General features: G+C 34.5%; 3 protein-coding genes across 3 annotated transcripts; all 3 read right to left on the bottom strand.

Moving 5' to 3' along the window:
* Nucleotides 1-11,822: 11,822 nt before the first annotated feature.
* On the bottom strand, nucleotides 11,823-12,731 carry LOC146922384 (uncharacterized). Its single transcript, XM_085711526.1, has 2 exons — nucleotides 12,096-12,731; nucleotides 11,823-11,984 (listed from the first exon to the last, which is right to left on the bottom strand). The coding sequence occupies exons 1-2, from the start codon at nucleotides 12,729-12,731 to the stop codon at nucleotides 11,823-11,825; spliced, it is 798 nt and encodes a 265-aa protein (XP_085567652.1).
* Nucleotides 12,732-17,956: 5,225 nt separating this feature from the next.
* LOC146922385 (endonuclease 2-like) lies at nucleotides 17,957-20,682 on the bottom strand. Its single transcript, XM_085715355.1, has 9 exons — nucleotides 20,522-20,682; nucleotides 20,121-20,295; nucleotides 19,754-19,861; nucleotides 19,545-19,600; nucleotides 19,369-19,452; nucleotides 19,188-19,280; nucleotides 18,917-18,984; nucleotides 18,556-18,629; nucleotides 17,957-18,460 (listed from the first exon to the last, which is right to left on the bottom strand). The coding sequence occupies exons 1-9, from the start codon at nucleotides 20,630-20,632 to the stop codon at nucleotides 18,345-18,347; spliced, it is 885 nt and encodes a 294-aa protein (XP_085571481.1). The 5' UTR covers nucleotides 20,633-20,682; the 3' UTR covers nucleotides 17,957-18,344.
* A 5,228-nt stretch (nucleotides 20,683-25,910) lies between these two features.
* LOC146922386 (endonuclease 2-like) lies at nucleotides 25,911-46,509 on the bottom strand. The gene is made up of 9 exons (XM_085715356.1): nucleotides 46,221-46,509; nucleotides 45,895-46,066; nucleotides 27,620-27,727; nucleotides 27,442-27,497; nucleotides 27,273-27,356; nucleotides 26,886-26,978; nucleotides 26,711-26,778; nucleotides 26,289-26,362; nucleotides 25,911-26,197 (listed from the first exon to the last, which is right to left on the bottom strand). Exons 1-9 carry the CDS (start codon nucleotides 46,329-46,331, stop codon nucleotides 26,076-26,078), a joined length of 888 nt encoding a protein of 295 aa, XP_085571482.1. The 5' UTR covers nucleotides 46,332-46,509; the 3' UTR covers nucleotides 25,911-26,075.
* Between the last annotated feature and the right edge of the window lie 25,580 nt (nucleotides 46,510-72,089).

Here is a 72,089-nt window from a genome sequence, read left to right on the forward strand (position 1 = left end):
TGTTGTCTTATCCAAAGGCATGTTATTACTTAGTATGGTTAATTTACAAATATGATATTATCTCGGATTTGTGTTTCGTGGTGGTGGGGTCGGCCCATTTCGAACTTTTAAACCTTTGTTGCTTGCCTATTTGCCCCGTTAAGTGGGTTCGTTGGATTGTATCTCGTGATGAATGACTATTTGTTAGGATTGATTCACTTGTGTTGATTTGTCGCTCTATTTTATCTATTTGGGTGGACTACATTTTTGTGCTAACTTTCTTGGTCGTGTTTCATGCTTCTAATCCTCCGTATTTTTTTGTTTTTATTTAATCTATATATTAGCTTGCTTCGCAAAAATAAAAATATTTTTTTTTTGGCTTTCTTAACAAAACTAAAAATGTATTTACTCTGTAATTTGATGATTTTGTTTGATGGTAAAATTGTTAGATCAAATATCTTTTGTTGAATATTTGGTGCAACTATTAAATTAGATGTACATTTTGATTTTTTATTTTTGATTTTTTTAGGTAAAAGGTGTGAAACACCCTAAATATATATAAAAAAGAGATAAGAACAAAATGAGAAGAGGAACATGAACCAAAATCTTCTCAAATGAAAAGTTAAACAAAAGTTAGGGGGATGAAAGCTAACCCCATACCTCATAAAATAACAAGAAAGGAAAAAGAAAAACAAAAGATAAATGAAAAAGAACAAGAAAAGAAACAAAACCAAAAAGACAACACAAATCAATCCGGAAGTCCGGTATTATGAACATGAAAACCCTTTTGTATATTTTTTTCCCCGGCATTATACATTAACTCGCAAAAGGCACTTCCCTAGAAATAGATCCCCCTTATTTCTTGCACTCGTTATCTTTTGTATTATTTTCTTTATCCATTAATCTCCAAAGATTCACGTGCATTAATCGATTCTTCCAAGAAAACCACTAAAGCTCCTTTGTCCCAAAATTAAAAGTAATAAGCTTTACCACCAGATCTACAACCGCAACTATATATTTCAAAGTTTATGTACAACTCGCCACTCATAGAAGTCTTATAACTGCCGTTGATGTCCCGTAAAAGAGGGGAACCACCTCTCACCTTGCACCCCAAATTGTTCATCGTTGATCATGTTCCGCATCTTGTTGGAACATCCGAGTCCACTCGTGCCGTAAAGCATATGACTAAAGAAGAGATCATTAGTACTGGAGGACACTTGTGTAATGTTGAATGAGAGGAAAGCTCAATTTGAACTCATAATTCATGCTCGGAAAAAGTGGATGTTGCTGCCGAGAATGATGTGGATGAAAGTGAAGAAGAAGCAAGCAATGATGCCGAGGATGACAAAGCGCATACAATGGTAATGAGGACAACAAGGGGGACTCGTATAGCAGCTTCCGGAACTCGCCGAATGATGTTTCTTTTTCTATTTTTATTGTGTGGGCTATGCCCCGAATATTTTGTGCACCCGTGTGTGCCTATTTTGATTTGTAATACATTAATACTCGCATTTCATTTCTATTGGTATTCTACTAGTATTATCTCGCTACTCGAATTTATCTTTTTCCCTTTCCGGTTATTCTTGGTGGTTATGTATTTTCTTTTTACCGTTTGGCATATTTTGTGGCTAAAAAGGGGGAGAAAAAATGGTATATCTATACTTCCTATGTCTCTATGTATATGTGCTCTTCTCGCATATATCTATATGTCCGCTTTGTGTATGCCCGAATGTTATACCCGCTATTTTCATGTTGTTGCATTTATTTTGCAACTATGTCGTTATGTGTAGATGTTGACACTCATGTTGCAACATTTTGATGGTCTTAATGATAATATGAGAATATGTTCTCAGTTTTTGTTTATTTACATGATCCTTGCCGATGTTCTCTCGGAATGTTGGAACATGTCTAAGCAACCCTTTGTAGATGTTGGCACCGAAGCCGCAACATCTTGATGTAATTACGAGAATTTACTTTTCTTAGAATTCTATGTGTACATGTTTCTTATTGCTTCTTTATATTATGGAACATGTATGTGTGTATGACTTTTTAAAAGTCTAAGTGGTTTGTGTGACCTTTGATAGGTCTGCTAGCATATATCTCTGCCGATAGGTTTGCTAGTTAGTGAATATTCCTTGAAAGATTTTATGCCCGCATCCCGAATTTATTCGTTATGCATTTTGCATGTATTCAGGGGGAGTAATAGAATATTCCTGTAAGTAGTCACTCATAAGATCACATTTCGGGGAGTTATACTTCTATGTGTGCTTGTGCTAAGTCCAAGCCGAGTGAAGGATGTAGCGTCGAAGTTCAAACATCTCGTGTCCGCCACTTGTAAGTATGCGAGTTTATTTTTCCCTTGCTTCTATATGCCGTTGGTGACAAGACATCGAAGGCATCCAAGTCCGTCACGTGTAAGTATAGGAATTTATTTTTTCGTGCTTCTATGGTTGGTTGGCGACAACACTCGTAGGTATGAGAAATTTATTTTTTCCCTTGCCTCTATGTGTGGCAGAACTCCCGTCTCACGTTCGAAGGATGTTGGAACATCCTATATCCGTGTGGGAATTCTCTTTCCCCGTCTATAGCATTAGGACTTAGTTTTCCTCTACTCTTGAGAGAACTTGCATCTCTCTACATCCGTGTGGGAATTTATTTTCCCCGAATGTAGCATATGAATTTATTTTTCCTCTTCTCTTGTGGTAAAGGATGTTGGAACATCCTCTCGTACAAGAACTTATGTTCCCTAGTTGTAGCTTAGGAATTTATTTTTCCTTTGCTCTTGAGACTATGCTATTGAACCGATCCGCCGTCGCATGTCTCCGATCTAGTGTAATACCTCTACCACTCGAACCTATGATTGAAGACTCGTGAGGTATTCTATGTATGCACACTCTTGCTATCTCTAGAGTTATACTACCTCGCTACTCCTTCTTCTTGAATATGTGTTTGTGTTGACTTAAGGAAGTGTATCTAAGGTATCTCTTTGGATTCAGTGTGCTAGCCGTTTCTTCATGGGTGTGTGTTCATGCTATTGGAGAAATGGTATCCCGTATCCCTTTGTTTTATAAGTATTGGCCTTAATTTCTTTTAGCAAAAAATTTGCCAAAGGGGGAGATTGTTGGGTATTTGTGTTGGCCGCATATTTCTAAAACAAATATCCTTGTTCCGTAAGTTGGAACCAAAGTTCCAACATTTGGTTAGGCAACTTCCTGTAAGATGTTGGATACAATGTTCCAACGTCCCGGCATGGTTCAAAGGTGCCCGGGTTCATGCCTATATGTACGCGCGCTCTCTTTATTGTTTAAGGAAACAATATTTCCTTAACCTATTGATCAAGCAACGCGCATATCATATAAGAATCAGTTGTGGAATATTTCTAAAGTAGATATTATATTTTAGGAAATATTTGTTATTGTTTGGAATGATCCTATAAATGTTCCGACATTTTAGGAGTTTCCAGATTTGTTTCGATTCTTGTTTTACAAACATTAGCCGAACCGATCCGCAGTGTGCTAAAGCCCAATGAATTATTTAGCCCAAGCCGCTTTAGTATAAAAGGAAGACTTCAAGACCTAATTGCTCATTCAAGTCGTCATTCTAAAAGTTAGATTTTTAGGGTTTGAGTCTTCATGTATTCTGCTCTTGTATCGTTTGTGATGCAAGTTTAGAATCTCTTACCGTGTGTCTTTCTTGTATCGCCTGCGATACTTGTTTAGGACTCGTGTGTGTGAGTTTGATACTCTTGTGCACTACACCGAAGTTGTGAAACAAGGTGCGAGTTGTTTGTGTTGGAAGGTAACTTCTACTTTTGTTTTGGTTGAGGTCTCGATAGGTCACTAGGGCGTTGATCGACCATTAGGATAGTGAGATGGGATCTCGCATCTAGGAGTTCCTAGGTTGAAGTCTATACGGGTAGGTCCTAGGTCATATAGTGTAAACGAGGAGTTTGCCGAGAGCTATTAAACAAGGACTACACTAGTGGATTTTCTTCCCCGGCTTGGTAGCCCCTGCATGTAGGTGTGTTGTGCCGAACCGGGTCAACAAACTCATTGTGTTCTTTACCTTTCGTCATTTATTTTCTTGTTTTTATTTCGCTTATCGCGTGATGTTGAAACATTAATCGTAACATTGCAAACGTTGAAACATCATAAAAAACATATTAAAACAAGTACGCTAGAATTTCAAAATGGATAATGAATGGCTTAACCGATTCGTTATCCAAAATAAGCTAAGTTAATTCTCACTCTAATTGGGCCTCAAAACTTCTACAAACTAATTTCTAAAAAGTTATTACTCATTAAATCGCTAAAACGTCGAATAATTACCATCTATAAATAATTACCCCAACTCACTAGTAACCTAATAAAAATAACGATTCTCACCGAAATACCAAAAATAACATTCTTAACAAAATTACTAATTTACCCTTACTCGTCAAATGACCAAAATACCCTTAGCCTCCAAAATGATTAAAATACCCTTCTAAGCAAAATATCAACTAATCCCAAATCAAATACACACAAAGACAATTAAGCACATACAAACACATATAAATACATACAATAAATAAATAAAATAATTCTAGCTGAAAACAAAGTTGTTACAACATACACATATTAGGAAATTTGTTGTTTCTCCGTTGGTTGTCCTCTTGTCAAAAACTTGAGAAAATAACTTATAGCATAGATTACCAACTTAAAGTCTAAAATAAATGTAACGGTTTAAACATGCAGTTAAACCTATAGTATAATATTCCAATATATATATATATATATATATATATATATATATATATATATATATAGCGCCAGATCCGTTGACACTGTGTGTTAACGAATTCGTTGACACCAAATCTTAACCGTCTATTTCCATTAATCCAATGGTTTATCTCACATGAGCTTTCCTTAACGCTGCACCCTCATTTTTCTGCTCGATCTGCTTTAACAGAACGAAGTCTAAAAGAACAACAATCTAACGATTTCTCTTTTCATTGATCTCAACCACACAACATATGATTTCTTGTTTATCTAAAACTAACAACCAATTCAATTCAACTTTAAAAGGTTTTTTATTTTACCAAACTCGTTGAAGAACAACGTATTATCTCAACAATAAAATTGATTGATTTTACATCAAACAATCAAATTTGCAATTGCTTTTAATTATTCAATCATGGCTAAAATTCAACCAATAGAAGGGAGCTCATCAATAATTCAATTTCCACATCTACAATTCCATCGATCTAACCAATCCTATAAATACTATCCGTGGATTTACTACTTTCCCCTAATTATGAAGGGTTTCATACTTTGACTTAATTTGTTTGTTGCAATCTATATGAAAAATTGACCAAAGAAGAAGAATAAAGATGTTATATAATATCTGTGCAGGAGAATCATTTTTTCAGAAGCAATAAAATTATATGATCAAAATTGAACATGTTTGCGAGATAAAAATTCAAGACCACCGTGAGTTAACTTTAAAACTATTTTAAGCCTTTGATCTAAAAAAAGGAACGGTTGAGATTTGGTGTCAACGAATTCGTTGACACCTGGTGTCAACGGATCCCGACTCATATATATATATATATATATATATATATATATATATATATATATATATATATATATATATATAGGGTTATGTTACAAGCCACCCTTTGGTGGTGTCTTTTATCAAGTCACACCTTAAGGTGTGATTTTCACTTTTTAGTTATAACTTTGATAAAAGACACCTTCCTAAAAGTAAGTTGGTGTTTTTTCGCAAATGCTCATAGAGTAACTTGATAAAAAAGACACCTTCACAAAAGGTGTCTTCTATCATAACCCATATTGCTATTACGGTTCCTTTTCCAAATCACTGGCAGAACAATTTCTTTGCATCAAATTTAATTTTTAATTAAGCGAATTGCAGTTTTGGAATCGCGAAAAGAAGACAAGAAGAAAAAACTGATCTTTTCTATTTTGTTCATCTTCTGGTTGTAATCTTCTTTCAGTTTAAAGAAGACAAGAAGAAAAACAATCTTTTCTAAATTTTCATGGATTTCGTTTCTACAACATTTGTTTAATGTTTCTGTTACCAGTTAAAAGAATGTAGAATTTTATTTCTCACTTAAAAAAACCAAAATCCAAATTTCAAATTAAAAATCAAGAATGAAATTGCAAAACTAAGAAGAGACATGAGAACGAACGAACGATCTTTATAAAAAAAAGACATGAGAACGATAGACAAAATGAATTGAAAATAAGTCGATTTCAAAAAAGGAAAAGAAAATGGATTTCAATGGAACACATAAATAGTGGAGAAGGAAGGGAAGTTAGAAAATCACGTACAATGCTAACCATAAATCTGGAAAAGAAAAGGTAATCAGGTAGTCATGCACCACATTAAGTGAAATATAATCTCTACTGTTCAGTTTGATCCTAGGGTCCTAATTCAATCCTCTCATCTATCATTATAAAATGTCCTCTCTCTCTCTCTCTCTCTCTCTCTCTCTCTCTCTCTCTCTCTCTCTCTCTCTCTCTCTCTCTCTCTCTCTCTCTCTCTCTCTCTCTCTCTATATATATATATATATATATATATATATATATAAGGAAGAAAGTGCAGTACTCAAACCCTAGCACAACCTCATCCCAACCATAATTCTTTTTACCGAAATGTAGACTTCTTAAAATGACAACCCTACCCTTCTTTGTCCTTCAACAAAAAGACCTTTTCGCTTGTACCCTTGGGCGTCTACAATGCATTCCAAGTGTCACGAGTAATGTATACAACAAGCTAAGTGTTTTCCATGAAATAAATCAAGTGTCATGACTCATGAGAAATACTTGCAACAACCCAAGTGTCAAAAGGAATACATGTCACAAGCCAACTTTTACCCATGCAATAAACCAAGTGTCACGACTCATGAGGAATACATGCAACAAGCCACATGTCAAGAGGACCATGTATTACTCATGCAATAACACAAATGTCATGAGGAATGCATGATACATTCCAATTTTTATCCATGCAAGAAATCAAGTGTCAAGATGATTGCATGCAACGAGTCAAATGTCATTCATGCAATAAAACATATATCTTTCTTCTTCCCTCATGTATCCCAAACCGACTCATTTTTATGAACTCACCAAGACCTCTACTCTCTATCATCTAATTTTTTTCTCTCTCAAAATGGCATTTTTATTCTTCTCTCATGAGTCACAACCCTCTCTCTTTCTTCGGATCCTCTCCACCTTCCTTTTCCGTGCTCACTCTCTCGTGGCATTTGGATTGTGCATCTCTATTGTGACTTCTTCAATCGACGAATTCTTCTATGTCTCTATCAACATCCGGATTCGAACCGCCAATAGGTCCACCACCATGATCCCTTGCTCTAACATTAAACCTTCTTCCGTTGGAAATCATAGCTCGTCACAAGGTCAATAACATGTGGCTTGAAATCGATCTCCTCATTCTCCTTCCTTCCCATATGGTACCCTCTCTCTCTCTCTCTCTCTATCTCTCATATCTCTTGATTACTAATTAATTGTTGTAAAAAAATGTGCTAGCAAAGCTTTTGGAATGGTTATAGATGTGTATGTTTTTTTATAGAGTTAATGGTTTGATTATGTATTCATTATTTTTTTATAGTACTTATTTGTTTCTTTGCAAATTTGTTGAATTCTAAATAGTGAACAATCTTATAAATGTATGACCTAATATGTGTTGATCAAACATAGACATATATGAAATTTCATTCATATATGTTGTTGAAGGGTTTTTAATTTCATTCATATATGTTGTTGAAAGATTTTCAAATTATTCATGTGATTGTTATTATTTTAAAGGATTAATTAAGTAAATGGTCCCTATAAATTTTAAAATTTTCATTTTTAGTCCCTATAAAAGAAAATCGTAGTTTTTAATCCCTATAAAATTTTGAGTCAACATTTTTAGTCCCTATAAAAATTTTCATGAATAGTTTTAGTCCCCGTAAAAATTCCGTCGGCATTTTTGGTCCCTAAAATGTTAAAGGAAAATGTTAAAGAGACCAAAAAGTGTGCTTTTTATTTGTAGGGACTAAAAATAAAATTATGGATATTTATATGACCATTTACTTAATTAACCATAGGGTCTTGCTTTGTATTCCTCCCAATGGTGGTCCTCCCCTCCCCCTTTTATTTCTGCTTTTCTTTTGAGAGATAGCTTAGGTTTACCTTTCTCTCGTACTATTATGAACTAATCTTGTATGCGGTTCAGGCCTCTCCCCGACTTTTATATTTCATTAGCTTTTATAAAAAAAACCATATTTTTAATAATGGATTTTTACACGAATATATTACCGGTACAATTTTTTCTATTATACCCTCATTTTAATCCATTAATAAATTCCTATTTTTTTGCACATATTTTCTCATTCCAATAAATTTAATGTGTTATTATATCTTATAACAAACAATTCTTAGTTACTTTCTTTTTGTTCAACAAATTCTTATTTTTTTAACACCTTCCCATAACAAATCATTAATAACCTAAGTACTGTATTGTACACATACTTTTTAATAAATAATTGTAAAGCAAAATAAAAACCATTTTAACTTCGCCACATTAATCAAAAGTTAAGAAAATTTTAATGTTCCTCCAACTTCTTTAATCAAAGTTAAGGCGTTAACAATGGTTTCAATCAATACTAGATTCACACCATGTGATGTAGATTTCAGCGTTGAAGATAACAAAAAAACTTTGTTTTATAAAAAAATACAAATTTTGTTTAAAAATAACAAACTTTAGTTTTCCAAACAGATATCTTTAATTAGTTTTATTGAAATAAGAGTAATTGAGAAATGATATAAGCTATAATTTGTGCCCTTAAAATATCAAAATGATAGTTAAATAAAAGGGAAATACTAGATATTAGGACTAGTTTGCCACAAGAAAGCGAAGAATTGATTTGTGGATCTCATCTTATTCCCACACCAGGGAACAAATTGTCTCCAAGGTAATTTTTCTCCAGCTTCTCCGTGACAGATCTAAGCCGTTCATTTTTTGTAAGGATAGATCAAATGGATTGGAATTAAAACACAATAATGGCTTGTCGTTTTGCCTTTTGCCTTTCTCTCTCTTGTTTTTCGGTTGGTTTTGGCTTATCTCCCGTTTTCACCTTTCTTCCTCACAAAACCCACCCCAATCTTACTTGTTCGACCAATCCCCACTAATCGCAACTCCATGATTTTGGTCTCCACATCAACGTCGTTTGCAACCGTGATTCACGACGGGGTAACGTTGAATCGTGACGGAAATTGAAAGTAGAACCCTTCCTAGGTCAAAACAAAACGTGTGGGGAATTATAGGGTGGAGCAGCTGCGGCGGTTGAGCAAGGCATCGGTTGAGTAGTCCCTCTTCCTTCCTTCTCCCATTTCTTGCATATAATTTTGTCCGTGTTTAATTTTTTTTTCAGTTTGCTTCCATTTTCGTTTCACCATGATTAATTAATTTCTTGTTGATTCGACTTATTGAATATCAATTTAATTTCAGGTTTATCTACCTCTCGGCCGGCTTGAATATCAATTAGTTGCTTGGAAACTATGACAGCTTAAGCTTAGATTATGGTCCGATAAATAATGAGACATTTGAGGTTGAAACTATTAAAATTCGGATCGAGTTTGTACTACGAATGGTGTTGGAATGCTATTAAAACCCCTCCAAACTATCTACTTCGCACTTAAGCATTCCCGAGCATTCCAACACCATTCGTAGTACAAACTCGATCCGAATTTTAATAGTTTCGACCTCAAATGTCTCATTATTGATCGAGACCATAATCTAAGAATCGTCATAGTTTCCAAGAAACTAATTGATATTCAAGCCAACAGAGGTAGATAAACCCGAAATTAAATTGATATTCAATAAGTCGAATCAACAAGAAATTAATTAATCATGGTGAAACGAAAATGGAAGCAACCTGAAAAAAAAATTAAACACGTACAAAATTATATGCAAGAAATGGGAGAAGGAAGGAAGAGGGACTACTCAACCGATGCACCGCTTCAACCGCCGCATCGCTCCACCCTATAATTCCCCACACGTTTTGTTTTGACCTAGGAAGGGGTTCTACTTTCAATTTCCCGTCACGATTCAATCGTTACCCCTTCGTGAATCACGGTTGCAAACGACGTTGGTGTGGAGACCAAAATCATGGAGTTGCGATTAGTGGGGATTGGTCGAACAAGTAAGATTGGGGTGGGTTTTGTGAGGAAGAAAGGTGAAAACGGGAGATAAGCCAAAACCAACCGATAAACAAGAGAGAGAGAAAGGCAAAAGGCAAAACGACAAGCCATTATTGTGTTTTAATTCCAATCCATTTGATCTATCCTTACAAAAAATGAACGGCTTAGATCCGTCACAGAGAGAACCGGAGAAAAATTACACCGGAGACAATCGTTCCCCTCAAAACGTTAAGTCCTTAGTCAAACGACACCTAAAAAAGGTAGTGCATAGTAAATATTATACAACACCTTCTTTTTTTTTAACACATATCACAACATTTTTTTAGGGAACATATCACAAAGATTCGGCATAATAGCTTGAATTTTGTATCTTTTGTGCCGGTATTAGGATTAAGGAATATTTAAACGTCTTGGTGTTTACTCAATTATCAACCATAGTAAACATTTATCCCAACAAAAAAAAAAATATCGTATAACATATGCATATTAAGAAATGTCACACAATCTAATACACACTTTTTAACGTACTCTTTGATTGGTTAAAATTTACATGGGACCCATCAAATTTACATGGGACCTACGTGGATTTTTAACCAATCAAAATGAGTGTGTTGAAAAGTGTGTATTAGAATGTGTGACTCAAACATTCCTCCATGCATATTAATTACAATTTTCACAGCTAAAACCGCTAAAACTCTCAAAGGCACGTCTAGTAGGTATATATAGCCATCGTAATCCTTTGCACAAATGGGTATAAGCTATACATGAACCTTTGCAACTTTGTTGATAAAAAAGTTTACACATTCATTGAGTTTTTATTACAGGATGATAGAGGTGGAACTCGTGAAAAGAAAGGTGTACTTGTAACTCTCTTCTCAAAATATTCCCAAAAAAGTAGGCTTAATAGCAGCTTTAGCCCCCAAACTTTTCCAAAGTTGAGATTTTGGCCCCTAAGAAAAAAACTACAAAATCGTCCCCTAAGTTTTGCACTCGTAGCAATTTTGGCCCCCAAGGCCAATTTTGACTCGGTTTACGTGACGTGGCACCCTAAGTGAGGTGCCACGTGTTATTTTTTTATTTTTTTTTGCCTTTGGGGGCCAAAACTCGCTACATTGCAAAACTTAGGGGGCGGTTTTGTAGTTTTTTTTTAGGGGGCCAAAATCGTAACTTCGTGAAAGTTAGGGGCGAAAACTCGCTATTAAGCCAAAAAAGTATCATTCATAAAGAGCTATAACATTAACAGAGATCTACAAACAATTTTTACAGATAAAATTTGAACCAGAAACACATATCTCATTGCATAAGACTTTCTCTTGCATAAGATGAGCCAAACCAGTACAAATTAAGAGAGAACAATACTATTTAGCACAATTTTGGAAGACAAAGTAAAAGCAAATGCCCAAGGCACTTTACACAAGTACCTACTAACTGAAATATCAAACTTTAAAATTGCTACACATTTGAGCTGCATATTGAGCAGAGTCACAAACCAAAAACTTCACATGCAAAGAAAAAGTCAGATTAACTACGGTTATCTCATCTATCATCAAATTTAGTGGGGTACTATTCTTGTAAACAAAAGAATGAACCAGCCATATTATATCTGTCAAAAAACCTAATATTAGCACCATTTCAAAGATTGAGAATAAAAACAAAAAACCTAATATGATGATTCTTCATCATCAAAGCACTTCCTTTTCCCTTTCTTTTTGCAGATCTCCTGTTCTGATTTGTATCATGAACCTTGTACATTTCAGCATTAACATCCCTTAGCCACAATCCAGGGAAAAAATTCTGTAAAACAGTAAAAATAAATTAGGTATTTATTATCAATGATAAATTTAAACAAAAGCAATAATATATTGAGAAATTAATTATTGATTAAAAGGGAAACATGCAACTAACGTCTAACTCTTTCTGAACAACTCTGGGCCTCTTGGTGGGCCTTTTCCGAGGCCCACAACCTATCAACACCATGAAATCTTCATGGATTTCCTTCCTCAAGAGCTGAAGAGAAAATTTTGGTGTTTCGACCTCGTTACTAGGAATATTACTTCTCAACCTTGACGAAATAGGATCGACGAAACCATGGCCAGCGATGTCAATTTCAATTCTCGCCAGAGAAGTGAAATCACCTTTTGCATTACCGGAGGAGGTAATCGGAGCTTTGATTTCTTTTGTTTGACTCATTCTCATACTGCACGACTTAAGAGTCTCTCTATCTTCTGTGCTTTCTTCTCTCAAACGCGCGAATTTCAATCTATCAGTGGCGGTTTTCAAATCAGTTTTTAGTTCATGCATGAGCTTCCCTCTCACAACCGTGATTCCTTTGGCGTCAGTTGATTTGTAGGAATTAGGGCTAGAAGAACGGCGGTCACCGCCGCAGTTGGTTGAAGCAGCGGCAGTATCAATAACGGCGGCTTTGGTGCATATATCACTTCCCCACTTTGGTAAGGTAAATTGGTGAAAGGATTTGGGTCTCCTGAATTTTGGAAACATAGGGTCGGTCTCTTCTTCTTCTTGAAAACGCCGTAAACCCATTTGGAGAATGAATGAATTTAGCGGCAAAGAAGAAGAAAAATAGGGTTTGGTGTTGATACAATGTGCCGGGAAATATATGGGCCCAAATATATATAGATATATGGTTTGCTAACTTAGACCAACAAAATACATAAAGTCCAAGTTAGCAAGTAAAACTTCATATTTTTATTTGGACAAAAATATCATTTATCTTTATTATTTAATACTATTTATTAGCTTGAAGGTTACTTTAACAATTTTCATTAAAACTTATTTGTTAACTTGCACTAATATCTTAGAACTACTTTTATTTTATTACAAATAACTCGAGGATTACTTTAGTAATTTTGATTAAAATATATTCGTTAACTTGCTCCAATTTTCTAACTTAGATCCACTTTTATTTTATAACAAATAGATCGAGGGATATTTACAAAACTATCTCTTACTTTAAATTGGTTTACACTAGTGGATATTGATTTTTTAGTCCAAATGAAAATGTGCACTCTTGCTAACTTGGATCTTCATGTTTTTTGCCGGTCTAAGTTAACAAAGCCATATATATAGGAGAGACTGACTACGCTTTTTTTAAGCACGAACTAGGTTTGGATTTGGATCATTCACTTGGGATGAAAACAGTGGGTCGTTGCGATGTATTTTTTGGTTGCAAGCCGTGAAGCCCCAATACTCTAAAAATGATGAAGAATTGTGATCGACACGTATCTCGATACGATACGTCCCGTTACGTTGCAATACGTGTATCCGATAAGTATCGTGCAATAATTAATATTTATATTTTTCGGAAAAAAATGACCGATACGTGTCGAATACTCGCTAACTTATACTCGACACCGATACTTATGTTTTACATATTTTCTTAATAAAAAAAAGAACAGAAACTCGAAATACATAAAAGACCGATCGCAAATAAAAAAATACTATCTCTTCTAACCCCAAAAAAGTAGGGTTATTCGTCACCATTGAGCGATAGCTATTCCTTCTTTTAACCATTACCACCGATTAACTCAATCTAAACATCAACATCACCGATTGCCTCCATCAACATAGTTGGTGAGTTTTGCTTTGTTTCTCTTCTCTATAATGTTATGTTTCCTCTCGTTCTTCTCCCTTTAATATCTTCTTCTCTTCTTCTCGTCCTTCTCTTTGATTGAGAAAAAAATTGTTTATTTTTAAATTTTTTGTTTTCAATTTCAATTAGTGTTAACTAGTAAGTAGTCAACATTTGACACCGGTGTCCTTTTTTGATAGTACCAATGATGTTCTCTTTGGATGGTACTAATGATGTTTAACCGTATTTTAATTTGTGCGTAAAAAAACATTTAATGGAATTTACAATACCAAAAATAACTATATTTGGTCATTGGACATTTGTTTGTCAAAATTATAGAAATTAAGAAATATAATTAATGTTGCATGGGAGTATATAGTAGGAAAAATAACATCTAATTTCTTTCATAATTTGTATGAAATGATTAAAACGTCATATAATTTGAGACGGAGGAAAGTATTGATTTTGACATCTTTAGTAAAAGTTTAATTCGTAAAAATATGATTAGCTTATAGCTGAAAAATAGCAAACAGCGTTGACGGTTGATAGTTTAAAGTGTTTAGTTGAAAAATTAGTTTATTAAATATAAAGTGTTTGGTAAAATTTGTTGTTGAAAAAAATGATAAAAATAGAATGGCATAACATTATGTTTGTTTATTACTTTTTTATAATAATATTTATAAACTCTGTTTACTTAAATAAATATATTACTTAATTGAGTTTTATAATAATATTTGTTGTTGAATTCTATTGTTTTGCAAGACGGGGTAGAGGACAGGTGGTCCTGGCATCTTGAGCTGACTAAAGGTTACAAAATTAGTGTGGTTTACCATTTGTTGTCATTTGTGGAACATAGTAGTCATTATGATATTACAAAAATTATTTAGAATAATGTTGTTACGTTGAAAGTAACTCTTTTTGTTCTATTGGTGGTTGCTTCGTAATCGAATTCCTACTACAGATAACTTATTTAGAAGAGGTCTTATCGAAGCTAATGCTCAATTTTGTGTGAGTGGTTGTGGTAGCATTGAAAATGTAGATCATCTATTTATAGACTGTGATTTCTTTGGTAGAATTTAATTGTTGGCGTCACAATGGTAGGGTATCAATATTTAAGTGAACCTGATGCGCCTATCTGACCACCTAATCCATTTCGGACATTTAGGACATTTAGGACATTTTTCAAAAAGTGTGCATTCGTCATTACATTTTATTTGGTTGTGTGTTGGATATTTGGAAGGAAAATAATTCCCGCATCTTTCGGCACAAGGAAGAATCTATGCAATCTATTGTCGACATAATTAAGTTGTTGTCTTATTGGTGGTTGAAGGCGAAAAATGCTAATATTTTTTTTATTTTTACGTTTAGTGACTTAATCCCCTCATGTTCTTGGAAGTAGTCACTAAGATTGCTAGATTTGTTGTTTATGTTGTTGGTTTTTAATTTTTTCATATAATTGTTTGAACTTTCTCTGAGTTTTATTCTCGGCACTTTTTGTGCTGGGTAGAATTCTACATTTCGATTAATATATTTCATTCGGGGAATGCTAGGCACAGGCGCTTAGTCACTCGCGGATAAACACTCGCTTGTATTTCTATGCCACGTTGCCCATTATCAAAAGCTAGTTACCTAGTTACAGGCTGATCAAGTTGGGTTTTCTTTTACACTTATTAAAAATTAAAAATCAGTCCACACGTGAAGCACCAAAGGTTCAAAACCATTCATACCGACACCACCTCTTCAATCACCCCCACACCCATCATGGCAAACCACCTTAAGTCACCGTCAACTTCCTCTTCTGCAAATAATCATGGAGGTTTCTGAAACACCAACCTACATCCTTAATCATGGATGGACTCTGAACCAACAAAATCAACCTTCAGTAGTTTAATTACTACTATCCCCAATCATATAACGTTAATCAAAAATTAGAGGATGGAGAACAATTATAAAAAACATAGGGTAACAATTTGATTAAACCTCTTTAATCCTCAACCTCACACTTCTTTTACCTTCCTAGTCTCCATTTTAAAAATGAAAAAATAAGTAAAATTGGTTAGAACAGAGAAATACATAAAACGTGAAAGTGAGAGATGGGATTTGGGACTTGGGAGATGCATAATCCTTTGGCGTTGCACATGCGGTGTCGTTGCTCGCATCTTCCGACTCAAAATCGATTGTTGCCACACATTCCTACTGAACCATACAGCCACCACCATTCGTATTTTGCGAAGAGCACCACCCATGGCGACCCTGTTCAGAGCCATGAAGAAGTATGGTAACTTTAGAGTTTTGGAAAGGGATTACGGCCATGATTTTTCAATTCCAATCTCTGATATGTTTTGGTGATAGAATAGAATTAAAAAAAAATAAATTTTTTTTTTAAGAAGTAACAACTTTGACAGCCGGTAGCCGGTTAAGGAGAAATGACGTGGCTCAGTAGAACAGCGAGTGTCAAAGGGCGTCCGTCAAAGCGCCTGTCAGTAGCACTTCTCATTTCATTTTGTCTAAAGCTAGGATGGGATTTAGAGACTTGAAAGCTTTTAATACTATGTGCAAGTCGAATAGTCTAGTTGCAAGAATTCTTGATTGTAATCTTGGTCATAACACTAGTTGTCCGTGGTGGAGAATTGGAGATGGTGCTTCTGATAGAGTTATGAATGACCCATAGTTACATGTGTATGAGGCAAGTTGTGTGCCTTCACCGCATACTCGGGAGGTTCATAATTTGCTAGTGAGTGACTTAATTGTTTAGGGCCAAAGAAGTTGGGATGTAGCAAAAATCCACTCTTTGTTTTCTTCTAATGTGGCACTTGACATACTCTATGTACCTTTGTTTTATCAAGATGGCATTGATACAATTGTTTGGAAAGAGCATAGAAGTGGAAGTGAAGTAAACACAGGCTACATATTGGTGAGGAGAATTTGGGGGACGAGGATAAACTTCATCTGGCATGGAATTGGAAAGGTGTTTGTAATGCAAGAGTGCCGCTGAAGGTACGAAACCTTATCTGGAGGATCTGTAGAAGCTTCGTACCAACCCGGAAAAGGTTAAATGAGTGTCACGACCCTTGTTCGTCTAGCTGTGCATTTTGCGTTGGATTGGCGGAGATTGAGTGGCATTTGTTTTTTCGATGTGAAAATAGTGTTCACTGTTGGCATGCAGGGCTGTGAGATGTTATCGATTACAGAATTCGGCGGTTTTCAGGCATAACAACGTGGTGTTAGACATGCAAGAGAAGTGGAAGTGGTAGTAGTGTTTTAGGTTATGATGTTGTTATGGAGCACATGGTATAACATAAATGAGTAAGTACGGAACATCAACAGATGACGGCCCAGCGGATTTCTTCTCACCAAAATTTAAGGTTGGATGAATGCAGTTCTGATCTTAAATTTAAGGCCCAACAGATGACATCCATAGGTCTCCTGACTGCAAGACTGCAGTTCTAGTGGATTCAATTGTGATCTTAAAATTTGATGCAATTTTGATCCTGAGTTCTAGTTGCCAATATAGTCAAGACCGCAGGCTGGCACATAGGATTGTTCGATTCTACGAACTACGGAACCACGGCCATGGTTCCGAGCAGCAATACTAGTAGTTGCTACCAGACAAACCATAAAGGCATATTTGCTTATTATTTTCAAGTTTGTTTTGAATTCAACTTTGGTGGTTGTTTTATTTTTATGTTTTCTGCTGTTCAAGCACTTAATGCCTTAGTGTTTTATTTTTATTGTAGTTCAACGTCTAAAAATATCTTCAAATTGAAGCAGACGATTATGTTGCATGGATATTTCCAAAGAATGCTAAAGAACAAAACCTGGCTTCCACCATTGGAATGAAGTTGCAATTCCATTATTGCTATCACCTTTGATCATTATACAGCTTTTGACCCGTTACTTTTTATGATGAGCATATTATACAGGTATTGTAAGACTCTTCTACTCTTAATACTTCAATTTTTTGCTTCAACCATAACATCTTTGTAGTTTGAAATGTTTATTGCTTAACCACATTTGAATCAAGTGAGTATATCTTGTATGTCAAAATGTCTTGGATAATTTATACATATTTCTTCCGTATCATGATCAATTGATCACTCTCTATTTAGAGTTCAGTAATTTGTACAAATTTGTAATGTATCACGACCATTCTATTTAGAACAAGTGTGTGGCGACATGGCAAGATTGACATGGTAAAGTTTATTCGTTTCTTCTTTTAAAATACAAGACAAAACAATTTGACATATTACTTGCTGTCATGTTCTAGATGTCACTGGAAGAATACTGTAACTCAAACACAGAATTAGCAATAGCAATGTTACTAAAGTTCACCAGAAAAGTCACGGCATCACCAACATAATTGTTGAGCGAGGGAGTTTGAGGTGCAGGTAACAAGCTTCAAAGAAGAGGCAAACCTTCTTGCTTTTAGAACGGTAGGTTAACAACAATAAAATTAGACGAGGTTACTGTCTTTGAAAAACTAGAGGGATTGTAATGGCATTTTAACAGACTTCAAGGTAGTCTAGTAAATTTTGCCTTATTATAATCATAATTATTTCAATAAATCACATCGACATTGCCAACTGTGGGTCAAAAATACGATTTAGAGTTGCAGCCAATCGAACACCTCCTTGAGCTAATCGCAAATTGACGATAGGAAAACGTGACAGGAAGTAATCATCTGCAAAGAATATTTTCATGATTTAATTAAATAAAGTATAAAAAAGTGTCAAATAGCATAGTTCTACTTCTAATTTTTTTTTTTTTATAGCTTACCATCAAGTACTGAACCTTCAGATGCATCCTCATATGCCCATTTACAAGCATCTTTGCTACTTTCAGTAGCATATCTGAAAAAATAGACCAAAGTTAAGTACCTGTATTCCAAATTTTCAAGTAACATAGATAAACTCAAGGTATATAAACCAAATATTTTCTATAGTTCTAACTTTTAAGCTTGCAATGGAAGCAACTATTCTTTGGAACAGAGGATTTTGCCATTTATGGTTTTTTTTCTTTCTTTCTACAACATGTATATTATTTATCAATACTTAATAAGACATTTAAAAAATTTGAACAAAATTCAAACAGAACTTAAGTACTGAAGTATGTAAAAACAATATCAGATAGAACATACGTAATTGGGCACGGGGTATCCTTAGAACCGCAGCTCTCCCAATCTTCTACTTGATCAGCCCATTCTCTCTGTTTATTGAAAAAAGAATTAAAAAGAGAAATGAGTCATGTTGGTTAGCTCAGCTTGGTGGCTACCAGAGATATTATACGCAGGGGTCCATGTTCAAACCACAGATTATCCCCTTAAGCAACAAAAAAAAAAAAATTAACATAAAAAACTTCAAAACACAATTTCTCGTACTGATTTTACAAATTAAAGACATATCACGTACCGTGATATTTTGTTGAATTGCATTAACAAAGTCGCTTAGTTCTGAGTCATAGAATCTTTCAACTTCTGTCTCGATTATGCTAACATCCCAAACCTTCATATAAAATACAATTTAATAATGAATAGTAAAATATATATCGTATGTACGTTCTATAATAGATGAAGCAATGGATTTGACATACATGGTGAAGATTTTGTTTTCTATTGTACCAACGAACCGTAATTTCATTGCCTCCTTTGTCCGAGACAAAGCCACAATGTAGAGGCTGCATATTAAACAAGTTGCACATTTACTTAGATGGAAGCACTCAAGCATGTTTTTTGGGAGATATTTGATTTTGCTTATGTTAATGCAAACCTGATGGATATCTCCCATAAAATGCGAAAGGAATAGAAGAGATTGGGTGAGGTTATCTGATAAACGATCGATGTTAGAGTATATAAAATCGAGTGGATGTAGGATTGTTAACTTATATGTAAATTAATGGTCAAATTATATAAACTTACAAAAACACAATAAGAGCATTCAACTGAGGTTATTTAATTTGAAAAGAAAGGATGTTTTACATTGAGATTCAGTGTCACTGCCAAAGTCGAGGAGCTGGGTAGTGTAATTGCTTATCGCTGCCACGACACATCGCCCCTTTGTTCCCGTTTTATGATCTATACAATCCCCTGAATGTTTAAAAAACAAAAGGTATTCTTTTGGTCACGATATAAATATATTGTTTAATGGTTTACAATGTCGATGTAAAACAATTTTACTTTCACATCCAATGAGAGGTCGCCAATTTTCCACATCACACATTGGTTTAAAAATATTCATACAAAAATGTGTGACGTGGAAATAAACCGATGAAAACCGGACGGTGGATTCGAACTTGAAACATAGCTAGAGTCATTATATATAGAAGAAAAATGGAAAGGATGTTACTTTTGTCCTTGTAAGTGCAAACATTATCAGGTGTATCAGCAAAGTGTAAAGGAGAAGACCATTGATAGATAAACCTCACATGATCTGCCCATGAACACTGACTTGCCAAGTCATTCTTTGCAGATTTTGGTAACAATTTTTTTACAGCCTTAGCAGCTGTGTTGCTTAGGCGAGCCTATTTAAAAGTTAAAACATTACAACTAAAATCAGAACCCATTATAATAGAAATTATTACCAATCAAATTTAGAAATGAAAAAAAAAATAAATAAATCCATCTTTCATTTTTTCATTACTATTTTTTTTAAAAAAAAAAAAAAAAACTCGATATCTAATCCAAAAACCGACTAAATTTAATAACAGGATTAGTAAAGAATATTTCATTAGCAAAGTAGGAAGGCACCTGAGCAATTTTACAAACAATGGCATGTCCATCATCTCCCCACCCTTGTGTATTTTGGATCAAAAGAAGGAATGAAACTATGGCTACAAGTACAATTCTATAACAACCCATTGCACTTTAACTACTTTTTAATAAGTCACACATGTAATGATGGTATTGATATGCTTTTCAATAAAACAAAACTATATATAACTTAGTTGTGAAATGGATATGTTATATATTTCTTTTCAATGACGTGCAAAATAGAGATTTGAAGTAATATTTTAGTGCTTGTTGTCACAGGTAAGATAAGATGCTATGATTCGTGATTAAAGCGTGGTAGATATTTTATGGTTGATGAGTTCTATCTTCACAAGCAAGTACCAATAATATTCGAGTGAAGGGAGAATATTCCCAATTTCCTAAAGTTACTTGACATATGATTAGGGTTTTAGATGTTGATAATCTGAAACATATAAATAAATAGAAGTACGATATAATTAGTTTGATATTATTGGTGTTGTTCTTCCTTATCCTATGGGACGAAGCTTCCCAACCACGACATATATTTTTAGAAAGTGTATTTTTCAAATGACATGTTTTGTTTGAACTTCTGAACACAAATTTTGTAATTTTTCATACATATATTAAAGTGGACCAATTTTTTTTAAGTGATCCCTTTTACACTTAAAATAAGAGTGAATAGGCACTTTGGTCCTTAAATTTGCATGCATCGGTCAATTTCATCCCTCAATTTTTTGAAATAGCAAATACGTCTCTGAATTTTATAAATGTCAATCAGCTTTAGTCTTTCCGTCTAGTCTCACCGTTAACAAGGCCGACGCGGGGCTCCAAGTCGCCTTCCATGTGTACAAGGACGAATTTGTTCGAATTTTTTTTTGAATGTTTTTTTGTACTTTTCTTTTAAATGAAAGTCAATACAAATTGTTACACTATCAAATCGAATTGGTCCTTGAATTATGTCTCTCACTATCAAATTAATCCATGGATTATTTATCTTATCTATCTGATCCTTGATATTGTCAAATAAATACTAAAAAATGTGAAGAATTTGATTCGATCTCATCTCACTTAGGTTAAACCTTGCTCAAAATCTTCTAATTTGGCTACCCCATTTTAATCTTACCGTAATCAAATCATGCACATGTTTTGAATTTCATGATTTTTCACTACATTTCATGATTTTTTTTAATTATTTCGTGATTTCACCGGTTTTGAAGTTCATGATTGTTCATGTATTTTTGTTGAGTAGTTACTATAAAAATGCATTCTACTTTGTGTGTTGTTGAAGATTTGATAGGTTGTTTAGATCACATGAAATTGTTGTTTTTGAATATGGTAAATGATTTTTCGTTTAAATTTATATGTTTGTACTTTAAAATTTGAATGAATGGGGGGGGGGGGGGGGGGGGGGGGGGGTTTGATGTGTTGTTTACTATTTACCATCATGTGAAAGATTCCATTTTTAGTTGTTACTAAAAGTATTTTACTAAGGCTTTATTTGGATAAACAACTTAAATGAGTGCTTATAGTATAAGGTATTTTGTATAAAATAGGTTTGTCTCGGATTGAGTTATTTGAGCTTGTCTACTAGCATAAGCACTTTGAGACTCGTTTGGGAGAACTTTTGAAAACACCTTATGACATGTACATAAGCTTTTTTTCAGCTTATTTTCATAAGTTCTTCAAGATAGCTTATGAAAACAACTTATAGGAAAAAAACTGACAAAATCATGTTATAAGTTTACAACTTATTTTCACAAGTTCTCCATAATAGCTTATGAAAATAGCTTATAGGAAAACAATTTAACTTTGTTTTACGTTTTGTTATAGAAATAGTTTATCCATCAGCACTTATCGTAATAAGCGCTTGTGCTACAAGCCGCAAATTAAGTTGTTTACCAAAACTAGGTATTCTACAACAAACTATAACATAATGTTAAACCGTTTTCATAAGCTATCCCGAGTGCTTATGGAAAAAGTTGAAAATAGCTTATAGAGATATCATATGTTATTTCATAAGTTGTTTCTATAAGATATTCCAAATAGACTCACAAATGCTTATATCTTTAGATAAACTCAAATTAGCCAATCCAAAGAGACCCTAATGCTATTATTAATTTCTTTTTGGCTCTGCATTTCTTTTAGCCGCATGTACATATTTTGTGTTTAGTGAACACAATATGTACTTCACTTCAGTGTCTATTTATAGACGTAATCGCCATATTTGTTATATTATTTAAGGATCAATTTATTTGACAAGATATCAAGGATCAAATTGATAGATAAAATAAATAATTCGTAGATCAATTTGACATTGAGTGACGTAATTCGGGGACCAACTTGTTTTTAATGAATAATTCATGGATCGATTTGACGGTGTAACAATTTGTGTTGACTTTCATTTAAAAAATTCCAAAAAAAAAATTCAAAATTTTTTTTCGATCAAATTCGTCCTTGTACACGTGGAAACGTACTTGAAACTCCACGTCGCCGCTTAACGTGACACGTCACCAAGTGAGACTTAACGGAGGGCCTAAATTGCTTGACATTTATAAAATTCAGGGACATATTTCTTATTTTGAAAAATTGAGGGACGAAATCGATCGGTGCATGCAAATTTGAGGACTATAATGTATATTCACTCCTTAAAATAAATAGAAATTCTATGGATGATTGACAATAGTCTTCCGGTGAAAACTCATGACCCTCCTCATCTATACCGGTAAGGTAAGACAGAGACTTGATTATGTCAGTTCAATCTCGAATCACATGTTTATTTTCCATTGTTTTAATCAAATTGTAATCAATAAAGTCACAATCTCAATTGTAAAAATGTGGAGGATCGTTAACCTCTACTATCAAGTTACGAAATTTTTCTTCATTGTAGTTTTAAATATTTTAAAGTACCAAATACAATGAACCACTTACAATTGTAGGTTAAAAAAGTAAAAGATAAATCTGCAAACAAACTCGTAACATGTAACGAGAAAAACACTTACAAATAGTATGATAAAATTAAATTGACCGTAATATTCATGCCTCAAATGATATAATAAAATTAAAGTGACCGGAATACGCATGTCTCTAGATCTGCAAAGATTGACACATAAATGATGGATTGAAGAGCTTTCAATATAAATTAAATGAACACTAGTTATAACAAGATGGAAAATCGTACAACTTCGCACAAGACGACATGCAACACAACACCACACTCGTACGACAAAATCACTAAAGAAAAAAAATCCAAATTTATGTTAAAATCGCTTATTTAGATTGAAATAAAGAGAAATATATGAAGAGGAGTGATACTTGGATACTCTTCCGTGTTGACGAACGGTCCATTCACCACAATGTAGACCTCTCGAGTAGTTTTAGGATTAAATAGAAGTAGATCCACTTGTGTTGTTTTATATTTTCGTATTACTCGTTTGGGTCGAACTACACTTTTGTGTTGATTCACTAGGCTAGGTTTATGTCCCCCAATATTTTTTATGTATTTTTCCCTTTTTTTAATAATATCTATGAGGACTTGACAAATTAGAGTGTAGTTAAGATATCATCTATTCTCTTCGATGCCATTATGCTCTTAATTTAATGCAAAAAATAAAAATAAAAGTGAATTACAACGACTCAAATGAAAACAACACAAAATGTTCTTCAAACCATTGACAACTCTTCTAAATGACCTCTTATTTACCTTTAAATGCAAAGAAAATAACTAAAAGGAAAATGTTAACGAGTGCCCCCAGGACACTCTTTAAACACTTTAATTAATAAGTTTTTTATGAAAAGTTGTGTATTGAGTGCATTGAAAATTTGTAATCGTTGACTTTTTAAAAGAATAATTGCTAAATGTGGCATGCTTAAAGAGTGTCCCAAAAGGGGGCACTCGTTAACAAGACCTAGCTAAAAATGTAGCCTAAAGTATCATGATACTTACTGGTCACATATGCATTGACTTTATCAAAATAAAATGGGATAACCATTAATGCAAAATGGGCTAAAAATAAAGGATCACATTTATAATTTTTTTTTATAAGGGGACAAAATCGCTATTTTTCGAGGCCAAAAGTGCTGAAAAACCTTATTTCTTTTTAGTGTTTGCAATAGATATTTGAAGTAATATTTCAGTGCATTTTAAGTCAACATTGACAAATAGGATAAGATGCTGGCTCTTAATTAAAGCGTGGCAAATATTTTAGTACTATATTTTATGAATTCTATCTTCACAAGCTTGTAGCCATAAAAATTGAGATGAAGGAAGAATATTCCAAAAATGATTTCGCATATATGATTAGGATTTTACATGTTAATAATCTGAAACATATAAATAATAAACATGTGCTTTGCCAACCATATTATTGTTGGTGCTGTTCTTCCTTGTCCTATGGAACGAAATTTCCCAACCATCACATTTAATTTCTAGTTTAAAACAACATGTGCTTTCTGAAAGTGTATTTCTTAGATTACATATTTTGTTTGAAATTATAATTGAAGTCATATGAGTAGTGGGAAAAGTTCCTTCTGCGGCCTATTTGCCAAACATGACTTTGAGCCAGTATGTTAATATCGACCAGCCATAAAGATTTTTAGGCAAAATACATCATCGGAAGATATCTTACCATACGCAAAAAAGAATAAAAAAAATACACTATCGTAAGATATCTTCCGATAAATATGTGGCGGCCTCATAGCAACACCGGGTCTAAACTCTAAACTGCAATACCCAAACGGTGAAAGGTTTCTAGAGCTTTTAAAATGACTAGAACAGGATAAACATGGAAAGGGATTATATCTTTAAGAGGGACATCATCTCTTTTTACTTTGCACGTCGATATATTATCCATTGTATATGTATATATCGTGAATCATGGCAACAGATCTCCAAGTTGATCTCAGACTGGATCCGTTAACATGGCATTCATGCATATATAACACACCAAAGCTTCCAGCTATGAGCCCTTCGAAGACATACGCGGCACAGGCTTTTATGAAATCGTTTTTTTGAAGGAGGCTTTTATGAAATCGTTGTTGGTCTATCGTAAACAAGGGAGGTTGCAACTTGCAAGAGTAGTCTCATTGTGCTTAAGATGGATTTAAAATGATGACATCTTAGAAGGGTGCCAATCTTCAAAATGATTTTGAACAAATGTTTACCTACTAGATATCCACATTTTCTTTATGGACAAAGGTTCTTCTGGACCTATAAGCTTAATTCCAAAGGAATCATTTTAATGTTCATGTCCCCTTCTCCATCAAGATGCTTAGAAGGATCACATGTAGCCTCTTCTTGTTTGCATACTTGTCCACTATAATTCATTTAAAAAACATATCTTTAAATTAAAAAATAGAGTAATGCAGCATAACATAAAAAAAAAAAAAGTGGAGAAGATCGAAATTATTATTTATTGAAGTGACACTTATGGTACATCTCATTTACAGTTGCATCATAAATTTAAATAAAGAAAAAAATACAAATGATTTTCCTTTTGTCTTACAATCAACATCCCTCTAACTCTCTCATTCCAACTATTGTTATTTCACTAAATTACAACGACATTGCCAACTTCGTGTCATTGTCAAAAATACGATTTAGAGTTGCAGCCAATCGAATTCCTGCTTGAGCTAATCGCAAATTAACGATAGGAAAACGTGACAGGAAGTAATCATCTGCAAAACATAGTTTCATGGTAGAAAATGAGAAAAAGAGTAGAAGGAACTAGTCTCAACTATCATAGTTATGAACTTCTTAGAGCTTTACCTTTGAGTGTTGAGCCTTCAGATGCATCTTTATATGCCCATTTACACGCGTCTACGCTACTTTCCGAAGCATATCTGAAAAATTAGACCAAAGTCAAGCTTGTGTATTCCAAATACCACATATAAATTAATGAATCCTGACTATGGTACAGAGAGAAGGATTAAACTTGAATGAAAATTTTCTAAGGACTAAATTGATAGTAGAGTATTATTTTTACAAGAACTAAAAACATATTTAACACTTCTAAGTTAAAACTTGTCTAAAATGGAAGCTGCTGACATCTAACAAAGAGGGTTTTACTTACATATTTTTTTTCTATTTGGAATTATGCATTATCAATGTTATTAAGAAATTTTTATAAAACTAAAAATCAAAAGAATCCATATTAAATTATCGTACTAATAGCTGAGAATGGAACATACATTGATGGGCATGCGATGTTATTCGAACTGCAGTTCTCCCATTCTTCGACTTCTTTAGCCCATACTTTCTGTTTGCAGGAGAAAATATGGAAGAAAAATATGAAACTTTGAAAGTACAATTTCTTGTAATAGTGATAACCTATGATGAATATTGTGATGCATAGTAATGGCATACCGTAATATTTTCTTGAATTGCATCGATGAAATCGCCTAGCTCTAAGTCATAGAATCTTTCAACTTCTGTCTCAATTATGCTCACATCCCAAACCTTCATCGCGTAAACAATTAGATAGTGAAAAGTGTAATAGAAAATAATTTTGATATACTGTATAAATGATTACACCGTCTTTCAACAAATCACAATTATGAATTAAATCTTCATATGTTAGTTTTAGAACTAGCTATGAATAATGTCAAACTTTTTTAATGTAGTAACAATTATGATTGATTGACAAAGCACACATTTTTTATACTGAAAGTGTATATGTATTAAATCCTATATAATATATATGTTTTATATACTATTTTTTATTTACTTGATGAAGCAATGACTTTGACATACATGGTGAAGATTTTGCTTTCTTGTGTACCAATGAACAGTTATTTCATTGCCTCCTTTGTCTGAGACAAAGCCACAATGCAGAGGCTGCAGATATGATAATTAACAACATTAATTCCGAAGTTAGGTGGAAATATATTATATGTGATTTGGTGTTTCTAGAGATGCAAACCTGATGAATGTCTCCCATAAAATGTGAAAGGAAATAAAGGGCTTGTGTAAGGTTATCTGATATAGTGATGTTACAGTAATATCCATGCCAGATTTTGTTAGTCATAAAGAAGAAAAATATATAAAAATAATAACAATAGGTAACAACTTAGTTTATTAATTTGGAAAGGAGCGTTTACATTTAGGTTTTATGGCACTGCCATAATCGAGGAGCTGGTTGGTGTAATTTCTAATCGCTCCCACAACACATCGCCCCTTAATTCCAGTTTTCTGATCTTTACAATCCCCTGAAAGTGTAATCGACAATAAGTTTAATCTTTCAAAGCTTATTATTAAGGAGGAGATCTAAACTAGTGACATCATCGACTCATGGCTCGATTAGTTCAATGAATTTAACTATACAGATAAATTAGATGATAAATAAATAGAAAAAGAAATAAAACATCGAAAAGGAAAAAATATAAATAAAAAAATTAAAATCTGTTGAATAACTATGGTTAAACCTGTTAAACCTTGATTTAATCTAGTTAAGATCGTTGGAAGTGGGGGAAGTCGTGTTATTCTGTTAAGGAAGTGTATCTAGTGTTGAGCGAAGTGGAGTTAGATGTTGTGGAGTCAGGTAAGAATGTTTGGAATCCATTGATCCCTCATAAGGTATCGGTGTTAATTGGGAGGCTTTTGCAAAATAGGCTCCCCACTAAGGAAAATATTTGTTTGAGAAGGGTAAGAGTTAATGTCTCTACTTCTTGTGTTCGTGGTTGCGCTAGTCCTGAAAAAATTAATCATCTCTTCTTTAGCTGTGGTATGGAACAAGACTTTGAAATGGCGTGGGATCCAAACTGCCTTTTTTATGGAGGTTTTAATAACCATAAACAGTTCAAAGTGCTGGTGTTAAGTAATAAGAAGGTGAAGGATATATTAGGCTTATTTCGGTGCGCAAATATATCTACGATTTGGAAGGCTAGGAATGCCATTATTTTCAATCAAGATGGGTTTAATTGGGAAAAAGTAGTGGAGGAAGCAAAAATCTTATCATCGAGTTATCCGATCAAGGTGTAAAGGTTTTATTTTCTCTTTAAATTAGTGCTTGTCGCATCCGGTGGAGTGTATAGGAGTGGAGGCGGAACTGAGTGGCGATTTGGGATCATTATCTATTGTTTGTTGCTTCTTTTGTGTTATGCTTTCTGTACAAGCTTTAGGAGTTTTTCTGTATCTGTTTTCTCTCTGCTGCTATACCGCTGTGATGTGGATCAACTTTCGGTGTTAGCCTTAGCCTGCGTGAATAAGCAGTTCATGTTTTGTTGTGGCCAGTCTTCTGCATTCAGCAGGTGGTTTCGAGCTAGGCTGTGTGTTTAGACTGTGGCGGTGTTTTGGAGCATGTTTGGGCCTTTGATGTCTTAGGTTTTTTTGTCTGAGATGTTAGTGTGGGTGAAGCCTTAGCTTCTGTTTTGCCACATTGCTTTGTTTCTACCTATCTGATGTTGTTCTTTAGCTGTATTTCTTTTTTTTGGTAGATAGACGAAATGGCAAAGCCATTATAAACTCATAAACAAGTGGAGGTACCGGGGTTCGAACCCCGGTCATGGCATCCGGCCTAACAATTTCGGCATTTTGCCGCCTGAGCTAGGACTTGTGGATTCTTTAGCTGTATTTCTGTTAATGGCTTTTGGGTGGCTTGTGTTTTAGGCTGTATCTCTTTCTCTGTTGTGTGTGGGTTGTTTGTTTAGATCCTGACTTTGTATCTTTGATTGGTTTAGCACATCTTGTGCTTAATCTTTAGTTTAACAATTAGGCCGTTTAAAAAAAAACACAGTTTAACAGACCACCTTATAATTGAGATCAATCAACTACAAAACTAGTTTGTTCACCCTTCAAGCGGTTAAATCACTGGTTCAATCCGATTTTTAAAACACTAACCACCACATTATTCGATAAATTAAATTCCAAAGATTTTTTTAGTAATAAATTCATAAACCGATAATTATATGATATTATATGATAAAATTTGTCGTGCAACTCAAGAATTAATTGTGTAAAAATATCTAGAAGCCTTTATAGGAAGTCAAAAATCTTTTTGTTTTTTTAAGAAAGGAAGTCAAAAATCTTAATTACAAGGATTTGCAAACATAAATTGTTGTTGAAGTTTTGATTATCATAAAAAAGGTAATTTAAAACAATTTAATTTTAGGGAGTATCATAAATTTAATTAAAATCTACTTTTTTTTAGCAAAAAATAAATAAATAATAATGTAAATATGCAACTCTTAAAAAAATACTGCTAAAAAAATAATGTAAATATGTCTTAATTGGATGTCCACGTGTAGGTTAATCAAGTAGGCTTCACATGGCTGAAGTTATGGTGCATAAGTGATTTCCTTATGCACCATGCATAAGGACACCACAACCGTCGATTTGTTTAACGTTCCAGTATCTGGACCCCATTAAGCATGCACGTGAAGGGAGGAGGTCATAACATCTCATTCTTCTCTCTCTAACAAACATGTTACCCTCTCCTTTCTCTCAAACTTCATCTTTCTCAATTTTTTCCGTAAAACCGGTTAATAAACATGAAGATTCCGCGACGGTTGAGTTTCGGTGACGGAACCGTTGGAACAAAATGTGTTTAACAATGAACCTTAAAGAGTTTTGATGATAACAAGGTATTAAAAATTGTAAATTGGACTAGCTAATATTTGTTCAAGTGTACAGGACCACGCTTAAAAAGTTACATCATTGGTTGGTTACGAATGAGCAAATAAAGAGCAAAAGGAAATGAAGCTTAGATGATTCCGAAGGCAAAGCGCTCCCGAAGTCAAGCTGCTCCCGAAGAAATACCGCTCCCGAAGTAAAGCCGCTCCGAAGAATAGTGCTTCGAAGACAAGAGGTCCGTAAGCCACATCATCGTAAGCCGAAGAAGCCGCACCATCGTAAGCCGCAAGCCGCTTCATCGAAGCCGCATCATCGAAGCCGCCTCATCGAAGTCATTTCACCGTAAGCCGAAGATCAACCGGATTTGCAAAACATTCAAAGATTGAAGGATCTACATTGCAAAAGCCGTCTATTGGTCTCGAAAACACAAGCAGAAAATCGTTGGAACATTGCAACGGCCATTTCAAAGGTGTTTGAAGGCATGTGCTTGCAATTTGGACGAAAGCGTTGACATTGTACTATTGTACGAATTGTACAGCCACGTTCTCCACTACTCGTTTTGTGTCCACGCTTCAAGACAAGAAAACAGCTCCAGAATACGGTCTCGCCCGCATATATGTTCCTTTGGATAAGGAATGGATTTCAAATTGGTTCTTCATAGGACAACAACCAAATCGTGCAAAAGATCATTGGTGAAAGATCAAGCTTCAACAACGACTCTTTGGTGTGCCGGCAATTTCACAACGTCTCTTTCACACCTCTATATAAAGGAGTGAAGACCTAAAGATTTGGTAATGCAAGAACGCTAAACGAAAGACTCATAACATTTTTACAAGTGCCAAATCTCGCCGAAATTGTTCTGCATTCACTTAGAATTTCGTGTCTAAAAGTCATATCTTAGAAATTCTTAAGTCCATTGAGTCCGTATCTGATTTGTATTGAGAGCACCTCTGATTGTATATCAAGTGTTCAACCTTAAACAATTTTCTCGTGTAATTTTGTTTAGTTAGGAAGTCTCTTGCGGTTGTGCTTGAGCAGAAGTCTCTTGATTGTGTTCTCGAGCAAAGGAAGTCTCTAGCTTGTGTGCTTCGAGCAAAGGAAGTCTCTTGCTTGTGTGCTTCGAGCATTTGTAATCGATATTACTCATAGTGAAATATCCTTGGAAGTGCAAGGGGACCGGACTACTTCCGGATTGTGGAAGGAACCAAGATAATTGCTTTGTGTCGTTCTTCTTCTCTCTCTGTTTTATTCCGCCGCATTTAGATTCTCGATTGTCACTCGTAAGCCGTCTCACTTAGCTTCGATCGGTGTGTTCAGCTTTTAGGAGAAACGAAGAATTTTTCAAAACACAATTCAACCCCCCTTCTTGTGTTTTTCTCACCTTCAATTGGTATCGAGCCTTGGTCCGTTGTGTAACACTTAACCGTGCAACAGCCAAAGATCCGAGAAAAACATGTCTACTCCTCCTCCTATCGGTCCCGGTGATACTAGCTATAAAAATGTCTCACATGATTATAGTGATAGTAAGAAAACCAAAGGTTGGAAAAGTTCCAAAGTTCAATGGAGATGTCGAAGAGTTCTCTTAGTGGAAGACCAATTTTTACAGCTTACATCATGAGCCTAGATGAAGAATTATGGGATATTCTGGAAGATGGTGTTGGTGATTTAGTCCTTGATGAAGAAGGAGCTGCCGTGGATAGAAAGAAACATACTCCGTAACCGAGGAAACTCTACAAGAAGCATCATATTATCGAGGAGCTCTTGTCACCGCCATACCCAAAGCGAGTATATGAAGATGAGTGACAAATCCACTCGCTAAAGCTATGTTTGCTTCTCTCTGTTCAAATTATGAAGGGAGCAAGAAGGTCAAAGAAGCAAAGGCTCTCCCGCTCGTACATCGCATGAGTTATTCAAGATGAAGGATGATGAAACTATCGAGGAGATGTACTCAAGGTTTCAAACCTTAGTTTCGGGCTGCTGATTCTAAAGAAGAGCTATGTTGCTTCGATCATGTAAGCAAGATACTCGAAGCTTACCCGCCAGATGGAGACCAAAAGTGACCGCCATCGAGGAAGCTAAAGATTTAAACACTTTAAGTTGTCGAAGATCTTGTTAGTTCTCTCAAAGTTCATGAGTTAAGTCTTAATGAACATGAGTCTACTAAGAAGAGTAAATCAATAGCTCTTCCATCCAAAGGCAAGTCATCAAAAGCTCTCAAAGTGGTTGAATGCGAAGAGGAAGAACTGCTCAAGTTCATCTCGAACCGTATGCCGCCGAAATGGCCATGCTCTCAAACAGACTTCAATATCCGGCCAAGAAGAACAAAAGTTTCTCTCCCGTAAGAGGTAACTCCGTAAGCTCAAAGAAAGAAGATCGAAGGGATGCTTCAACCGTAAGAAGCCTAGACACTTCATTGCCGAATGCCCTCGATCTTCAAAGAGAAAAGTCAAAGGACAAGTCAAAGAGGTCTACATTCAAACCAAGCAAATTCAAGAAGCAGATTAAGCAGAGTTTAATGGCAACCCGGGATGATTTGGGTAGTGAATCCGGATCCGATAAAGAGGAAGCCGATGAAGATGCAAAGGTAGCCGTTGGGTTGGTAGCAACAAGAACTTCGAAGTTGGATCGCATTCGGACTCGAAGATGAAAACGAGGTATATTCCAAAATTCCCGAGAGATGAACTTGTTGAGTCACTTAAAGAACTTCTTACACATTTTGAAGTAAGAACCAATGAGTTGAAGGATTTAAAAGAAAAATATGCCGATTTGGTACAACAAAGAAAATCAACTCTATTGGATCCGAAAGCTTCGAACAAGGACTTAGTGGGCTTTGACTTCATGTGTAAAACATACGAAGATCACTCGAGTTCTTATGTCGAAGTTACAAGAAAAGTGTAATGAAAAACCTTTAAGTAACCATGAAATTGCTCTTGAAGATTTTATTATATCCGGCATTGACAAGGCAGTAGCTCTATGATTTATAGCATTTACAAGAACAATGGCAGAGGAATTGGTTTTCCGAAGTGAAACTTGAGAAAACCAATCTAAAATCTTGTTGTGAATGCATCAAGGAAGGATCGAAAACCTTCTTTGTACTAAGGGGCCGAGTTGGAAATCGTTGTTCAATCGTAACTCGAAGCTTCTAGTTCTAAGGCTAAGATTACTTCAAAGCCAAAGAACTCTAAGTCAAAGGTTATGATCAAATCGATTCCAAGACTTCAAAGGTTAGGATCCCGAAAAGATCGAACCTATTCCTCGTAGTCCGGTAAAACCAAAATCCGGGCTCAAGTCTAAGTTTCGAAGAAGATAGCATCGCTTCGAAATACCAAAACCTAAGGTGATGGTTAATCGAAGCAACCCAACTCACAAAAGACAAGGTACAAGAAGTGAAGAGTAAAGCCTTAAGTACTAACCTTCCAGACCCATAGAACAATGGGTACCTAAATCAAAAAATGTCAATGATGCAGGTATGTCTAAGAGCAAAGGCCAAAGCAAAGATCATGGTACCTAGACAAGCGGTTGCTCAAGACACATGACAGAGACAAGTCCATGTTCCTCACTTAACAATGAAAGAGGGAGGAAATGTGAAATTTGGAGGCAACCAAATAAAGCAAGATCATAGGTACAGAACTATTGGTAATTCCTCTACCTCAATTAATAATGTATGGTTGGTAGATGGTCTCAACATAACCTTTTGAGCATTAGTCAATTTTGTGATAATGGTTATGATGTGCTTTTTGAAAAACCCAACTCGTACAAGAATCAACAAGGAAGACAAATCCATTGTGTTCAAGGGAAAGAGAGTTGACAATGTCTATAAAATCAATTTTTCCGAACCGGCCGATCGAAGGTGATGTGCCTACTATCGCTGAATGATAAGAAATGGATGTGGCACGAAGGTTGGGACATGCTAACCGGAGGTTAATCTCTAAGCTTAGTAAGTTACAACTCGTGAAAGGGCTACCGTACATCGACTATCATTCGATGCACTCGTGGTGCATGTCGAGAGGGAAAATTGTGAAATCATCTTTTAAAACCAAAGACATTGTTTCAACCTCAAGACCTTTAGAATTACTCCATATTGATTTATTTGGACCAAAGTGAGTACCGCATCCTTATATGGAAGTAAATATGGATTAGTCATTGTTGATGATTACAAAACAGATGGACTTGGGTGAAATTCATAAAGAGTAAAGATGTTGCGTGTGATGTATTCAAGTATTTCGCACTCAAATTCAATCCGAAAAAGAATCAAAAATTTTGAAAGTCGAAGTGATCATGGTGGAGAATTTGAAAATGAGCCATTTGAAGCTTTTTGTGAAAAACATGGAATTTTCCATGAATTCTCTTCTCCTAGAACACCACAACAAAATGGGGTTGTAGAGAGAAAGAATAGAACTTTACAAGAAATGGCCAGAACCATGATTCATGAAAACAATTTACCAAAACATTTTTGGGCGAAGGTGAATACAAAGATGCTATGTTCAAAACAGGATCTATATCGACCTATTTTGGAGAAAACAAGATATGAACTCTTTAAAGGAAGAAAACCCAATATCTCTTACTTTCATCAATTTGGATGTACATGTTACATTCTGAACAACAAGCTCTACCTAAAGAAATTTGATGCCAAGGCCCAAAGAGGAATCTTTTTAGGTTACTCGAAAGGTCAAAGGCATACAGAGTGTATAATTCGAAACACTCGTGTTGAAGAATCTATGCACGTTAAATTTGATGACAAGGAGCTTGAAGATAAAACTTCAAAGCAAGGTGAAAGTTTTGCAGAGATACAGTTCCCCGAAGCTACTCCAACCCGATCGATAGCCGAGTCCGAAGATAGTCCGTAAGCCGAACCCACATCGAAGCACAAGATGAAGCCGCTTCGATGAAGCACAAGATGGCTCACATCAAGCGCATCCTCCCGTAAACACATTCAAACACAAGTCTTCACATCCCGAGGAGCTAATCATTGGAAACAAAGATAGTCCAAGAAGAACAAGATCACATTTCGTACAATTGGAGTCAATGATTGGACTAATCTCAATGATTGAACCTACAACAATGATGAAGCACTTTCGTATGATGGATGGATCCTAGCTATGCAAGAAAAGTTGAATCAATTTCAAAGAAATGATGTGTGGGATCCGGTACCCAAACCTCAAGACAAGAACATTATTGGAACAAAATGGGTATTCGTAAACAAGCCGAATGAGCAAGGTGAAGTAACAAGAAATAAAGCCAAGCTTGTTGCACAAGGGTATAGTCAACAAGAAGGCATTGATTACACCGAAACGTTTGCTCCAGGTTGCAAGATTGGAAGCAATCGAGTTACTTCTTTCCTATGCAGTTAATCATGGCATAATATTATATCAAATGGATGTCAAGAGTGCATTTCTAAATGGTGTCATAGAAGAAGAAGTGTATGTCAAGCAACCTCCTGGATTTGAGGATATTAAATATCCCGACCATGTTTTTAAACCGAAGAAATCACTATATGGCTTGAAACAAGCTCCCAGAGCTTGGTATGATAGACTTAGTAATTTCTTAATCAAGAATGATTTTAAAAGAGGACAAAGTTGATACTACACTCTTCGAAGGACCCTTGGGAAAGATATTCTTGTTGTGCAAATATATGTTGATGATATAATATTTGGTTCTACTAATGCATCTCTTTGCAAGGAATTTTCGAGTTAATGCAGGATGAATTTGAAATGAGCATGATGGGAGAGTCAAGTTCTTCCTTGGCATTCAAATCAATCAATGCAAAGATGGAGTCTATGTTCATCAATCAAAGTACACAAAGGCGCTTCGAAGAAGTTCAAACTTGAAGATTGTAAAGTGATGAACACTCCAATGCACCCTACGTGCACCTTAAGCAAAGAAGATGAAGGAGCTAAAGTAGATCGAAGTCGTATAGAGGTATGATTGGTTCTTTGTTATACCTCACCGCATCTAGGCCGTATATTTTATTCGTTGTATGCTTGTGTGCAAGATTCCAATCGTATCCTAGAGAATCTCATATGACTCGTCAAGAGAATCTTCTGTGTATTTGAAAGGAACAACTAATCTTGGACTCCTTTATAGGAAATCCTTAGATTATAAGCTAATTGGATTCGTGATGCCGATTATGCCGGTGATAGGATTGAAAGAAAGTCAACCAAAGGGCAATTGTCAATTTCGGGTGATAATCTTATATCCTCGGGCTAGCAAAAGACAAACAACTATTGCTATGTCTACGAAGCGGAATACATTTCACTCGCAAGTTGTTGTACACAACTACTTTGGATGAAACATCGCTTGGAAGATTATCGTATAATCGCTAACAAGATTCCCATTTATTGTGATAATACCGTCCGCTATTTGTTTGTCTAAAAATCCAATTTTGCATTCAAGAGCTAAGCACATTGAAATCAAACACCATTTTATCGTAGATTATGTTCAAAAAGGAATTTTAGATATACAATTCATTGATACCGAAAATCAATGGGCCGATATATTTACTAAGCCTTTAACTCGTTGAAAGATTTGATTTTATAAAGAAAAATTTGAACATGCATTACGTGTCCGATTAGATGTTTGCTTGCTCCCGAATAGGATTTTAGGTTCTCGAAGTTAGTTCGTGGCGTAGTTCATCGAAGCTCTTTATCGAGGTTCGAGGAAAACTCGCTTCGATGACGTCAAGCATCCGAAGTCCGGAAAATTTGGGATTTATTGCTTCGAATAGTTGAATTAGTGGAAACGTTGGGAGTTACTTTTTAAAAGTAACTTCCGGCCCACTAACTTGGTAGTTACTGTGAACTTCTTACGTGGCTCGTATGTGTTGGTGTATAACTAAAAAGGGCAATGATGATTTTAGCTTTGAAAGTACTTTTCACGCGCCCCCAATTTTGTCATTAATGTTATGTTTGTTTGTCTCTTTTGAATTGCAATCGTTTTACTTTTAACACTTTGTCAATTCACACACTACTCACTCACAACAAACACATTTGCTCTCAAACTTCTTGCGAAGTAAGCGCATTCTCTCAACCTTAGAACCCTAAAATCTTCATCTTCTTCAAATCTTCGTCAATCATCAAAATGGCATCATCAAGTTCGCAACGAGAAGATTCAAGATCTACTTCACGAATGATCCCCGAATATGACTACAGAGGAAGAAGCATGAAATTGGAAGAATGGGATTTACAAGTCCGTAGAGAATCCAAAGTGGATTTTGATTCTCCGGGTTTTCATAAGTGTTGGATCGAAGCTACTTTGAAGAGCAAGGACTCATGCAAAGCGTACCAGATCCGGGTCCGTCTACAAAGAGAAGACTATGGATATTCCATGGGAATCCTTAATAGTTCAAGTAGAGTCACCGGTGGACTTTGCTTCACTCAAGAAGTACGAAGTGGAAATGGAAGGATTGATAGAAACTCGAAGCCGTCCGAGTATTTCAAGATGCTAAATGGGCCAACGTATGTGAACTTGGTCAAGGACTTTTGGTTAAGAGCTGAAGTGTACAATGAAAAGCCTCGCAAAAGTCGTAAGCAAACAAGCCGGGTCAAAGAAAGGGAAAATGACCATGGATATGAATCCTACATCATTTGATAGCTTAGAAATAAGGTCGAAGTGATGGGCATTCCTATAACCATCACCGAGGACGTTATAGCTAAAGCTTGTAGAATGAAAGCAGAGGGTAGGTTCCAAGAAATAGTCAAGAAGGATGATGTTCTCGCTACAAGGTTACTACAACACTCTTCCGGGTGGGAAGAAAGATGCCAAGCCTTCGAAATGGAGATTCACAACAAAAGGATGTTGGTGAAATTCGCAACGATCGCTTCTTTCAAAGAGCAGGAGGGTCTCGATCAACCTAACAACCAACGTAAGCTAGCAATTTACTTCATGGCTATTCCGGAAAAGATAAACTTCCCAAGATATGTAATGGATCATCTCTCGGGCAATAAATGAAAGCACTGTCAGAGGAAGGAAACAAGTTCCTTATGGAAGATTATTGTCCGAGATCTTTCATCAAGGAAGAGTGCCGGATTTCTTGAGAAATACAAGGAGTGCTTCGATAATTGCTTCGAAGTATCTACCGCAGAGAAGACTATCGCAGCAAGACATTGCATTCTATGAACATATTCAAGACAGCCCCTAAAGATGAGAAGTGGTTAGAGATGACAACCGCTCGAAACCGAGATAATCGTGGACTTTCCTCCCATCTTTAAGGAAAGTGACTCGATTTCCTAGTTCAATCCGCTGCTAAGTATGTCCCGGAAGAAGATGCAAGCACTCAGAGGAAGTCGTTCCTCGCTATAGTGAAGAAGGTAAAGAGTGCCACCGCATCGAAGCAACTACCGATAAGGGCAAGCAAAAGAAGGATGTTAAAAGAAAGAGGGGAAAGCCGAAACAGCTTATCACAAGGAAAAACTGGATGAAGCTTTGGATGAACTAGAAAAAGAGGAAGCCGAGCCCAAGCCGAAGAAGAAAAAGGCACTGTTGATATAAAAAGCTCTATGGTCGAGCCGACTCCCGCCAAGGCCGAATGGCTAAAGAATTTGCCGCTTTTAAGTTAGCAGATTTACAGAGAAGAAGAGAATTAGGGCTGCTTCTATTCCCGAGAAAAGAAGTAAGGACAAATCAAAGTCCATCATCACAGAAGAGCATCCGAACAAAGCTCTTGATGGGGTAAAGAGAAATGAGCATAAGGAGAAGGCATCCGAACTAACCTTCACTCCAATGGGTGTAGTGACTTCGATATGGAGAAAGAAGCCGATGAGCAAGTCGTTCGCATGCTAGCCGAGATAAAAAGGAAAGAAGCTCAAAGACAATCCGGAAAGGGATCAAAGGCTCAAGGCTTCAGGATCGGAGAATTGTGATGAATTCTTCAAGAAGAAGTCCGAAGAAGTCAAGGAAGTGGTCGTTAAAGCTTCGAAGCGGTTACGAAAGCACCTAGTGCTACCACTTCGTAGCCGGCTCTTCGCTCAAGGTATGTCGATTCCGCCACCTCTACCCCCATTTCACCCCTTTCACCACAAGCAACCGAGCAAGAAGAAGACACTTCGTCTTAGACAAGCCTTGCTCTCCACTACTCGTGTGAGTTACCTATAGACAAATCTACCTCGTAAAAAGCCTTCGAAACAACCTGCATAAATGCTTCGAAAATGTTGTTTCGTAAATCCCCCATCAACAAACACCGAACCACATAAACTCACAACACCCCCACAATCACCAACAACCTACCATTGACCCCCAACTCAACACTCAAACATCAACTTCACCACAACAACCACCAACCGAAATTGAACACTCCCTTAACCAACTCCCATGGATGTTGACAACTCTCAAGTCAATGTTCAAGCCTCAACCTCTACCGCACACATTGCTTCCGACCAGCCCTCATCTTCAAACACACAAACACACTTTACCATTCCAGCTTCCTAACCCCGGTCAAGACCCGGAAATCGGATTCGGTCTTGAAACCCTTGAACAACCACCCACAAACATCCCGGAATCCGGATATATTAATGCCGAGCTTCTCACAATCCTTAGTCAAATGCATAATCCGGTGGATCAAAGGAGGACAATTGATCTCACCAACGCATATGAAGACTCCCGGGTATCACTTCGTAACCGGCCGAGCTTATTGAAAATGTAAAGGCTAAGTGCATCGAAGCAAGGAAGCTTCGTCAGGAATTTAATGGAGCATCTAAAGCGTAATCTCGCAGTAAGAAGTTCTACACTGCTTCCCGGTAAACCAGCCTTTCTTCTCGAAAAGGACTACTTGACCAGAGAAGAAAGGTTGTGTAAGCTTCCGAAGAAACAGATGGCACAAAGAAGCAAAGAAGAGGCTAGAGAAAGGGAACAGACTCTTCTCCAAAGGCAACAATTTCTTGAAGAACAAGCTTGAGAAGAAAATTGAAGAAATGGAGAAGATGAAGAAACAACAACAAACCAATCATTAGTTGCACACCTTAGTGTTATCTTTTGTTTGTTGTGTGTTTTAAATTTTTAGTCCTTGCTTCGAAAACCATCTTGTTTTATTTTTCCGAATGCTTCGAATGCTTAAATGATTCTGATCGCTTAGCCGCTTCGATATTTGGATATTCATGTTCATATACTTTGGTTCTGATTTATTTAGTTAATTTCTTAGTATACTCTCTTCATGTTTGAATTTTTTTTTCAAATCTTTTTGTCTTTTGTGCTTATTTTTTTTTAAAATCTTTTTGATAATGACAAAAGGGGGAGTATATGTGACAAGTATTTAAAGGCTCGAGCCCCATTAATGGCATTTGAAATTTTTAAAAAACTTCTATCATTTTTTTACCTTATTGGTATAAGCTATGAACGAACGAAGAAGTATCAAAATTCAAGTAAAATTAATTGAACCATTCTTCTTATCTATAAGTTAATTCTTTCAATGATTCAATTTTTTAAAGCTCGATAATTTTATTGTGCGAAAAATGAATTTCATTAACCCGGATAGAACTTAGGGGGAGCTTACAAACCTCACCTTAAAGACTATCAGACTCGGGGAGTTTGAGCTTACAAACCTCGCATTCGAGCTTACAAACCTCGTAACCCCAAAGTCAACTTGTTAATTAGATTAACAACAATTGATCAATTTTTAAATACTATTGTTTGTCATCATCAAAAAGGGGAGATTGTTGGAACAAAATGTGTTTAACAATGAACCTTAAAGAGTTTTGATGATAACAAGGTATTAAAAATTGTAAATTGGACTAGCTAATATTTGTTCAAGTGTACAGGACCACAGCTAAAAAGTTACATCATTGGTTGGTTCGAATGAGCAAATAAAGAGCAAAAGGAAATGAAGCTTAGATGATTCGAAGGCAAAGCGCTCCCGAAGTCAAGCCGCTCCCGAAGAAATACCGCTCCCGAAGTAAAGTCGCTCCGAAGAATAGTGCTTCCGAAGACAAGAGGTCCGTAAGCCACATCATCGAAGCCGAAGAAGCCGCACCATCGTAAGCCGGCAGAAGCCGCTTCATCGAAGCCGCATCATCGAAGCCGCCTCATCGAAGTCATTTCACCGTAAGCCGAAGATCAACCGGATTTGCAAAACATTCAAAGATTGAAGGATCTACATTGCAAAAGCCGTCTATTGGTCTCGAAAACACAAACAGAAAATCGGTGGAACATTGCAACGGCCATTTCAAAGGTGTTTGAAGGCATGTGCTTGCAATTTGGACGAAAGCGTTGACATTGTACTATTGTACGAATTGTACAAACCACGTTCTCCACTACTCGTTTTGTGTCCACGCTTCAAGACAAGAAAACGGTTCCGAAATACGGTCTCGCTCGCATATATGTTCCTTTGGATAAGGAATGGATTTCAAATTGGTTCTTCATAGGACAACAACCAAATCAGCAAAAGATCATTGGTGAAAGATCAAGCTTCAACAACGACTCTTTGGTGTGCCGGCAATTTCACAACGTCTCTTTCACACCTCTATATAAAGGAGTGAAGACCTAAAGATTTGGTAATGCAAGAACGCTAAACGAAAGACTCATAACATTTTTACAAGTGCCAAATCTCCGCTGAAATTGTTACTGCATTCACTTAGAATTTCGTGTCTAAAAGTCATATCTTAGAAATTCTTAAGTCCATTGAGTCCGTATCCGATTTGTATTGAGAGCACCTCGATTGTATATCAAGTGTTCAACCTTAAACAATTTTCTTCGTGTAATTTTGTTTAGTTAGGAAGTCTCTTGCGGTTATGTGCGAGCAGAAGTCTCTTGATTGTGTTCTTGAGCAAAGGAAGTCTCTAGCTTGTGTGCTTGAGCAAAGGAAGTCTCTTGCTTGTGTGCTTCGAGCATTTGTAATCGGATATTACTCATAGTGAAATCTCCTTGGAAGTGCAAGGGGACCTGACTACTTCCGGATTGTGGAAGGAACCAAGATAATTGCTTTGTGTCGTTCTTCTTCTCTCTCTCTCGTTTTATTCGGCCGCATTTAGATTCTCGATTGTCACTTCGAAGCCGTCTCACTTAGCTTCGATCGGTGTGTTCGCTTTTAGGAGAAACGAAGAATTTTTCAAAACACAATTCAACCCCCCTTCTTGTGTTTTTCTCACCTTCAATATGTCTTAATTGGATGTCCACGTGTAGGTTAATCAAGAGGCTTCACATGGCCGAAGTTATGGTGCATAAGTGATTTCCTTATGCACCATGCATAAGGACACCACAACCGTCGCATTTGTTTAACGTTCCAGACCGCCGGACCCCATTAAGCATGCACGTGAAGGGAGGAGGTCATAACATCTCATTCTTCTCTCTCCCCAACAAACATGTTACCCTCTCCTTTCTCTCAAACTTCATCTTTCTCAATTTTTTTCCGTAAAACCGGTTAATAAACAAGAAGATTCCGGCGACGGTTGAGTTTCAGTGACGGAACTACTGCGCCGAATCTTAAACTTAATCTTTTTACATCTTTAGAAACCTCTTCTCATCCCTATTTCAAATCTTTCTCTCGTTCTCTCGAAAACGGTTTGTTGTTGTTGAGATTCGAGTTTCAAATCTACGATGCTTCACGATTTGGAAGGAGATTTGAATCCGGTTTGATATCGTTTGAACGCCGATTTTTGGTTTTGGTGAGTATGTTGTTGCCGTCCGATTTTGCAAAACGTAGATTCGAAATTCGGCTTTGAATTGATGAACGATTTGAGTTTGTCTGTTTTGATTTGTGCTCTTGTGGATTGTAACGATGATTTTTGTGGTGTTATGTGAGTTTATGATTTTCTCGGAAAAATTGCTCATGAACATTGTTTGAATGTTCTTGAGAATTTTCGAATGAGTTTGATCCGTTTTTTGGTATGAGAGAGGGTTTGAATTGTGTTTCCGGAAAGAGTTTTTTAAGAAGACGAAGTTGAGAGAAGAGAGGAGACCGATCAAAGAAAACCATTAAGTACATCTAATGGTTTTGGAGTACAACTCACATAAACCATTTCCACAAAGAAATGGTTTTCGAGTCCAACTCGCAAAACCATTTCCACAGAAAATGGTTTTGGAGTCCAACTCACGTAAACCATTTCCACTCGCAAAATGGTTTTGGAGTCCAACTCAATAAAACCATTTCCACAAAGAAATGATTTTGGCATTCCTACAGTTGATGATGACGGTGATGATGATGAACGACAAGTGTTGATGATGAGATTGAAGATTCCGGAAACCATTTCCACAACAAAATGGTTTTGGAGTACAACTCGCAAAAACCATTTCCACAAAGAAAATGGTTTTGGCATTCTCGGGTACGTTGATGATGACGATGATGAGATTGAAGATTCGGCATAATTTACAATATTCAAGAGAGCAATATTTTGAGCTAAAACAAAACCAAAAGCTATGGCTAGGTGTTAATGATCATTCAGCCTTGGAAACATCGAGCCGCAATTCTTGTTATCATTATCACCATGGACTACTTCTTCATTTGTATCATATGTAATTATGATTTCCAATTTCTCGCAATCAATTATTTCCAAACTCTCCAATGTAAGTGGACAAGTTAAAAGCATAAACCAACGTTGGACATGATTTTAGCGTCACGTTCTTCGTATTGAAAAGATTTAGGCCGCTTTTGAACAACCTTTGTAAATTTTGACAACACTTGATGGTTAGCTCCTCTAAATTGTTCATAGAGTCAAATGAGATGGGACCATTACATAATTCTTTTAAATTTTCCATTCCCTCCAGATATAGTTCACTTAACTTGGAGAATACATGTACATTTGGTACTTGAGAATCAATATGTTCAATGTATATGAGGTACCGTAGTTGTAAATCATATTTCAAATGAAGCTCAGCTTAGATCATTCATACCATGATATATTCAAGAGAGCAATATTTACAATATTTCGAGCAATATTCGGGGTGTAGAAAGCAATTTTGGTGGGCTAGTTGTTAATGGGTTGGACTTATGCAGACTTATGCATGGTGCATAAGTTATGGCTTGAATCCCGCTCTTTACCCAAACAGCTTTCGCTCATTCCCAAAGTAAAAGTCGAAAATGCCCCTACGCAACTTAACTTGCGCTAGTGTGCATTTGTTACGTATGTTAAGTCACGTTACGTGACTCAACATGCGTAAGTGTTATATGAACGTGACTTAAGTCACGCCAAACTACAAGACTAGCGCAAGTTAACTTGCGGTAGTTGGCTTCCAAGTGAAGAACAAACGTTTTTCCAACTTTTGTCGGCTTTTCAACATTCAATGTACACGTTTTTTACCACTTCACACGTTTTTTTTTTGACCACATTTATGTTAGATATAACCTAGGTTCACATTTCTACCTATAAATACCCCTCCATACTTACCTAATTCCTCACACCATATCACTTTCTCCGCCTCCTCACTCTCTCCCTCTATTTCTCTTCTTTCTTTTCTTTTTTCAATATTCTCTTTTGGGGTAAAAGGTGATCAAACTTCGTCGGGGTAAAATAGTGAGTAGCCGACTTGGGAAAGTGATCGACCCTTGGGATAATTTTAAACCTCGTTTTTTTAACCGCGTAAACTTTTTACCATGGGTAAAAGAACTTCTTGTGGTAAAAAAACGATTTAAATTTAGCTCAAGAGTTGATGATGTATTTTCCCCAAGAAGGTCGCTCACTATTTTACCCCACGAAGATTGTTCACTTTTTACCCCAAAAAGGAGGAAATAAGTAGATTTAGTGAATAACTTCAACATTATTGAATGACAATTGTTGTAATGTGACAATTATTAATAAAATAAGATATTGTTATATTTACTTTTATTTATATTTAGTCCATTTACTTTTATTTATATTTAGTCCATTTGCTTTTATCAATAATTTAGAATAATGTTAACAAAATAATTTTGGAATAATGTTAATAAAATAATTTAGAATAAAGTTAAGAAAATAATTTAGAGTAATGTAAACAAAATAATTTAGAATAAAGTTAATAAATTAATTTAGATTAATGTGCACAAACTAAATTACAATAATGTTAAGAAAATATTTCAGAATAATGTTAATAAAATAATTTAGTATAAAGTTAAGAAAATAATTTAGATTAATGTAAACAAAACAATTTAGAATAATAAATTAATTTAGAATATAGGCCTTAAATGTAACAAAAAAAAACCAAGGCATAATTGAAAATTATTTAGTGCATAGGTTTTATATGCACTAAATTCACTAAAAACAAGAAAAAACGTGTAAAACACAATAAAATCATGGTTGAATAACCGACCAAAGTCCAAAAAACATGTTCTTGAGTTGTGACCACCGGCCTAACTAGCGTGAGTTAACTCACGCTAGTGTAAATCCCGGGCGTGAGTTAACTTGCGTAAGTTATAACATCCAACTTATAAAATTACGGCCAACTTATAACTAGCGTGACTTAAGTCACGTAGCGTGACTAAAGTCACGTTCATCTTATAATCGGCGTAGGTTAACTCACGCTACGTGAGTTAACATGCGTAGGGGCGTATGAACTTTTACTTTGGGAGTGAGCAAAATCATTTAGGTAAAGAGCATGATGACTCTTATGGCTTATGCATGCTAACCACACCCGCTTCACATTTCTCAATATTACTATTGACCATGCCCACGTGGCAAAAACTTTAATAACAAAGACCTACAATACAATCATATTTTATTGCAGCGTGGTACACTGGCGTCCAATCATGTCTTAGTACTAATTTACATTATTTTATATTGGCATCCAATTGTATTTGAACAACAATCTACGCATTAAACACACCCCACCCACCCACCCCCTTAAAAAACAATCTACACATTAAAATAATCGACGGTAATTGATTAATGAAATGATTGTTGTTGCTTACTGTTGTTGTAATCGCAAACATAGTCTGGAGTATCAGCAAAGTGCAAAGCAGACGACCAAGGATAGATAAACCTCACATGATCTGCCCATGAACACTTGCTAGATAAATCATTGTTTGCAGATTCTGGCAACAATTTTTTCACAGCCTTTGCAGCTGCCTCGCTAAGTCGAGCCTGCTCTCGCAAAATCAGGTATAAAAACAAAATTAGTACAAAAATTAAGATGGGACGGCCGCTTATGTTTGAGTCCGTGAATGTATGATCCCCTAACAGTGGGAAATTCAATTTCAAAATATTGAAAGATAACAAGCTAAAGGCAGATTCTGACCTGAGCAATCTTACAAACAATGACATGCCCATCTTCTCCCCATTCTTTTGTATTTTGAACCAAAAGCATAAATGAAATTATGGTCACTAGTACAATTTTGTAACAATTCATAGTACTTTCCTATATTAGTGTACAAAAAGACTTTTTACATTACTATGGTTTCAGTATTATATATAACCAAATTTATGCAATTCAAAAGAGATATGAAGAAGTAGACCTGTGGGCAATATTTTTGTGATAAAGTCAACAAGTTGTTGTCAATAGTGTGATAAATTGTTACCCGTTCCATAAACGTGGCAGATATTTTATTCGATGATGAATAACTCATAGTGTGAAGTGACAATGACATGTGAACCGGATGATTTAATCATTTAAATAAATACATGACTATATTAGTTTGACATATAATTAGTATTGTTGCTGAAAAACAATTTTTTCTTCTCATGTGTTGGAAATCATAAGTGGCATCTCAGAAAGATGGGATCTCAATAACAAAGTAGGACTAAGTGCCTGTTTGGAAACCCGGCAAGTTAATATTTCTCGCGTTACGAGGCAAGTTTACCGTGAAAATTGCGAAGCTACAAATAGTAGCATCGGTGTAAACGTGGTTTTTTCATGTCCTCACCGCTTCAACAAACACATTATAAGAAGCCCCCGTAAACGTGGAAATACGAGTTACCAAAACTTATGTGATTGGTAGTAATGAAAAATTGAAAGACAAGTTACTCGAGGAAACTTATTAAATACTCCCTCCGTCCTAAATAATTGGGGGACAGTTTGGTTTCATTTTGGGTTGAATTCTCATATTTTTATGATAAAGCCCAAATTGATACTCACATATTCAAAAAATGTTCAACCCAAACGCTACAAATGGATTCGGATTGTGGTTTGGTTAAGTTTTTCCGAAAAGTACCAAACACGCCATCAATCATGGATCATTATGGAAAGTACTTGCATACCATAGTAGTTAGGTACCATTGTACCATTGGCCAATAAAATTTTCACAAATGTCAAAAACCTTTAAAACCGGTTCTTACAAAAACCGACTTAGAAAACTTAGAATATATAAAGTAAATCCAAAGGGAAAAATGATTCTGTTACCATTTATTTTGAATCCAAATTATCGGGATATTACACTCGGTAAAAACACAAATTAAATGGTGCGAAGAAACAGCTCGGTGCTACCTAAGAGAAGATTTTGATTATTTTTTCTTTAAGGAAAATATAGAATTAGCCGATTCGTTAAGAAAAAACTTAAAAAAATTAGCTAAATAAAATATGGATGGTCTTATAAATCCATTTGGAAAAATAATACCTCAACCATTCATATTAGAACCTAATTATAATAATATAATTAGAATGAGAAACCAAATTAATTGGTTAAGAGAAACAAGATATTGGTTTCTAATAATTGAAAATGATTATTCTACATACCGGGAGTATGAAAACCTTGCAAATCTTTTAAGCCTTAGGATACAAAAGTTTATACATGACTAGTGAAGGTGTAGGTGAAAATATACAAGATATTTTTGAAAATCTAACAAAGATTTCGAAACAGTTAGATAAAATAGTAGAAGTTCTACTAGAAAAAGAGTTTGAAGAAAAACTCAATGAAAAATTATCTAATCTAGAAGAGAACCAAAGATTACTAGATGAAAAACTTTGTATAAAAATAGACGACTTAATTGATCTATTAAAACTCTTACCTATAAGAGATAAATGTCTAACCCTAGAACAATTACAAACTTTTGTCAAAAAAGAAGGGGGAGACATGATAGAGATTTCAGAAAAAAATTGAAAAATCGAAAAAGAAAAAGAAATTAACTTTTTCGCGCCTTTACCCTAATATGGACGAAACGAAGAAGAAATAGCAAACCAGCTAAATGAATTACAAACATTAATGGCTTCTCTAGACATTAATAGAAAAATCAAATAACCAAAGAATCTGATGACGAAAACAAATTTGTCTACGACTTGGGATCGAAAGTTCTTTCAAACATGGAAGAAGAACCACAAGTAGGACTTGTGAAAACCGATGAACAACCGTAATCATCGAACAAGGTCGTAAAAGAGGACGTCAAGAGGGTAGAGAAGAATTTATCGATCAACAAATCATTCAAGACAAAATGAATGATAGAAAATTTAAACAAATACCATCTAAATATATACCTACAATAAATCGCCACAAAGAAGATAATGTTTTAAACATTGATCGTAGCGAGGATACTAAAAAGGAGCTAAGGAGTTGGTATCATGATCACATGGTAACAATCCAATTAGACCCTACACTAGGGAAACTAAGTCCAAAAAGTATTTTTAACTATTTAAAAACAAAAACTATAGGAAATGCTTGAAGTTTCATGTCCGAAAAATCGACTCGAACTTCCATCAACAATCCGAAGAAGTAATAAATCATGTCTATTCAATTTTGAAAAAGAATTTGTAGGTTTTGATGCGCCGGAAGCGAGAGATCGGACCTAGAAAACACAAACATTCATAGAATCCTTAATCTAAGAATCTCGTGATATGTGTTATGTTGAACCATTTATATGTGAGTTTAGCAAATATTATTATGCAATATCTCCACAAAAGAGATGACAATATAATCTTTTAGGATTATTCTACAATAAACTTCCATCATCCGTAGGAACAATAATGGAAAAAGTAATCCAAGAACACCTAGAAGTGATCGTAGGATTAGACGATACTCTAGGAATAAGGATAACCGCATTAAGGAAATGGATATCCGAAAAATGCATGGAAAAAACTCGCTAAAAGAGAAGCAAAAATAAACGTTTGTTGTGATAAAATTCGAGACAAAGTAGGAAACTACGGTTGTAGTAAACCTAGAAGAAAGAAAAAGAAAAAAGTTTTTAGGAAAATAGATCATTCTGAATATAAAAGAAAAAAGAAATTTCCTAAGAAATTCAATAAACAAAAATATTTTAGAAGAAATAAAAAATATCCTAAAAGAATTCATGTCCTAAAGGAAAGAAAACATGCACATGTTGGTTGTGTAATGAAGAAGGACATTATGCAACCGAATGTCCTAAAAAGAAAGATTCTAAAAAAGAAACCTTGAAATTAATTTGGGAAGTAGGTTTCGAACCAATAGAATCGTATATAGATTCCGATGAAAGTAGTATTTTTGAATATACTACCGAAGAAGAAATTGAAGAATGAGTAGAAAAATTTTAAAAAATGGAAACCCTAATGCAACATTTATCCAGGTAACACTGAATAAAAAGAAAATTATGGGTTACATCGATATCGGTGCAACTTTATGTTTTGGCAGGAGATCCATAACAAAGGAAGGATGGATTAGACTACAAAAACCAAAAGAAATTATCTTTACCGATAAGAAAACACACCAAATTTGGTTTGTTCTAAAACATGTTTTTATAAAAATTGAACATAGATACTTTTATGTAAGATCAATTTATGAACATGACTCTGGAATAGATCTGATAATAGGAAATAACTTTTTAAAGTTATATAATCCTTTTATTCAAAAACTTGACACTATAACATTAAATTGGTTTGATGTCAATAACCCGTGAAGAAAGTGAATTTGTTACAACAAACATTATAACAAAAAAGGAAATTTTAAAAGCAATTTCAGAAAATCTTAATATACTTAAATGTATATGGGATAAGAGAAAGTTTTACTTAACAAATAACAAAATTTAGAACACCACTTAAATCAAGTTTGTTACGAAAATCCATTAGATTACGTGGTCAACAAGATACGGGATTTAATTACTATAAAACTTAAAGACCCTAAAAAGGAAGTTAAAGTTTTATATAAAATTCCTTATTCCCCCGAAGATAAGGAAGAATTCAAAAAAGAGATAGCAGAATTATTAGAAAAAGGTCTAATAAGAGCTTCTATCGGTCCACATTCGGCGCCTTCTATGTCGGGAAGCACAATGAGATAAAAAGAGGTAAGGCTCGAATGGTAATTAACTATAAGAAACTTAATGATGCAACCATAAGTGATTCTTATAAGTTACCAAGAAAAGATTACATTTTTGAAAAAATAAAAGGATGTAATTGGTTTTCGTCTTTAGATGCAAAGTCCGGATATTGGCGTTAAGGTTATCGAAGAAACAAAACCTTTAACGGCTTTCATTGTCCGGAGAAGGACATTTTGAATGGAATGTTTTACCATTTGGTTTAAAACAAGCACCATCAATATATCAAAGATTTATGGACAATACTCTTAAAGGTCTTGACCATATCCGTTTTGTATACATTGATGACATCTTAATTTTTACTAAAGGAAGTAAGGAGCAACATGTCAAAGATGTCATAACTGTTTTAAATAGGATAAAAGATAGAGGTACTGTTTTATCAAGAAAAAAGTCAACACTTTTGAAACAAGAAATTGAATTCCTTGGTCTTATTTTAAGAGAAGGAGGAAAACTCGATTTATCACCACATGTTCAAGAAAAGATCCAACTTTTTCCCGATCAATTAGTGGATAGAAAACAAATCCAAAGATTTTTGGGATGTTTAAATTATATTGCTAATGAAGGATTTTTCAAAGATTTAGCAAGTGACGAGAAGGATTTTACAGAAGAAAATATTCGAGAAAGTGCCATGGAAATGGACACAAAAAGATACCGAGGCCGTAAAATCAATCAAAGAAAAACTAAAAGTTTTACCACAACTATACAACCCAACGAGAAAATGATTTTTTGGTTGTAAATGTTGATGCGAGATCGTTTACTTGGGCTGGAGTTATGAGAGCTCTACCTAATGGTAAACAAAAACTGGGATTAAATCTCGGTGGATATGTTGAGGATGAAACCCCACAACAATCCTATACCATTGTGGGCGCAACCCCACGGTTAAAATCAGATATCCCTATTGGGCGATCAGATATAAAATCGCTTCGACCGATACAAGACTTGATTATTCAAGCAATAACATCCGAATTAAGGATAATGAACTTGTCTTGTGCAAGTATATTTCAGGATCTTTTAAAGATGCCGAAACAATATATCATATCAATGAGAAAGAAACCCTTTCTTGTTTAAAAGTTTTAGAAAAATGGAGAATGGATTTAATTCCATCAAGGTTTTTATTAAGAACTCGATTCAACTTATGTTAGCGGATTTTGGCGCTACAATTTAAAGGTTGATCATAAACAAGGGAGACTTGTTCGATGGCAAATACGCATCCAACAATTCTATCCTTATATTCAACTAATAAAATCGTAAGAAAATAATTGTTTTGCGTATACACTCACAAGAGAATGGAGCAAGCTTTGAAGGTGCTTCAAAACAATTTAAAGCAAAAAGATGAGCGAGATAGAAATCTATCGTCAAAAGCTTCAAACTCTTTCTTCCGAGAGGGGAGATGATAAAAATGATTGACGAATTTTTGAAAATCATGAAAGCAACAACGGGAGAACTGCTTGAAGATCAACCTAATGAAGTTCCTAAAAACAATGAAAATTGGGACTTGTTAGGCCAAGATTCGGAAAATACAACTACTATGTAAAATACACAGTTCCGGAAGAATCAAAGATTCCCATTGAGTCAAGAGAACCCGGTGGTTGGAATTCAACAACTAAACCAATTAACAACCTCGGATAGCAAAAAATTTTGGGGTGATATAGCCGAAGAAGTAGAAGAGTCAAAAAACGACTTTGCGAATCAAACGTTGTCGTCGATCCTATTGATGAGCAACTAGGAAAAAATGTCTATGTTATTTTTGATGGCTCTATGAAAGGGATCTATAGTAACCGGGCAATTGCAAAACTCCACATTGACGGAAAAAATGTCCGTCATAAGGCATATCCAACTATGGAAAAGGCAAAAGCCGCTTACAACTCAAAGCATACAAGGAGATTACAAATTCAATTGACATGGTTCAACCATCAACAATGGAGGTCAAAAAGAAAGTCTCTCGTAGACACAATTCTCAACCTTGAGAGGTTAAAAAACAAAGAAAAAACATTTGACGATTTCATCGGAAAATGGAGATGGTTAATCGGTTACAAAGAAGAACTCGCTCTAGAGTGCTTCTATCCAAGAAACATCAAGTTAAGTGCAAAAGCAAATACCGTACCGGGTATTTCAAAAGAACTCTTAAAAGATTTCTATGATATGGGTTTACTAAAAACAGTTTACCTAGAAGAAGAAGAAGTAAGACGAAGGTTCCAAGAACTTAGTCTCCTTCCAAAAGAAATTGGAGATATAGCTAAAAGATTCAATGATCTCTTTGCAAAAGGGAAAGAAATATTCCTCCAATTTGAACAAACATACCCATGGTATGATCCAGCAAATAATATCATGGCAACCGGACTAAGAACGATTATAAAAATAGGAATTTCAAACAAGACCTATTTACCAAGAAATCTAGAAAGCATTGGATGGTACGCCCATTCATTCATTTATCAAATGAAACGCTTTTATGATAATCTTATTAGGTATGGTTCGTCCATTACCAATTTCAAAGTCTTATATTCATCATACTTATGTCTTATGGTTTGTGACTCCAAGAAAAAGTGACAGATGAACACTTGAAGCAAGTTCTCGCACTTTGAAGATCTCTTCTCGGGATTTGACCAAGGCTTGTACAGTAATTCCCGAAGAAGTACAAAGAATGCTGTTTGTATTTCCAAAAATACAAAGGGCATATGTGTAAATGGTGTGCCTCATCAAAAGTGTCGGCACTTGAAGACAAAGCCGAGGAAAAAGCTTGAAACGTGTCATGTAAATGATAAAAGTGTACAGTGGTACCTTATCATCCGAGTCAGATGGGGACCACTTAGAGATAAGAATCATATCACCTTATGTGATAATGCGTTTGCTTTTTCTTTGCGTGTTTTGATTGTCTTTCTTTTAGCTGGCTTGGAAAAGGACATGTGAACCACTTGTGAGTCCTTTCCGCCTATAAATAAGAGCTTTCACTCATTGTAACATAAGAGTAAATGAACTAAGTTTTCTTGTATGAAATTGTTCTCTTAAACTCTTCCTAGTTTCTAAAACTAGCTGATTCTTGAGCTACCGCTTCCGGAGGAATCACGTATTTCTTGAAAATACAACCCAAATTATTCAAAATATAACCTTAGGTTATACCCAAAAACAAATCAAAAGATCAAACACAACAAAAAGTTTCAAACTAAAACCAAATACATCAACAAATCGTCCGGACAATCAAGAAGATCAACAGCCTTTCAAGTCCTAGCAAAACAATCAGTATGAATTTAAGAACGATTTCTTATAAAAATACTATTCGGTGTTATATAATCAATCCGATTATTGTTGGCACAAATAATTTTATAAAATCATCAAACTAAAATGGAATTTAGTGTAATTAAGGAAGATGAATCGGGCTTTAGAGCTGATTTATTAATAGACCATATAGAAAAGGTAGATTTCACCTTAAAACTGAAGAAAATTTCAGAGAAAAACAAAAGAATATTATTTCTTTAATTAAAGAAAAAATATCCAGAGAAAACATTCTAAAATATGGAATGATGGTAGGAGAAATACCTATATTAATGGAATCAACAGATGGATCTGTTGTTATAACTATGATAGACAAAGAACAAATAGATGAAAGACTAAAACATCTATCGATAGAAAAAAGGAAAAAGATAGGATATATTCATATATCAACTATCCAAATAATCATAAAAAGTACTTTTATGACAGGAATAGATTCGTAACTAGAACTTCTAATAGAAGATGCTAGAATGAATAAAATTAAATCACTAATAACAAAAGGTGAAGGAAATTTAAAATATGGAAAATTAAAATTTGACATAAATCTACAAGTAGGTTTAAGTCTAAAAGATATAGATCTGAATAGATCCATAGTAATTCATTATAGACTCAAAGATCAAGATCTTATGAGATCAGGAAATCATCCTTTTACCGCATGTTATAAGATGAACTATGCACTAAGCAACTCTCATCATAGTATAGAGTTTAGTGGGAAGGAAAAGATACAGATAGACGAACTATTTGCATCATTTTTAAAATTGGAATCACCAATTCAAAAACCATTAGAAAAATCAAAGTCAATTATGTCTATTGAAAGAACTCCTTTATTACGGAGCAATAGTCTAAGACCAAGACAAACTTCTTTGACAAAATTTTTAGCACCTAGATCTTCGTTTGGAAATGAAGAAAAAGAAGAGCTTAAGAAAGCTATTTCGAATTAAAATCGAGAGGTTTCAAACATTAATAAAAAGCTATAATGCCTGGAATAACAATAAAAAACGAATTAAGTTTATTCAAAATAAGGCTAAAAAATTTAGTTGACAAAATAGAAGGAAATTTTCTAAGAATAGAAATGAAAAATACCCTTTGGGGAATCCGTGACTTAATAATTCAACATATTTCATGTATAGAAGAAATATTAGAAGAATTGGAAGAAATAGAAAATATTTCTACCCAACAAAAAGAAAAGGCTGAGATCTTATTATGGCCCGCCGAAAAATTAAGCTACTTAGAAAACCATTTGAAAAAGGCCGAAAAAGATTCCACGCAATTCCGTACCTAACCAATAATGCCCGATTAGGTCCGATAACAAATTAAAACTTTTAAAGAAAGACTAGAAAATATAGTCTGTGATATAGAATATTACAATCAAAGAATTGTTCTAAGACAAATTCTTTTTCATTCTAAAGAATTCGTACAATATCATATAGAATATATTGAAGACTTTCTAAGAGAAATAGAAGATTTAGAAAATCTTACAAATATACAAAAAGAAAGAGCTAAAACACTCTTAAAACCATTTCAAGGTTTAATCAAAATCGAACAAATGTTAAATCAAGTTCGAGAAAATTCCGCCGGCGATTCTCGCCGCAAACCTCGGTATCGAGCCGTAATACAATCCTAGGGGATAAAAATGAAACTAAAAATAAAAATATTATTTTCAGTAAAAGACAAAAATCTTTTAAAATCGCTTTTTGGTTAACCGATTTAAAAGGATAAAAGTACAAAATCCACGTGTCACACATCGATTGGGTAATGTTATATAACATCAAAACCCACTATGTTACACAAGTGGAGTCCATGTCCGGATCATTATAGTATTTTACTATTATGGTTGTAATGAGGCTAGGCTACAAAGAATATTTGTTTTTCTTAAACAAATTGTCATAAAATAAGAATCCATTAGTTCATCTTCTAATTTTGAGAGAGATGTAGTGTTTTCGAAGATGATGAAATCAATGTTAACTATGAATAAGAAAAGTTCTACGACTTCTCATCTTGTTGCACCCTTCCTCTTCTTATCCCTTCTAACCTCGAGCCTTATGACTCTCAAACTCGTCCTACAACTAGGATGGATTGACAATTAGCATGCCTTTGTGGCCTTCATTGGCCTTGGTGAAGATCTAAACACCTTTGTTCGAAACCCTTGTGAACCTTCTTCAACCCTCACCGCTCAACCATATGAATCCTCTTCGACCTTGCCTTGACCACTCCCTCTCCACTAACACCAAATCATCCTAACCTTGAGGAATTTAGTCAAGCATTCATAGATAGCATAAACTCTATGAATTGGGATTGGACTCTATTGGAAAAATATAGTGTAGAGGAGTAGTGGTGGAGTGTTTGGACATATGGCACAAGAGGACACACATTAGAAATTAGCTTATTGTAGGAGGAGAGATTATGATATGGAGAAGCCTTCAATATTATTGTTATTTTATCTCAAAGGCTTAAATACAATTGCACCCATATAAGTCTAGTTATTGGTGCTTGTAGATGTTTCTATAACTAGAATCATTTAGGCCTTTGTTTGCATTTTCTAAACAAGATTATTATAGATGTTTCTAGACTTCAACTTAACTTAGACATTAATAGAACAATCTAGAAACATGGAGCAACTTTACGGTATTCTTGTTTTCTCTAATGTACTCTAGAAATATCTAGAAATATGCATCATATTTCAACACTCCTCCTTGATGCATATTTCAAAAACTTCAAATGTAATACGTAGTTTCTCAAACATAGATATGTGATATCATCTCCTCCTGCAATGATACTCTTTATAGTTGATCAATTTGACAAGTGTTACCTCCACCATGATAGAAAATTTGTGCCACCTCTTGCCATATTATTTGTTATTGGTGTCCTTGCCGGTCTTGTTGAAGACTTCTACATGGACCATTCTTCCTCCTTAGGTGCTCTAGTAATTTTCCTTGTTGGTCTTGTTGAAGACATCTAACAAGGATCACTTCGCCGCTTAGTTGCATGTGAATCTCCTTGTCGACATTGTTGAAGATTTCGACAGTGGAGCATTCTGCTTCATAGTTGCTTATGAGTCTCCTTGTCACTCATGTAGTAGACTCTTGACATGGACTCATTCTTGCTCTTAGTAGTTACATTTTTCTTCCTAGGCTTGTACTCAAGTTGAGCATTAGAGGTCGCAGGTCTCCATTTTTATTTATTGTACGGACTTGTGCTCTATTCGAACTTGAGCCTTATTCGGTATAGGTTTGTGATATTAGTTGGACTTGAACTTAAGAGGATCAGGCTGTTAGGCTACCTGAACTCCTCTATTGCCTTCTTAGTTTTAGGTTTGAACTCAAATAGAGTAGAGCCATGTGGCTACATGTACTCCTTTTGTTTTGAGTCATAGACTGGATTTTTCTAGTTTAGTAGGATTCATATTGTAGAATATATATAGTTAGTAACACGAGGTCATATTTTGCTACGCCCATTTAATGACCGAACGCAGCTCGATACCATGGTTGGAAATATATATTGTAGTTGCGGGAGCTATAGTGGTAGAATTGTTAGTAGCATTGGATAAGAGGACACACATTAGGAATTAACTCATTGTAGGAGGAGAGAATATGATATGGTGAAACCTACAATATTATTGACATTGCATCTCAAAGGCTTGAATACAATTGCACCCATAAAAGTCTATTTATAGGTGTTTGTAGATGTTTCTAGAACTAAAATACTCTAGGCTTTGTTTGCCTTTTCTACACAACATTATTATAGAGTTTCTAGGCTTTAACTTAACCTAGACATTAATAGAACAATCTAGAAACATGTAGCAACTTTATGTTATTCTAGTTTTTTCTAATGTATTCTACAAATATCTAGAAATGTGCATCATATTTCAACATACTCACATTGTGAATCCCGCCGATGTTGTTGCATAGGGATGTAAAAGAAGAAAAAAACTGCACCCGTGGATATTCACGGATAAAATCGATCACGGACACGAAGCGGATACCTTAATGGATATCCATGAATCGAATAAACGGATATTTACGGATGCGGATTTAATGGTATCCACATCCGCGGATATCCCTACCCTACCCGCTATTAAACCGAGTAAATTAAAAAATAATCTTGACATCTTTCAACTTCTCGGCAAAAAACCTCGGTACCGTGAGTGCTATTGTTGAATATGACGAATTTTATTTATACTTGGGTTAATTATGTTTTTGGTCCCTACAAAATTGTGACCTTGTAAGTTTAGTCCTTACTTAATTTTAATAGCATTTTTAATCCCTACAAAAAATTTCGCACTCAATATTAGTCCTTACTCAATCCAAATTTGTTTAATTTATGCTTAAACTCTTAAGTTTTTCAACAATTTTTTATAGGCGTGTTAAGAACGTTATTAAAAGGTCCTCCGAAAAAAATATCGCAAAAATTTGATTTCTACGTCCATATTTTTGTTACTTATATCTTAAACTTTTGTCGTTTTAAAAAATTCATATTTAATTTATTTCATCTTTAAAAAATTATAGATTTTAGTAAATGAACCTTTCATAGTGTTCTAAACTTGAATAAAAAGAATCGTTAAAAAATTTAAGAGTTTAAGGATAATTAAACAAAATTTATTTTAGCAGGGACTAAAATTATAAGTAAATTTTTTTGTAGGGATTAAAAATGCTATTAAAATTAAGTAAGGACTAAATTTACAAGGTCGCAATTTCGTAGGGACCAAAAACATAATTAACCCTTTATACTTTTGTTAAATCAAAGAACTTTATTTTTATTAAATTAATGTAATGAACTTTATTTATGTTTTTGTTGAGTCAAAGATTTTTGTTGTTATTGTGTTGGAATATTTTATTATTTAATAATATTTCAATATCATTATGTGGGCAAATATCGTAATAATAATTATATTAGTTATTTATCAATTTAGAGTCTTAATTGATTAGTGATCAAATTAAGTAACAAGGCTAATTAGATTTCTATTTTGGATAATTAATTATTTAATTAGTTGATATGGACTCAACATGAGTGGATGTCCGGATGGCCCATTAACGGAATAATGGGAAACCCTAATTGCCATCCAATATAGAAGAGGCTATGGTCCCCAATACACCGTACATGGCAAACTCTCTCTTCTCCCCATCCGAAGAGAACTTGAGGCATAAAGGTACCGGTTGAGGAAGAACCAAATCAGCCGCCGCTAACTCTCTTGCCGTGTGTTTCGTATTATCACCTCCTCTCTCGGTTTACGGTTAATGTTGAAAGAGGATTGTTATGAAAGCTTTATCCAGGTATTCCTAATACACTAATTCTTAATATCTTGATAAATCAAACATGTCGTAGATCCGATCATAATCATGTTCAATGTTTTGTTTGCTTCCGCTATTGATTTATAATTGTTGACATGTTTTATGAATTCTGTTTTTATTAAGACCTAAATTTCCAACAAGTGGTATCAGAGCGGTCTTCATGTTTGATTTATTGGGATTTTTGTGAAATCCTAATTTTTTATTTGGGGGAGTTTTGGTTTGTTTCCCTACTTTTTATGATCCGTGATATTTAAATCGCCTTCTTGTTTGTGGCTACTTAATTTGTTTATTTTTTTTTGTTTCGTATTGGCATGTAAGCATGAAAAAAAAAACAAAAAAGAAAAATTAAGTTTTGCATTAAGGTAACAGAAACAAGTAAATTGTTTTAATGTATATAATTGCATATCAAAGCACTATAATTTTGGTTGAATTTTTTCTATAACTTTGTTCTTCCATCGCATGAACCCTAAATTTTGTTAATTGGGGATTTTTTATGTTTGCCTAGTTTCGGCATGAAAACGTGAAATAATTTTTTATTTTGTTTTGAGAATAACCGTAACAAGCAAACCATGTCTTATGTGTATAATTGCTTACTAAAGGACAACAATTTTTGTGGATGATTACTTTTATTTTAATCATTTTTTCTTGTCTATGCCTATATGCATGTTCCAATAGGTTCTTGTGTGACCTTTACTTGAATTGAATCGGTTTAATCAATTGATTTTCTACTGGTTCCTCCTTGTTGCACGCTGGTGATTCATTAGGCATGGATTTTATGGAAACAAATAATTTGATTAAATCTTGTGTCCATGAATCTAGATAATTTGGTTTGGCTTCTTTTCAAGATATCAATATTGCATCCTTTGGGTTGTATTTTTTTCTTTTAGGAATATTCTTTTATGGTGAATATTTGGATTTTGGAAGAAATATTCTTTCAGCATGAATATTTAAATTCAAGTGCATGTAATTTTGTGAGATATATATATATATATATATATATATATATATTTTGGATATGAATTTGGTTTGCTGCAACTTTCGAAAGCAGGATACATTGATGAAATTGAATTCACATACTTGAAGTTTTAGAAGTAAGCATTTTGCAGGGGGCAGCGAGGCTTCCAGCTGGTGGAAGGACATATCCACCTTGCGGACGGAGGATTGGTTTCATGGGAATGTCTCTCAGTGTTGTTGGAGATGGTAAAAACTTTCTTTTTTGGTCGGATGTTTGGTTAGGGGGTTTAGCTTTGAGAGATAGATTTAATAAATTATTTGACTTATCGTTATTAAAGGAGGAGACTATCTTCGGTATGTTTTCGTTGGGGTGGGGTGTTGAGGGAGGTGCTTGGAGATGGAGGCGGAGGTTGTTTGCGTGGGAAGAGGAGTTAGTGGGGGAGCTTAGGCTTTTACTTCAAAATGTTACTTTGCAGGTGGATAGGGCGGACGGAAGGGAGTGGAGAGTGGAAACATCTTCCATTTATACGGTTCGAAGTGCTTATAACTTGTTAACAGACTTCTCCTAATATTGATCTTGTGGTTCCTTTGTCCTCTTTGTGGCATAAAAATGTTCCTTTGAAGGTGGTGATTTTTGCTTGGCGTACGTTTCGCGATAGACTTCCTACCAAAGACAATCTTTACCGTCGTCACGTTATAGCAGTTGATGCTCGACTTGCTCTGGAGAGTGTGGGGAAATGGAAACATCATCCCACTTGTTTTTACACCGTGATTTTTTTGGTTCTGTTTGGTATCTTATTCTAAGGTGGTTAGGTATTTTTTCTTGATGCATTGCGATGTTTCGAGCCATTTTATTCATTTCGGCTTCCTTGGTGGTGTTGCCAAATCGAAGCAACATATTTTACAGTGCTATTTGGTTTGCATCTGTTTGGGAAATATGGAAAGAAAGAAATAACAGGGTATTTAATGATAGAAAATGCTCAATTATTCGGGTTGTGGACAAGATCAAATCGACATCTTTCATGTGGTTGAAAGGAAAATTCATCAATCTTCCTCTCAATTACCATGGATGGTGGGTTTGTCCGTTCATTACTTTAGGCATTGGTTAATTGTTGTTTCTTTTAGGTTCTTCCGCTGAAGCGGTTTGGTGCCTCTTTGTAAATATTTTTGTGTACCTGTTTGGACTCGGGGTTTTTATTCCTTAGTACACCTTGTGCCGGGAAGGCCCTCTTTTGGTGTTAATACAATTCATTTTAGCCTTTTCAAAAAAAAAAAAAAAAGTAAGCATTTTGCATATTTCGAATTTGTGAAATCAATTGTGTCTGCTCTTGGCATTATTTGCATTTGATTGTCGGTTTCCAAAATGAAATAAGGATTTGAATATGGCACTGATAAATATTTGGATATTTTATCGTGAATTTGATGATTTGATTCTATATTAAATCTTTTGGTCAAAATAATTTTCCATTTTTTATCATATCTTGCAGTTTAATTTCTATTTGAAATTAGTGTTGATTCACAAAGATTTTGTACATGGAGATTATTTTGAGAAATAAGGCAAATTAAGTTTTGTTATATATATTTGGTTGTTATATATACTTGGGGAATATTTGTTGCCTTTACCGACTCAAAATATTATGAAGAAATTTTTAGTACAAAAAGTAAGAATTTGATTCTTTAAAGTTTGTAAAATAATAATTCTAGTTTTGTTTGTTTAGTTATAGACATATAAAGTTTGTTTCCTTTATTTAGGAAAATATTTATGCTAGAGTTATGATTTATTTTGTTTAAAGAATCATCCATTGTGTGTGAATCAATTATAGCATGAATATTTATTGACATATAAGATTCAATTTTCTTTTGGTTATGAAATTGAATATTTTTCTTATAGCATGATTATGATGTTAGAGTTTATTGTTATTAAGTTTTCTACAATAATATTTTGTCCTATCATGCATTTTGAAAATATTTCAAGCTATGTTTGTTGTTGCTATTATGCGATATATGTAAATGTATTGTCTTACACACATTGGTGTGATTTATGACTTGCATCTTCTTTCAAATTCTTGTGAATTTTTCTTCACACTTAAGGGTTGTTGAGTGGCCTTGTGGTTACTTAGCGACATAATGGACTAATTCAGCCTACATTATGTCGGTAGTGCTTTGTAAATTTAAGACCATTCCCATTTAATTTATTGTGAAATGTCTAGTAATTGCGGTTGTTTTGGTTGAAACAACATGTTGCCAAAGTAACTTCGTTGCGTAGATTTGATTCAACTGAACTTACAAAAGGCGTAGTATGAAATTATCCATGTGAGTTGTCGTCGGCCCCAAGGAAGGCACAACTTGACCGGATAGTTGCATACATATGATAGTAAATGTGTGGTGATTATAAAGTAATTTTCCATGTGAATAATAGGATACCCGAAGGTCACTATTATTTGACAGGATTTATCACCCTATTTAATATATATTAAAATTGTCTAGTAAAATTAGTTGAGTCGTTGAAACAATAATGTTGCCCAAGTAACCTCTCGTTGTGTAAATTGATTTCAATTAAGCTTACAAAAGATGTAGTGTAAAATTATTCATGCAAGTAGTTGTTCGGCCCCAAGGAAGGCGCAACTTGGCCGGATAATTGTGCACTTGCGAGGGTAAATATGTGGTGATTATAACGTAATTATCCATGTGGGTAATAGGATGCCCAAAGGTGACTATTATTTGAGAGGACTTATCACCAATGTTTGATCATTGCATTGAGAGTACCGCTTGCAGTTAATTCTTAGCAATCCAAAGATTGTGTTTTAATGGTGCGCTTGGTATCTTGTTAAGGTCTTTTATTTACAAATAAAGAAGCACGTTTCTTTTAATATTTTACTGACATGTGTGATGATGTTGTGTTGGTGTAAACTTATTTAAATATTTAAGAGTTTACATTCACATATATTATGATAAACATATGACAATTATAAGAATTTATTCTTTGTCAAAGTAAATTGTCATTGTTTGATCAATGCTATAAAATACCGCTAGCAATTGATATTATCGTTTAAAGACTTGATATTAATGATGCACTAGGTATTTTGGTGAGTACATTTTGCTACTCTTGTTCTCTTTAAACTAATATAGTTTATGTATCTGCTAATTTGAGTTAAATTCTAATATATGATTTAAAGAAGAACATTAATATTGTTCTTGGATCGAGACCTTAAATAAGGTTGGTGAAACTCACATTCTCTCACAAATTCAGCAACTAATGTGAGAATTAAGTTTGACAAGTGAGTATACACCAAATCTCATAGGTCACGTGAGATCATAAAGCTAAAATATTATATGTATTAGAGGTGTTATTTAAGATGACAAAATTTTTGTCATATTTTCTTTGCCTAAACTAAAGTGCTTTTAAAGCAATATAGAGAAAGACAAGCTCTCATTGGAGAGTGGGTATTTCATTAAGATTGTTAGGCAAAGAAAATGTTAGGAGCACATTATGTAAATATTTAGTCTTGCTAAGACACTATAATTTTGACTATCATATGACTTGTTCGAAAATTCAGTAATTTCGACTATCATATAATTTGTTTGAAAATTCGGTATTTAGTATTCTCTTTGCACAATTAATAACTATTACAGTTAGAAATGATCATTTAAATGATCAATTCATAAAGTGTGCAAATAACAAAAAGTTGAAGCAAGAGAAAATAAAAGAGTGCTCATTCGGAAAATACCTCAAAAGATAAGGGCAAATTAAGAAAAGTAGCCTTGACCGACTTATGTCCAATGATGTTGAAAGATATATCAATTTAGAATGGACAAAGTCGATAAAGATTGCTTTATTCATTTTTTGAACTATTTTTTAGATTGTCATTAATGGATTATTTTTTTTTTGTATTTAAAAGACTATTTGGTGAATCATCACTTGAATTTTTTTGTTTTTGCTTTAATTTCTCTTTAAATGAATCAAGATATTTTAAGTTTTTTATTTTATGATGATTCAATGTGTCTTTTAAGTTCAATTATTAGAGTCAATTCAATTATGACTTTTGACATTCTATATTGTTTAAGGGTTTGAACAATGTAAGTTTTCATCCCACAAATTAAGAAAATTTGAGACATAAATTTTTAAGTTTTCTTGAGGATATTGAGTTTGGGGGAGAGATATGGTTTTAGAACAAAATTGAATGAGGAAGAATTAGTTCTAAACTAATTCATTTTGTTACTATTATTATAGTATATTTGTATCCTCATGAGGACATTATTGTGCTTCCTCTCAATCAAGTTAAGAAATTATTTCATATAGATCAAACTCAACACCCTCAAGAACTAGAGATTCTAGTGTCATTAAGAATTGACTGAAAAGAGAAATTCTATTTAGTTTAATTGAAAGTCTCTATTAGGACAGTAAAGATACTAGTTTGCTTATTATAATTTTGGAGCTGCATAAGATGGTTTTAAATATAGTGTTTCTTAATGGTGACATTAATGATACAATATGGTGCATTGAATAAAACTTTGTGTCAATTGATACAAAGTAAATGGTTTGCAAAGTCATGAATTCCACTTATAAGTTAAGAAATTTGTCTCTTTAGTGTTACCACAAATTCTCATAAAGTAATTGTCTCATTTGGTTTTGAGATAATATTATGGAGAATTGTGGATTTAGCAAGTTCAAAGGAGAGTAAGTTTATATTCCTAGTTTAATATGTCAATTTTATTTTTTTAGTCAACGATGATATATGTTTGTTATGTGAAACCAAGGAAATCTCTAACAAAAGTTAGTGATGAAAGATCCTAGGGACACCTCTTTTGTATTAGGCATTTCAATACTTAGATTCTTCTCAAGGTATTATTTGGATATCACAAAAGAGTTATATCAATAAAGTTGAAAATGAAATGACATAATTTTTTGGATGACCTCAATCACCCAGAGACTTTTCAGTCTCAAATAGTGCCCATTAGGAAATTTATGAATTCAAAAATATAAGTATTTTCCTACACTTTGCCTATAAGATTTTTTATGTACGTATATTATTATACGCATTTGGAAATAGCGTATATAATAAGATTGTTTGGCAGATATTTGAGCAATTCAAAGTTTGAATTGTTGAAAAAGCAACCATAAGGATTATTAAAGAGAACAAGAGAGTTTATGCTCACATCGAGATCCGACAATTTGGAGATCATTAGTGTGTTAGACTTCGACTTTTGGATGTCCGTATATAATAGACATCTTAACTCAGAAATGACCGTAAATATTTATGTCACTTGGTTGCATATAGTTAAAAGTTTTGAAAGACCGCTCAAGTTATATAGTGATATAATTCGGTCGTATAGTTATTTAACAACAAAATTTATAAGGTTCATTACCTTATAAAGTGCAACTTTGGCCCGGATCTTTCAAAAAGTTGCGATTTTGGCCCCTAAGTTTGAAAACTACAATTTTGGTCCCCTATGTTTTAGCCCCTTTGCATATTTGGTCCTTTTGGTCAATTTTGACCAAGTCAACGCATACGTGGCATGCAACGTGTGTAATTAATTAATTAAAAAATAAAAAATCAAAAAAAATCAATTTTTAAATTAAATAAATGAAAAAAATAATAAAAAAATATTAAAAAATTCTGGAAAAATGAAAAATAATGAAAAAATTTAAAAATTTTCCAGATTTTAAATTAAATAAATAAAAAAATCCAGAAAATCAATTTTTAAATTAAATAAATGAAAAAAAATAATAATAAAAAATAAAAAAATAAAGAAAAAATTCGAAAAAAATAATGTCAAATTTTCCAGATTTTTTAAAAAATTCGAAAAAAATACGGAAATTTTTTAAAAAAATCTGGAAAATTTGACATTATTTTTTTCGAAAATTTTTTTCAAATTTTTTTCAGAATCTTTTACGAATTTTCTAATGTTGAAAATTTGACATTCTAAAGGCGCAAGGAAATGAAAAAAGTATACACAAAAACACCGACGAGAATACAACTTGGCCACAAATTTGGTTACATATTTCTTCTTTAGGGAAATGAATGTTTCCATGACATTACTTTTTCGAATAAGTGATTCTTGGAATTGTCCATGAATTTTTGTAAAAATTTTTTCGTTTTTTAATCATTTTTATTAATATTTTTATTTTTCAAGAATTTATTTCATTTTTTTGTAATATTTTTTCGTTTTTTAAATTTTTTTATTTTTTCATTATTTTTCATTTTTTCAAAATTTTTTAATATTTTTTTATTATTTTTCATTTTTCCAGAATTTTTTAATATTTTTTTATTATTTTTTCATTTATTTAATTTAAAAATTGATTTTTTCGATTTTTTATTTTTTTAATTAATTAATTACACACGTGGCATGCCACGTATGCGTTGACTTGGTCAAAATTGACCAAAAGGACCAAATATGCAAAGGGGCTAAAACATAGGGGACCAAAATTGTAGTTTTCAAACTTAGGGGGCTAAAATCGCAACTTTTTGAAAGATAGGGGGCCAAAGTTGCACTTTAGCCTATAAATTATTGTTGTTAAAGGATAGAACATGTAGAGACAAACTTTATGCTAGCTATACCACTACTCAAAGACATGACACATAAGGTCTTTCATATGGTTCTTGTCATTAAGGATGTCTTGGATTAGTGGGAGTCTCTTTTATTTTATGTTCTATACTTTTGTTTTGGTATCGATACAGATTTATGTTATGATTTTCTGCAGAAATAAAGTTCATGAGGTTATTTTGTTATAACCATTCCGTATCATTTTGTGCAAATATTGAATTTGCAAACTTCGGTTTGATCTCATTAAAGACTTTCAGTTGGATCGGTTGGAAATAGGCATGATTTAGAGATCACATTACATGAAATTTCCATGTCACTCATCCATATCGATCTATGTCATCAAATGCATTGGTATGGTGGTCGTCGGGGTTCCGTCACGTTATACGTCGGTGACGATAGCCGCGGTGGTCCCATTATTAATGTATGAGGTGGACCAGTATTGTAAAGTTGAAATCTAAAGATAAATAACATTCGGACGCGCGCCTAAAGAATTTCGGTATAATTATTAAGATATGTAGCCCAAGTGGGAGATTGTTGGAATATTTTATTATTTAATAATATTCCAATATCATTATGTGGGCAAATATCGTAATAATAATTATATTAGTTATTTATCAATTTAGAGTCTTAATTGATTAGTGATCAAATTAAGTAACAAGGCTAATTAGATTTCTATTTTGGATAATTAATTATTTAATTAGTTGATATGGACTCAACATGAGTGGATGTCCGGATGGCCCATTAACGGAATAATGGGAAACCCTAATGTCCATCCAATATAAAAGAGGCTATGGTCCCCAATACACCGTACATGGCAAACTCTCTCTTCTCCCCATCCGAAGAGAACTTGAGGCATAAAGGTACCGGTTGAGGAAGAACCAAATCAGCCCGCCGCTAACTCTCTTCTTGTGTGTTTCAGATTATCACCTCCTCTCTCGGTTTACGGTTAATGTTGAAAGAGGATTGTTATGAAAGCTTTATCCAGGTATTCCTAATACACTAATTCTTAATATCTTGATAAATCAAACATGTCGTAGATCCGATCATAATCATGTTCAATGTTTTGTTTGCTTCCGCTATTGATTTATTATTGTTGACATGTTTTATGAATTCTGTTTTTATTAAGACCTAAATTTCCAACATATTGTGGTTATCAACAATGTGTAATATGTAATTTAGAAAAGCTCTTGATCTCTTTCATTCTATCAACTACATATGTGATTTACGCTTTGATAATGTTAATTTCTGTGCTTGTCAAAAATAGTGGTGAACGCTTTCAACAAAAATAGAGAGGATGCTACAGAATTTGGATATCTACTATTAAAATTTAAATGTAGCTTTGCTTCTTAGTTTACAAACTATTTGTTGAGTTTAATCGAGATACGTAAATAAGGTCGCTCATGCGTTAGCGAGGGGTACCCACTTTTTAGTTAGCTCATCGATGTACTAACACATATAACTCATTTTCTTATTAATGAAATGCTATAAAAACTCTTTCATCAAAAGATAATATTATATTCTACTTGAAATTCTCTAAATCAGATAATATTATATTCTACTTAAACTTCTGTAATGTGTAGCCTTGAGAATCAGAGGGAAAAAAATACCCGTGAAGCCTGTAGAGAAAGATTTAAGAAAACTTGGTTTATAGTGAATTAAGTCCTTCGAGTGAAGAAGAAAAAATCACTCTGTGAAGGAAGACTACATATAGCAAAAATTTGTTGCTAACTAATATAAGAACATCTATGTGCATTCTTTTCCTTTTTTGTCTTTACTTATAGTTAGTTCTCTTTGCCTTTTCTGAATTGATATTTAATCAAATGCTTTATTTGAAAGAAGAAAAACATTTTTATAAAGTACCTAAGAAAAAGTTTTAAAGGGTCAACACAATTACCCCATCCCATATCCTTGTGTTTTTCACCACCTTCAATCAATTGTATTAATTAATTTTTTATTTTTTTTAAGAAACTAAAATAAAGGGAATATATTATCGAAGCCAAACAAGTCTACCCTGCACAAGAAGTGCTTGAAAAAACTTGGGAAAGATTACAAAGTTACCTTATACCAAGAACCACCAAAGAAACAAAGAACCAGAAGGAAAACAACTATGATTAGATGTAAATGGATATCCATGTATGCGGATAATGTGATATCCGTGTCCGCTCCGTCGGATAAATATGAAATCCGTACCCTATCCATATCCATGCGGATATCCGTTTAGCGGGTAATTCACGGATCTTGAGGTATCCACGGGTTTATACAGATATCCATGGATAACATTTATTAAAAAAATATTCAACAAAAACGAAGCTTTTTGCTTCAAAAAAACCGACCACTTTCACTTCCTTTTAAAGAAATGTGATACATATTTGAATAGTCATGTAATAACTAATAACACCGAGAGTACTTGAGATTTTTGCTTAGAAAGTTGAAAGGTATTAAACCTATTTATGTAATTTACTCGGTTTAATAGTGGGTATATATTTCAGCGGGTGTGGATACCATTAAATCCGCATCCGTATCCATTAATTAGCGGGTAGTTAAAATATCTCGTTTATTTTATCCATGGATATCCATTAATGTATCTCGCTCCGTATCCGTGACGGATTTTATCCACGGATATCCACGGATGCGGATTTTTTTGCCATCCCTTATGAAACAATTTTTAAGCAATGAAAGAGATTTTTTTAGGCAAACAGAAAACATATTAACAAAAAGAGAAAAGTACGTAGCCGGGGATATTACACCCGACCCGGGAATCAACCCAAGCGGAAATACATCGTGATATAATCGAAAAAGAAACAACCCTAATCAATCCTAACAAAACGAACTCCCTCAAGGGTGCAACCCAGCGAACTCGCGTACCGGCTCGAAACCAAGTTACAAAAAAAAAAAAATTACGAGAGAGCGTCCATAGGATAAAATAGGGTTTTAGGTTGGCGAATGGATCGACCGCCAACACGGTAACAAGACCCACGTACCGGCAACCCTCTGAACTAAGCAACAGTATAAAGCTCTTTCGAGCAACACTACGAGAACAATCACAATGACCGCAACGGACAAAGGCGGTACACGATTGAAGGCGGACTCGATGCATCGAGACCTGCAGATCTCACGGACTTGGAAATATCCGAGAATCAAGTAAGGAACATGATAGATATCCGGCAAGTGTACCAAAAACTATCGAAGTAGTAATAAATATCGATCCACAAGGACTCGTGTTAGTTTCAATTATAACAAGTACGTTATACGTTAGGATGTGTAAAAATTATATTTGGTTGCCCTAGGCGAGAAAAAGTTTGTTTTAATCAGAGTTGATTAAAGTTGAAAGAGTTGAAAGAAAATTATATTGAGATGAATGGTTAAGCCGGTGAATCCACTATTGCTTTATATGAAAAAGTCTTCCTCTCTCTACTCTCAATTACTACTAAGTTTTTACGATAAATTAACTAAGTGACTTTGATCAATCTCTCGCATCAAAGCCATTTCCTAAGTTATAACCCTATTAATCTCTTAACGTGATTGAATAACCGCGGAAGCAATTTTGGAACGTTAATTCATGTATCATAACCCTCAATTTCCTATCTCTAGGTTCCTAGTGTTGAGTTAAATAAAATTACTATTTTAGGATTAAAAGCTAGGGCTAGTAGTCATTCAATTCCTAAGATCAATTCATGTTATTGCAAGAAGCTAGGGCTAGTAGTCATACAAAACAATAATCATGAAAAGCAATAAACACAAGTAATTCTGAATAAAAGCGAATAGCATTGATTATAGAGAGAGTTCAACTACAAAATCATATATTACAAGAGTTTCATCATGGCCTAACCAAACTAAAGGTTTAGCTACTCATAGCTAAACGATCATAAGAAATAACAAGAGAAAACATACATAAATCTAACCAACGGGGTGTTGGTATGAGATTCGGGCTCGTTCCTTGGTCTCTTGTCGTCCTTAGTGCTCGAAATCGCAATAATAATCAGTCCCAAAACCCTTGCTAGCAGCTGGATATTTATAGAAAGAAAATTAGGGTTTCGTAAAAGCCCACCATCGTGCCACGTTACGGGACCATCGTGGCACGATACCTTCATTAATCCGACGTGGCAAGCAAGTTCATCAACCCATCGAGGCACGTTGTGTCTTCCTTCGTGCCACGAAATTTCCAGATTGTCACCATGAACTCCACATCGTTCCAACGTGCCACGACTCGATTATCAACGTGGCACGTTTGCTTATACTTGGGCAATATTTTCCTGTTTCTTCTCTTGAGCTCTTGTTCTGTTTTGGTTTGATTTCACCATGAATTCATTGCAGTTGACTCTCTAAATGCTATAATAAAGACCTAAATATGACTAAATAACTAATGTTGATGCACCGTCATCACAACCCCAAACTTAAACCATTCCTTGTCATCAAGGAATCAATTTGTAAATGGAAAAATCGCAGTGAGATAACAACTTACCAACCAATGATATGCTTAAAAAGTTCACTCCTTTCCGGTGTAATGATGTACCGGATGCCTAGCTCTTTCCTCCAAATCCACAACTCCACGCAATTGTTTGAATAGGGTCACACAATTATCATGCAGTCTGCTGTATTACCATAAGCTTGAAAAATTTCTAAACTTGTCAATCAAAGTCGAGTCAAGTACACACTTTAAGGTCTTTCGGGGTTATAACGGGGCTTAGGTGAAAGGTGGATATATTTGGGAAGTAGTGTTATAAAACAATGAAGTTAAGCTCATACTACTTGGATATCTTTGGTAACATCACAAAAAAAAACAATCCTTCCTTTCAAATTTAACACAAAGAGTACTAGAGAACTTATTATTTTTTCTCGAGACATATAAACATTGTTGGTCTCATACACAAGATTCTTTTCTTTTCATTCATCATTTTTTTTCTCGCACCATTTCAAGTGCTTTTTGCTTTATTTTCAATAGATAACTAATAAAATTGAATCATTTCTCTTCTCTTAGTTCTCTAGTACCCCCACCCCAAACTTAGTAAGTTGCCAATTCCAAAAGCAACCCCAAACTTAAACATTTACATAACCTAAAGAGCTTACTTCAACAAATAAGTGGGACCTTCATTCCTAGGGCCTTCTAGGCTTGTAACATGGCTCGTCACCGAGAAAAAAATGATCTATACCTAATGGCTCAAATTGGCTTTACAAAGGATAAATAATGCATAAATCAAGGTAGGCTCAAAAAGGCTCAAGGTACCAAGCACTTTGCCTTAGTGTGTACAAAACAAGACCAATTAACAAATAGAGAAATATCGCAAGTTCTAGAAACAAGCAGTTGCATGGAACACTCATATATGTAAAATTGGAAAAATAAAAATTTTGGCTATGGACCTTACAAGTTTAGATATCCGGGAGTTGTGGCTACCTATTTCCTTTGCCGAACACTTCCTTCCGAAACAATTAGGCATCATCCTCCTTGAACTCTTTGGCATATCATTGGTATAGAACTGTTATGAGACCGATAAATTTCCACAAACAAACAGATTCATTAATAATAAACAAAGGAAAGCATCACAAACGGGGGATTAAAGTTAAACAAGGTGCAAACCAACAAAATGTTCAAACGGAATAAAAAAAATTACATCAAAATAAAAAGAACAAAATATCGAAAGCCGAAAAGTAAAATTGGACTCGAAGTCCATCACCGCTCATCATCATCGGTGGCCTCCCGATCACCCCGCAAGCGCATAAAATTCATTCACGCTCCGATCACTAGCTGCCTTCCCACGAGCAAAGTCGGATCGAAGGCGACCCTCTCTCTCTCCAGCACGTCTCCTCTCGCTCCATAATGTAGTCCTCCATGTTGGCTTCAG

The sequence above is a fragment of the Medicago sativa genome, chromosome 5 (genome assembly GCF_051527215.1).
Source record: "Medicago sativa cultivar Bolivia chromosome 5, Bolivia_mono, whole genome shotgun sequence".
Classification (NCBI taxonomy): domain Eukaryota; kingdom Viridiplantae; phylum Streptophyta; class Magnoliopsida; order Fabales; family Fabaceae; genus Medicago; species Medicago sativa.

Excerpts from the sequence above, each read along its gene's own strand:
- LOC146922384 (XM_085711526.1), bottom strand. The coding sequence starts at position 12,731 with ATGGGTTTACGGCGTTTTCAAGAAGAAGAAGAGACCGACCCTATGTTT. Across the intron at positions 11,985-12,095 it reads TTGTTCAGAAAGAGTTAGAC|AATTTTTTCCCTGGATTGTG; the intron begins GTTAGTTGCATG and ends ACTGTTTTACAG.
- LOC146922385 (XM_085715355.1), bottom strand. The coding sequence starts at position 20,632 with ATGGGTTGTTATAGAATTGTACTTGTAGCCATAGTTTCATTCCTTCTT. Across the intron at positions 20,296-20,521 it reads TTGTTTGTAAAATTGCTCAG|GCTCGCCTAAGCAACACAGC; the intron begins GTGCCTTCCTAC and ends ACTTTTAAATAG. Across the intron at positions 19,601-19,753 it reads CAGTGACACTGAATCTCAAT|ATAACCTCACCCAATCTCTT; the intron begins GTAAAACATCCT and ends ATCGTTTATCAG.
- LOC146922386 (XM_085715356.1), bottom strand. The coding sequence starts at position 46,331 with ATGAATTGTTACAAAATTGTACTAGTGACCATAATTTCATTTATGCTT. Across the intron at positions 27,728-45,894 it reads TGTTTGCGATTACAACAACA|GGGATTGTAAAGATCAGAAA; the intron begins GTAAGCAACAAC and ends TTACACTTTCAG. Across the intron at positions 26,979-27,272 it reads GAAAGCAAAATCTTCACCAT|GTTTGGGATGTGAGCATAAT; the intron begins GTATGTCAAAGT and ends TACGCGATGAAG.